General features: G+C 44.7%; 1 protein-coding gene across 1 annotated transcript; it reads left to right on the forward strand.

Annotated features, from left to right (window-relative positions):
- The first annotated feature begins 2,737 nt into the window (after positions 1-2,737).
- TAPT1 (transmembrane anterior posterior transformation 1) lies at positions 2,738-59,410 on the forward strand. Its single transcript, XM_084872103.1, has 14 exons — positions 2,738-2,971; positions 14,364-14,494; positions 28,294-28,412; positions 38,377-38,539; positions 41,340-41,475; positions 43,159-43,256; positions 43,437-43,506; positions 45,268-45,348; positions 46,962-47,071; positions 48,307-48,366; positions 48,737-48,805; positions 52,428-52,504; positions 55,715-55,875; positions 56,847-59,410. Exons 1-14 carry the CDS (start codon positions 2,779-2,781, stop codon positions 57,062-57,064), a joined length of 1,686 nt encoding a protein of 561 aa, XP_084728229.1. The 5' UTR covers positions 2,738-2,778; the 3' UTR covers positions 57,065-59,410.
- The last annotated feature ends 8,223 nt before the right edge of the window (positions 59,411-67,633 follow it).

A 67,633-nucleotide genomic window follows, 5' to 3' on the forward strand; every position in this document is an offset into this window, starting at 1 on the left:
AAATAGTTGTTCTACTAAGGCATTTAGGGATTAACTTTCTTTTTCAAATATTTTGCAGTCCAGCATTGGTTGAATCCCAGAATTCAGAATTCCTTATAGCCAACTATATTAGAAAATACCTTATTTAGATTATTAATAACTTGCAATAGGTTGAATTAACTCAAAGAAAACAACTTTTCAGATCCAATAAGCTGAATAATAGTGTTATCTGGGAAAACTGTTCACATTAATGCTTGTTTTTAAAATGCCTTTCAGCACGGTGGCTTCTTTGAGGGTGTCACTGTGCAGTGTCACCAACTGTCCCATAAAATAGTGCAGCTGAAAAGATCCGGTTGATGAGAAACTACAAACACCTCAGCTTTCCCATTTCCACTTTGCTCCTTTTGCTCCGTGACACTTTCAGTACCTGCACAGAGCTCCTTCCTGTCTCTGCTACTTTAAAAAGGACAGGAGCAGTCCAAGTTGATTTGGCTCAGTGGATAGAGCAACAGCCTGCAGACTAAAAGGGTTCCTGGTCATTCTGGCCAAGGGCACAAGGGCACATGCCTTCTCTCATCATTGATGCTTCTTCCTCCCTCTGAAATCAATACAGATACATTAAAAAAAAAAAAAAAAAAAAGGCTAGACACAGCCTTTGGTACACAATGTCTTTCCTCAGGCCTGACATACATAGCAAATGAGAGAAAATCATTCCTACAACCAGATGCCTAAAAAAAATAAAAAATCAGATTCCCCCTTCCCCTGCCCACTTTTCTGGCTCCTTTTGAGTTAAAGGCAGAGGCAAAAAGCCAATAAGCATGGTGAAACAGTAAATGGGAACTGACATACACAAGCGATAAACCCCGACTTTCTTCCTGACAATCAATACCTAGGGATGGGCTAGGTTTTACACAAAAGCAGATCAGAGAATAGAATTGGAGCTGTAAGCAACCTTAGGGGCCATCCAATCTTCAGAACCTTTTGATTTTCAAAGTAACTGAGGACTTGCCCAAAACGTTTGTTTTTGATGGATTAAAGTTCAGCTTTGACCAAGTATAAGGCAGAGAATTTAATGGAGGACGGTCACAGGAGGGTTTGAAAATGCAATCCTGTGAACCGGTCCTCCCTCACTTGGGAGGACTGAGGGTCAGTTCCCAGCTGCAGGGCTCAGTCCATCTTGGTCCCTCAGTGCTTCCGTCAGCAGTCAGGACACTGCCCCCATTGTGCTGCCCAGAAAGCAGCACTCTGTTCCCCGCTTGCCATGAGGTCCTCACTCCTGTCAAAACCCTCAGGGTGTTTGGTCAACAGGAACTCGGGTTTTGCTCTATGGCGGGGCCCTTGACGTGTGGTTCTCCAGTGTGGGCCTCGGGGAGTTCTGACAGCTTAATGTACGGGCAGGAATTCGGTGTCCTTTTCCTAATCAAAAGGGTAACAGAGGAGGGGAGCTATGGGGGGGAAGGGGGGGAGAGGAACACCTGTAATAATCTGGACAATAAAGATTTTTTTTTTTAAGGGGGGCGGGGGGTGGGTAACAGAGCTGAAACCAGTTTGGCTCAGTGGATAGAGCGTGGACCTGCGTACTGAGAGGTCCCAGGTTCGATTCTGGTCAAGGGCATGTATGTTGGTTGCGGGCACATCCCCAGTAGGAGGTGTGCAGGAGGCAGCTGACCAGTGTTTCTAACTCTATCCCTCTCCTTTCCCCTCTGTAAAAAAAACAATAGAATTTATATTGTTTTTTAAAGTTTTTTTTTTAAAGGGTAACAGGGACACAGGTGAGTTCTGGAGTTGGCATGCGGGAAATTGACCCACCAAGGCCCCCTCCTTGGAGGGCGCAGCAACCAACCACGCGGGAAGCAGGTGGCCAAGGTCCCGGCCCCTCTCCCACCACCTTCACTGGGAGGCACCTGCGGCAGGTGGCCTGCCCCGCGCTGGGTGCCACAGCACATGGCACAGCTGCAAAGGACGGTGACCCCCCCTTCCCCGCCTCCTCTCCAAAGCGGGTGACGGAGCGGGGACACGGCCGCGGCCAAGTGCCCCGTCCGAGCCCGGAGGACAGCCTTTGCAGCCGGGAGCCGCATCCCAACCCGGGCGCGTGAAAGCACACAGCACCCCGCTCCCCCGCCCCCGCCCCCCCGCACCTGTTGGACGGCCTCCCCGCGAGCATCTGGCCCCAGTGCCCAGTGCTTTGGCGCCGGGCATGGGGCCGTGAGGATGCAGCCCAGAGGGAGCCCGAACAGCGGGCACCCGGGGCCCGGCCCGGCGGCGGCGGGGGCCGGGGAGGCCGAGCCCGGCCCCCGCCACCACGGCCGCGCGGCCGCTGCCAAGCCGGGGCGGGCGGCGCCGTCGCACCCCGGGCACCGCGCCTGCAAAAGGGCGTCGGGGCGGCCGGACGGGCCGCTCGCCGACGGCGGGCAGCGCGCGCAGCGGCCGCCCCCGCGGGGCTGCCCCGCCGACCCCGCCGCCGCCGCCGCCGCCGCCCCCGGGCCGCCCCCGCCGGGCCCCGGCCCCGAGCCCCGCAGGCGCCCGCCGTCCCCGGCCGCCCCGGAGCCCGCGCGCCACGCCGACGTCCGGAAGAAGATGGCGGCCGCCCTGGCGGCGGCGGCGGCGGCGGCGGCCTCGGCAGCGCCGCTGACGCCACAGGAGCGCGCCGGCCGGCGGGCGGAGGGCGGCGGCGGCGGCGGCGGCGGCCCGGGCTCCGGCGAGGGGCGGGGCGAGGCGGCGCGGGGGCCGGCGGGGGGCGGGGGCGCGGGCCGGGCGGGCTCCTGGCGGGAGGCGGCGGGGCGGGTGTGCGCGCGGAACATGGCGGGCGTCGGCGGCGACGCGGGGCCGGCGGCGGGCGGCCGTGGGGGCGCGGACGGCCCCGAGCGGGACGGCGGGGCGGCGGCGGAGCAGCCGGGCGGCGGGCACGGGCCCCCGCCGGCGCCGCAGCGCACCGAGACGCTGGGCTTCTACGAGAGCGACCGGCGGCGGGAGCGGCGGCGCGGCCGCGCAGGTGAGCGGGCGGCGGGCGGGCGGCGCTAGGCCGCGGCGGGGGCGCCCCCGGGGCGGGGGCGCGGGGCCGGGGCTCCCGGGGCTCCCGGGCGGCTGACTGACAGCTCCCGGGCGGGGCCGCACCGAGCCCGGCAGGTGTGTCGGAGCGGGAGCCGCGGCCCGGCCGGCGGGTCAGGGCCACCTCCCCGACTTCCTCCAATCGGACCCGGGTCCGAGCCCGGGGGTCGGGGAGCATCTCCCGGCCGGTCCCCGGGCTGCGGCGGCGGCTGCCGGGACCCGCCCGCCAAGGTGACTCCGGGGTGCGCGTCGGCGAAGTGGGGCCGCGGAGACCTGTTCGCGCGCCCCGCGCCGCCCGGTCCTCCGCAGCCGCCCCCGGCCCGCGGCCGCGGCCGTGAAGTTCGGCACTTTCGCCCAGAACAGAGTTGGCGCTCTTCGAAATGTAACCTGTGAACTTCTCCCAAACTGAAACTTATGCCGCTTAAAAAAAAAAAAAAAAAAAAAAAAAAAAAAAAAATGGCTGCAGAAGCAAAGGTGCACTTGCGGATCCTACTGTCAGTGACGGCTTTTAAGCATATTGTTGTTATTTCTAATTTCGGCTGTCCGGTTTTATTTTGGTTTGCAAAGCGTGTTTTTTAAAAAAAATTGCCTTTGCATGGATGTTGCTGTTGCAGAGTAGGCTTAAAAAAAGAAAAAAATACAAGTTTTTGAGATGTATGTTTCATCCCACAACCCAGTAATTCTTACATAAGTCTGAATTTGGAATAGCAACCAAACCAGAACTCCGTTAAATTTCTTCCCTTATCTCCCCCTCCACTCCCCAGTAGCTTCAGGTGCACAATTAGGGCTTTATTAGCCGTTATTTTCTGCACTTCATACAAATAAATGTTGGAGTCATAAGGCTTATGCATTGATTGTAGGGGGGAGAATTGAAAATGCAGGCTGATCAGGCGAGATCCTGATTGACTTGCTAAGTTACAGGAGACATAGGTTAGATTTTGAAAGAGGTCCATATCGTTGAAAAATTAAGTACAGACTGCACCCTGTTCAGTCTTTTTCAGTTAACCACTTAAAAGTTCTCAACTCTGTTTGGTTTAGTCATCAGACATTTGCCTGCAATACTGCTTTCTGAATTGGCAGGGTCTGAGGAAGACAAAGTATTACATCTCTCAGCTGTCTGTTTACTTAGACTTGACTGTTAAAAAGTAGTCTGGGGCCTGGGTTCTCAGTTGGTTAGAGCCTCACCCCTATATGCCAAGGATGCAGGTTCGATCCTGGGTCAGGGCACGTAGAAGAATCAACCAGTGAAGCATAAAATAAGTGAAACAACAAGAAAGCACTCTGATGCAAATAGAAATAAATTAGCCAGGTGTCACTCTAATTTCTTTAGAATATATCTAAGTTTCAGGAAAGCCAATATTATGACATCCTTTTTTTATTGTTTATTTGTATGCACAGAAAATGAAGTTGTCAGGAACCTTATGTTGATGAGCCAGATGTTAGGCTAGGGGTGTCGAACTCAATCAGAGAAGGGGCCAAAATCTAAAATCCAGCCTAAATCGCGGGCCGAATGGTTTACTGAACAGTCATAAACTGACAATGTCATAAACTGACAGCGGAGTGCAGTGATGACAGTGCGGTGCGGGCCACATTGCAAGGCCTGGCGGGCTGGATTTGGCCCGCGGGCCTTGTGTTTGACACATGTGTGTTAGGCCCTTGTGGGAACCCTAACACCTCCTTCCTGGCGCTTCCTGGATGGGTCTGGATGCCCATGGACTTGCATAGACTTCTTCCCACCGCACACCCATTCTTCATTAACACGGGTTACTGAGCAGGGTGTCCGTAACATGTTCGAAGCTGGGCTTTTAACTCACAGTTGCAAAAAGTCAGAGAACTGGCCCAGCTTCGTGAGCAGGGAGGTCTTCCTTGTTTCCCCAATTCCCTGACGTACGTGTGGGAGAGATGACAGTGCCAGCACTTGGGGATCGGGACTTGGGTGAGAACCCCGGGAATTTTTCAGGTGGAGTCACCAGCCAGTGCTGGTCCGCCTGGGCCTCCACGTGGGCCCCCTATTCTTCCTCCCCTGTTTCTGCTTGGCTCGTCACACAGCTCTTGCCACTGCAGGTGCCCACCTTCTGACTCTGGTGCCACATTGGTCGGAGACATCCCCCCTGGAGATCACAGTTCTTCCAGCATCCTCAAACGCCCAGGCTGCTAGTGGCCTCTGCCTTCCCCCTGGCCCTCCAGCATTGCTCCCTTCCGCTGCTGCTGCTGCTGCTGCTGCTGGTAATCTTTCCTTGTCTGCTGGCCAGAATTAGAAAACTGCCCCAGGGGCTGGCCTGGGCCACTCACAGCCTTTGAGTGAGAAGCATTTCTCCCAGAATCAGCAGTCTTCCCTGCCGAGGGGCTTGCACCGAAGGTGTTTCTTATTTATTTATTAAAAAAAAAAAAAAAAAAAAAAAATATATATATATATATATATATATATATATATATATATATATTATTGATTTTTTACAGAGAGGAAGGGAGAGAGAGAGAGAGAGAGAGAGAGAGAGAGAGACATTGATGAGAGAGAAACATCAATCAGCTGCCTCCTGCACACCCCCTACTGGGGATGTGCCCACCACTAAGTTACATGCCTTTAATCGGACTCGAACCCAGAATCTATCCACTGAGCCAAACTGCTTATTTATTTTCAGCTGCTTATTTATTTATGTTCGGTGCTGTCTCTGATTCCCTAGCGCCCTCTCCCCAAATTAGAGCAGCTTTTGTCTTTCCTTTGGTGTCTTGGGGACCTGACCATCAGTGAGTTGCAAAGTCCCCTTTAGCCTTTCTCCCAAGGAATGAGGGCTCTTCGAAATGAAGATGTTTGCTGGCCTGTGCTAAGAGCCTAGGATTCCATAAATGACTATACAGATTAGGAGGGAAATAATGCAAAACATGGTGTTTGATACTCATTTTTTAAAATACCTGTCCTTATTAGTGTATATGTATAGAAGATAAATATGAATATTAGTGCCTATACACGGCTGTATATACCTACACATATATCTACATTAAGCCTATGCTTTGTTTTTGTTTGTCTTTTCAAGCTCTCTTAATCACGTGGTTCTCTGAACTTCCTTTTCAGCTTATGTGTTGCCTAGCATTGGACTGACACTTATACCTAACACACTTAGACGTTGATATCCCACTCCTCATTCCTGTTTCCACGCTCTCAGAATGACCATTGGGTATCGCACGTGGCCTTATGTGGTCACCGGTCTTGGACTCCGGGTAGAGTGGTCATCAGGAACTGCAGATTCATCTCATCTGCCTTCTTTTTTTCCTCTCTTAAAAAGAATGCCAACTGCAATTGTCCTTCGTTGAAAAACATTTACTTAACTGCCTAATTGAATGACAAAAAGAGGAAGTAATATACAAGTGAAAATATGACTAATAATCCTTTTCCTACTTGAGAGGGACAAGACCTCCTTAGCACGAATGTTAAAACAAGAGGGCAGGCTCTCTCACCAGCGTAGTTGTAACAAGTAGGCTGTTAAGGTAGTTGTACAGAAAACTGTTAGGAATAGAGTGTGAGATTGTCCAGAACTTGACTGTTGTCCTTGTTGACATAAGACCAGACAGTAAGTACATCTTACCACGTTTTTGTGCTTGTTCCCCACTTGACTCATCTGTAAAAGTTCTAAATGGGAGAGTTTTGCATAGCCATATTTGCACTTAGGAATCTAGGTCTAGCAAGTCAACCTTGGACTCGGAATTAGGCAATCTGTTCTTGGCTCAGCTCTGTTGTTGAATTGCCTTGTAGGCTCTAGGCTTGCCTAATGCATTTGGCCGTGTTTCCTAACTCCACGGCTAAACAGTATCTGAAGTGTCTCAGTTGGCGGCAGTGACCATGGAGACTTAACAGTAGATGTGGTGTGAAATAAGTGTAACACCTGCTGGTGAGGACGGAGCAATACCTGTGTGAGGCAGGTGCTGGCGTTTGTGTAGGGATGGGGATTGCTTATAAAACAAGAGCCCCAGGCAGGGTGTAGGCAGTCTTGTTTCTGACTGTAACAGTGCTGTGGGCCATTCTTTCCCTTCTTTTTAGATGGCGACTCCACTTCTGCGTAAACTGGCTACCATCTGTTTTGCTTCTCTTCTCTGCCTTTACTCAATATAGATCTCTAGGCAGGAAAAAAGACTAAAACCCAGAAAACTAATTGATCTTTTTTAGCAACTCCCATAAAAGATTTCCAGTGGGACAGAGATTTTTACAGTTCATCTTTCCTATGTCTTATATTGTGTGTAATTAAAAACTCAAGTTCTTCTTATAAATAACATTTTTATTAAAATATAACTTCATTTAACCAGTCCTCATCCTCCATAAAATATCTTCCATAGTATACCCTAATGGATGATTAAAAGCTATGATTCTGAAATGATGCTCTAGAATCAATGCTTGGTTTCTCATTTACAAAGGAAAATGAGTCACTGTAAAACTGGCTGGGAAGTTACTTGGAGTAACCACAACCCTGATACAGGGAAGGTAAAATTAACTTCTCTTCTCACAAACTATGGCTCTGCTTTAAAACTCTCTCTTGCTTTCCCTAACTGGTACATGTAAACTAAACAAGCAGTGAGAAGTTTCTCATTTTGGTCTTTGACCAGGTCAATATCTTGGCTTTTTTAAATGTTTAACTGAGGCCTCGCAGCTCATTTGTGGCCCAGTTTGGGGAGTGCTTGCATAAAAGAGGTCTTCGGAAAGACTACATAGCATTGAATGTCAGAATAATGATATTACAAACTTAGGAATATTCTCCCTCTTTCTCCCCTCAATATAAACAGTTAGAGGGTCTTAAAACTCAAATGGTATCTTTACAGCATTTGACTTCTGAAGGCAGAATTCCTGTTGTGTTGATTCCTGGTTGGTTTGCCTTATACAGGAGTGTGCCTCTATATTGTGTAATAAACTTACACTTAATATTTTAGTGTAATCTTAGTAAAGTTTATTTAAGTTTTACACTATTTAATTCTATGGAAAGTTGTATGTTTCATAATATTTTCCTAATAGTTAACCAGTATTACTTTACAAATTTTTAATGGTCAGTGCTATTTTAAGAAAGATATATTTAGACATACTACTGAACATATAAATACATTTGTGATTACTCATTACTTTTAATTAATACTTTTCTATCCTGGCTTATTTCTAAAACAGCTATCTCAGTAGATAATTAAAAATAATACTTCTTTTAGAGAGGAGGAAGAAGCAATTTTTTCTATACTTTTTCTCAAGTTAAGATACGGGATCATAGAGCATTTCTGTGGTAGGAGAGGAATATTGATTAAGAACACTCTGGACAAATTGAAGTGGATTTATGATTGGTATTACCTTCCTTACATTAAATATTCATAATTGACAGAACTTATTTCTTCTAACATAGAAGCACTTATTTATATTCTACAATTAAATAGTAAAATACTTCTATTTGGAAGAGACTTACTGAATGGTATTTCTTCATGGTGAGAATTAGATAAATAAACAAAAGTTGGTTGACATCTAAAAAGTCCCGTTAGTGTTCAGAATAGAAACATTTATTATTTTACTTTGGAAAAGACTTTGCTCTTAAAGGTAGATGTTGAGTACAACAGATGAGAGTGACCCTTTTGCTCAGAAGAGGTGAAATGCCGTCACAGCATGGACAAAGGTACACCAGCTAGGAGGATTCTCGAAGAGCAGTACCCATAGGTAGAAGAACTATAGCCTTCCTACGTAACTAGTCAGGCAGCACAGGGCAAGTGAGTCCTGGCATCTGTAGAATGCTAACAGACAATGTTTAAAAATGAAACACAAAAATAAACAGAAATTCTGTGACAGCTACGCTTTAAACGGAAGAGTAAGTCGCATCCTGTACCATAGGGCCAGGGCCAGGGCTGGGTGGGGTGGACCCGAGAAAGGCAGGCGGGGCTCACACTCCCTTCCTCCGCGTGAGACACGGGCTCCTTCCAATGGTGGTGGAGCCTGAGCAGTACCAGGTCGGCTTCTCTCCTAAGATTGTCAGATGACGGATGATTATTACGCACTGAGGAGAGAGCGCGCGGGGCTTGCAACTCAGAGACCTACGATCTGTCCCCAGCTTGTCCCTTAACTTTTCAGTGACTTTGGACCAGTTTCTGTGAGCCTCAGTTTCTTGGTTTACAAAATGTGAGACCATTATCTGCCTCTTCAGCTCTCAGCGCTGTGAGGATTTTATGAAGTAGTATGTGCACGATCTTCACAAACTGTCTCTTGCCATAGAGGGAGGATCCTAATCCTTCAACAGGCCCAGTGCTCCAGGAGGGTGGGAAAAGGAAGCAAGATAAAGCTTTTGGAATAATTTGCCCTGTGAAACGTGGTTCTATTGCTTTAAATGTATTTTGTAAAACAATTCCCAGCCCATTAGTATGGTGTGAATTGGACACAAACGCTACCCTTGGATTCAGAACCGCCTGGGTTCTGGACATTGGGAAGATTCAGACACGTGCTCCCTGCTTTCAGAAAGCTCTGGGCTGCAAAGGAGCCAGCAAAGTGTGACTTAGAAGCAAACCCACGCACGGATACAGGAGCACAGAACAGGGAGGACATCCCAGTTCTCCAGAAAGCACTAAGTCAATGATAGTCAAAATACCGCTTTAAGGATGGACTGGTATTGAACTCTGGCTCCACCACTTACTCCTGTGTGGTGCTGGAGGCTTCCTTAACCCGTCTGTGCCTTGGTTTCTGCATCTACAACATGGACATCACAATAAAGCCTGTCTCATAATTGTAAGAGCTATGCACTCAAAACATATTTTTATCATTTGATTTTTAAGGGCTTACTTTAAAATTTTCCCATTGTGAACTGTAAATTGGTGTTTATAACTAAAATTCTTGCATTTCTAAAGGTGGAATCCCGACACAACAGTTTTCTTATTCATTTATAATATAGTTAAAACACTTTCATAGGTTTATATTGTAAAACTGCTGTACAGAAAAGTAGTTACGTAGGCCATACAGTTGTGAAATATGCTTATTTGTCAGATTACCTTTTATTCATGGAAACAGGATTGCACAAGTAGCATCGGTAAACATTAGGTAACCACCAGCTAGAATTGGTTAATGTACAGATCTTGTGATATTAATAGTAAAGTCGTTCAAGACGTTGTGTCATGCTCTGTGATTCTCACATGCTTTCAAGTAAACCCCCTCTCGGCCCGTCAGCCCCTGTGCGGAGGCAGGAGGCGCAGGTGTACCGGCTCTCAGCCTCGGGTCCGCTCTGTGAGTGGAGCTCCGAGGCTTGGGGAGGGTCCCAGAAGAGTGTGCACCAGAGCTGGTGCCGGGACCCTTCCTGTGGCTTTGGCCGTGGTTTTTCTTGTGAATCATAACAACACGCTTATGTACAGGCTCAGGCAGCTGCCATTATCAGGGAAATGTCACGTGGAGGAGAATTTCTGAGTAAACAAGGGTATAGTTATCTCCGTCTTTGAATGCAGTTTGCTTTTTTAGACTGAATATTGTGTGATAACCCGTTTCTATATCTCCTTAATGTGGCTGACGTCCAGGGACTTCCCAGTGTCCCTCCCTACACCTACCGTGGATAATGCAGTCTGGTCTCCGCACCCCAGGGCACTCACATGGCCTCTGCCCTTTAGGGATGGGGGTTCAGGTCACCTTGACAGTCACTTGGTCACAGAGGAGAAGCTCCTCACCTTCAATGGCTGCTGTGTCCAGAGAGGCGCCAGGAGCTTTCCACGCTTTCCCTGCCCCCCACCCCCTACCCTCCACCTCACCCTCCACCCCTTCTCAGAACACCTGTCTTGGTTATGGTCACTAGCTCTCTTCTTGAGGATCTGGTGTCTCTGCTTTTGCCATTTCTGATTTCCAATTTTGTTTCTGTTCTCTGCCACACCTCTCTGTGGTTTGCCTTCCTCTTCTCTGATCTGTGTTATTTTAGCAGAGCCTTTGTTGGGCACCTATTGTGTGCTCTGCCCCGAGGATGCAGAAGTGGGGAGAAAACCAGACAGGAAATGAGTGTAATCGGGCGCCGGAAGCACAGGCACGGGTGATGCAGGGGGCACCGAGCGGGGGAGGGTGGTTCTCCTGGCGACTCGGGAGTGTCCTCACAGAGCAGGTGAGGCTGTGCCTGATCACCTGTAGAAAGTTGGGAGGGAATCTCAGGCCAACAAACTGGGAGCCAACGGACATGTTTTCAAGAACTGAAAAGTAGTGTAACTGGAGATTTGTGACCCAGAGACTCAGGGCACAGGTGCAGGGCCCGGCTGAGACAGAGCCAGGGGCCACATCGTAAGGGATCTGGTGTCCTCGTTGAGGTGGGACCTTACCTAGAGTAATGAGGAGCCAGAGAGCCAGCCGCCCAAGGCTGTCCCTGTGTGTGAGCCCGCTGACGCGCTGCCAGGCCACGCCAGGGCTGAAGGGGGAAGATGGGAGATGGACACGTGTTAAGAAGGTCTGGTGGTAACCCGGAGAGAGAGAGGAGGGGGACCAGCGGAGCTGGAGTGTGGAAAGGAGGAAAAGTTCAGTGTTTCAGAGCAAGATCAGCAGGCGTTGGTGAGAGGAGAGAGCTGAGGCACCATCAGCTTCTAGCGTAGAGCCCGCTGGTGCCATCAGCTAAGGGCGGGCTGCAGGCGGGAGCAGTGGGAAGGTCCTGGGCTCCGTTTCGCAGGGTGAAGGGCTCTGTGGGACTTCCAGGGGGAGGTGCCCAGGACCGATTGGAAACGTGGGTCCAGGCTCAGGAGTCAGAGCTAAAGAACTGGCGACTTTAGGATTTAACCTCAGACTGCCCCAGGAGAGTAGGGAAAAGAAAAGGAAAAGAGAAGGTAACTGAGGACGCATCAGAGAAAACCAGCCTTACAGATGGCCAGAGTGTCACTGGGTCTCCTGCTGGGTGTAGTGAATGGAGCACCAACCAGCAAACTCTTAAGGGTGATGATGGGGAGGAGGAACCTCCAGAGAGCTCAGGACAGAAAAGTCTGCCACAGGGAGGAGTGGGAACCCAGGGCAGGGGCTGCGTGGGTTCCCGTGCTGGGACTCAGCTCACTGGCACCCAGGAGAGCATGTGCAGGTGCCATCTCTTCTCTTCTCTGTGTCCCGTTGCTTCTCGGTTTTTACATGAAACACCCAGTACTTATCGATACAAACCGATCAGAACAGTCTTTCTTTCTCATGGAAATCTGACTGAATGGAGTGTGGGTGTAATTTTTGCTCTCTCACCAGTTCGGGCTATTCTTGTTCATAGCTCAGAAGCCTTTCTTATTCACCCCTTCAGGCAGCAGTTCTTGTTCTGGTTTTAGCCAGCCTACAACAGATTAGAAAGTTCCTTACCAAAAGTAACTTTACTCCACATGGACCTGGCCAACAAGGCCTTTTAAAGGGCCATCTGGTTGTGCATGGCTTCCACTGTGTGCATTCTGAGATCCTGATGCTCGGGGCCTCTGCGGATCCGCGCTGGGCTGGAGCCACCTTTCATGGTCTCACCAGCTCTTCAGACAGATTATGAACCCAGTATTTAAAGGAAGTGTGTGTATAATACTTGGGGGGGGGGGGGAATAATAACATCTAAGCATGCAAGCCACCTGACTTGATGCCTAAAGAACTAGCGATCAGTTCCTGTGCTGGCGGAAGTAAGCCGTCTTAGGCCCGTTGACATAGTAGGTCTGCCACTGAGTCTTCCTAGGGGCTTTGTGACTATACATGCATGCAGACCTCAGCACTCACATAGGTGCAACTCCCTAAGGAGAAAAGCAGACAGGAATCACCTTCTCTAGTTGTAATTTTCGGGAGGGGACACCACTCCTGCATTTGGTGAGAGGACCAGAAGGCCAGCTCAGAGCAGAGAGGGCAGTTTGAAACCTTGGTATCCTGAGATCCGGCAGAGAGTTGGGCCTCCCCAGGAGTAGGCGTGGGCAAGTGCCCATGGAGTTGGGCGCTGAGAGGTCCTGGAGGCAACGGGCCGGGAGGAGTGTGATGGCATGGAAATAGCTGAGCTCAGGCGTTACCAGGTTGGCTTCTTGTCTCTAGTCGGTCAGTTGTAGCCAAGGGGAAAATCCCAGCCTCGCCTGGCCTGACTCTCCCCATCGGAGGCGAGAAGACTCGGGCAGCGTTAACTGTGGAGGGACGGAGGAAACAGGTGGCAAACTAAAGAGCCAAGGAAAGGGAGGTCTTTCAGATCTGGTTGAAGTTCTGCTTGGTGTGACTTACTGTTGTAGGGCTTCGGAACAAGCCAGCCCAAGATGTGCCTCAGTGGATTATTCTGAGCTAAAGGCAACCAAGATCCTGTGGGCTCCATAGAAACTTCTGCTTCCCACAACCCCACCCCAACCCCCACCCCCACCCCCACTCAACTATCTAGAAGAATTTAAGTGAGGGGCCTGACCCAGGCTAAGAGTTACCACCAGAAGTAACTCTACCTATCTACATGGCAGGGCAAACACATAATTACTGAACTCGGGCAGCTACCTTCTGAAGCCCCAAGGTGCCTAACCTGAACCCTAGCTCAGAATGTCGTGTATACTTATTTTCCCTTTCCGTCTCTGAACTTCTCATGTATACGGGGTTCCCATACTTGCGTATGTACTTGAATTTGGTCACTTTTTCTTACTAATCTGCCTCCTGTTTATTAGATCATTAGAGCAGCGGATAGAACCTGGGGCTAGGGGAAGCTTCCTCCTCCCCTGCACCACGGAGAGCATCCTGTGTAAGCCTTCACCTAGCCATTGATGGGCAGGATCTCTGAAGCTGAAGTTACACCAGTGCCCATATAGTTCACCCAGGGTAGTTCTTGGACTGAAGCAGTGCCTGTTCGATGACTTGACTCCCTTTAAAAACACAAACATATATACCCATCCATATATGTGTGTGTGTGTGTGTGTGTGTGTGTGTATACACATATGTCCATATATGTATATCTCCATGTGATATTTACTCTGTGTGTGTGTGTATATACACACACGTATGTCCATATATGTATATCTCCATGTCATATTTACTGTGTGTGTGTGTGTGTGTGTGTGTATATATATATACACAGACACACACTGACTCTGTACTCTTACCTGCCTTCATAGTTCTATGTAACCTATAAAACACAAGACTGGGCTCTTACAAAACACTGTTCAGACTATTCTAGCTCATAGTAATTGTCTCTTCTCTATTTCTGTGGGATTTTCAGTTTATACCACACAGCAGCAATCTTCTGAATAGTCTTTGCTAATGATTTATATATAGTTTAGTTTTGGGCACAGAATTATAGATGACTTTGTTTTATTCTCTCATCATTGTTTTATATATGTATTAGCTATGGCCCCAGCTAGCATGTAAGTTCCTTGATAAATACTGTTCTTTTGTTTTGTGTCATTTTCTTTTCCTATAGAGCTTTCATTGTTGAGGTTCCTCAGTGCTGAACTAACAAGAGGGTACTTCCTTGAACATAATGAGGCCAAGTACACAGAAAGAAGAGAAAGAGTGTACACTTGTATGCGAATACCAAGAGAATTGGAAAAGGTACCTTTTTTTTTTTCTATTACTAGACATCATTTTGCAAGTTATGTCAATGTGCTAATCATATAAAAGAAAAGAAAGAAAAAAGAAAAGGAAAAGAAATAGTGAACAGTTTGAGTTGAGTTTTTAAATATTTGGAAATAATTAAATGTATTGGGGGAGTAAGATAAAGAAAGAGGCTTTAAAGCGTGTATTTTTAGAGTGAGATAAATGATTTTTAACTTCGTTTCTTAGTAAACTTATCCTATTTCCATGTGTCCCATCCAAATAACCTTTTCCAAGGAATTAATCTCCACTTATTCCTTTAGTTCTCTTCAGTTTTATTTTATTAGAAGCAGTTCTTTATTCCATTCAGCATAATAAATTAATGTCAACCTTTTTTAAGGTTTTAGTTACCCAAACAGCCTTCATATTTAAAAACATAAATTATAGTCTCTTCAAAAAAAAAGATGATTCACTTTGCCTTCATCACAGAGAATATCACATCATAGGTTGACGTAGTTATGACAGCTTTGCGTCTACACACACCATGTATCCTCGATTGTGTCTCAGTCTGTCTAGACCAGTCAGATGTGGCAGGAAGCCACTCTCCTCTGCATTGTTAAGAGTTGGTGACTCTGAGCACTTCCATATTTCTTGCTAGAAAGAAAGAAGAAATAATTCCGCTTTAGCTATATTTTCATAGTTTCATAGTAACTCTAGAGGCCAAGTGCACGAAATTCGTGCACAGGTAGGGTCCCTAGTGGCTGCCAGCTATTGGCCAAGGCCTCCCTTTCCCAGCTGCAGACCAGGGACTTTCTTTATTCCGCACTGCCCCCTGGTGGTCAGCATACACCATGGCGCGTGATTAAACTCGAGGTTGGTCAAACTCTGGAGGGGACACTGCATATTAGGCATAACTTAGAATATTTCAGTCACTTCCTTAGAACCATATTTTCTGTTTTCCAGTGGCTGTCAGAAAAGTGTTGTTGGTTTGCTTTATCACATATTATAATGGCAAGAGGTGTGGTAGATAGTGGGAAACGAGGATCAGCTGGTTTGGCTGATGTTCCTTTATTTTATTTTATTTTATTTTATTTTATTTTATTTTATTTTATTTTATTTTTTATGATCATCAGTTGGGTAGAATGATGAATCAGGCGTAGAGTGACAACTTGAGAAATGTTGCTTCACATAGGTTCTTGGTGGCATGTCACATGCTGAAGTTTTAGGAAGTTCCCTGATGGGGGAGATTGGAGAGCTGGGGAGCCAGCAAAGATTCTGGGAGAGAGGACACGTGGCAGTGCGTCTCTGAGTAGCCCTACGTCAGGATCAGTGGATGTGCTTGGTTTATTTGTTCTAGGGAGTTCTAGGGTCCCCAGGGGAGCCGAGGGCCTGGAGCAGTGGTTGGCAAACCGCGGCTCACAAGCCACATGCGGCTCTTAGCCCCTAGAGTGTTCTAACGCCACTTCATCAAAATAGACTCTCCCAGGCCGAAAACTGACTTCTGCGCATGAGCCACGAAGTTTCAGTCGCACTGTACATGTGCGCCCGCATGTGGTATTTTGTGGAAGAGCCACACTCACGGAGCCAAAGAGCCACATGTGGCTCAAGGGCCCCTTTTGCCGACCACTGGCCTGGAGGATGAAAAGGGAGGTGGATGGGTTGCGGGCGCTCTTTGCAGCAGCCTCCTCTTGCAGCTTCGCCTTTGTTCTGAATATTGGAGTTTATGTAAGATTTTCTTAGTGGTGGAGGGTAATGTTTCTTCTGCTTGCAGAAAAAAAAGGATTAATTCTTGTATCTTTCTTAGAACACTTTAAAAAACTTGTTTTTTAAAGCTCACTGTTTTCCTCTAGTATTAAGCCGTGAGGTGGAAATGTGAGGACATACTGCAGAGGCCACTGGCGGGAAGGTTTGGTGGGGCCATGTTCTTGTCAGGACAACGCTGACCCACCTGCTTTCCGCAGGGAAGTGCTCTCTTCCACCTGGTGGAGCAGGTTTGGACTCCGTGCTTCTCTGGGGAGAACACAGGGGTTTGCCTGCAGCCACTGGCAGGCCAGGGACGCACCAAGGAACTGCTTCAAAGCGGGGAGGTGTCTGTCTGTCTGACCCTGACTTACCCCTCTGGTGACACAAATAATGAGCAGTGACAGCATCCCTTTATAATTCTATCATCAGAGGCAGTTCAGTACACATCATTCTCTCTTCTTTATTGGTAACATTGAAATAAGCAGTTTTTGAGTCGATTTCTCGTAGAAACTTAGAAGCATTTCATGTTTGTTATTGTGAGTCTTAAGTTATCTTCTGGGGGAAATGCCTAAAGGTCTTGATAAGACTAAAGTATAGCTGGGACCGGTTTGGCTCAGTGGATAGAGCGTCGGCCTGCGGACTGAAAGGTCCCGGGTTCGATTCCGGGCAAGGGCATGTACCTTGGTTGCGGGCACATCCCCGATGGGGGGGCGTGCAAGAGGCAGCTGATCGATGATTCTCTCATTGATGTTTCTAACTCTCTATCCCTCTCTCTTCTCTGTGAAAAATCAATAAAATATATTAAAAAAAAAAAAAAAAGAAAGACTAAAGTATAAATCGGAGTTTTTCAAGCTGTAATCCGTGACAGGACCACTAATGGGTAACCCATATGTATGGTAAATTGCAACCAATTAGGATTTTTTTTTTTTTTTAAGAATAGAATAGCAGTATTAGAGCACCTATGCTAAGGGTGTTTTATTGTTTCGTTGGTATGTATGTAAAATGTATAATGTCGGGAAAGTTGAATTAACACTGTTCATGCACAGGTGTCATAATTTTCTAACCCTGCTTCCCATGCAGGAGGGTGTTAGTGTTAGGCCTATTTGGACAATTTGATTTAGTCTCTTAGAACAATACTATTGATAGAAGCTTTATTGCTTAAAATGCTTCAAAGGAAGTCATACATTTCAGTGAAGGGCATTCTCCTTCATGTCCAAGACTAAGAGAAACCTAGAGGGAAGGTAGATTTCAGTTTGATTCCAGGCTTTAATATCTTCCTAACAGCATAAAATGATAGCCCTGTGGCCCTTATTTCCTAGGAGTAGTGTTTTACCTCGGGCTTTCTTTATGAGAGTTGGGAGAATATCTAGGCATTCGTGTTAATCTAAATTATGTTTATTGGTTTCCTTTGTGGTGGCATGGTCTCTTCTAATATATAACACCTTACTCATTTTTGTTCTTGTTTTCAGTAAATGTTATGACATTTTTACTAGCCTTTGGGAGAGAGACACTTGATTACAGAGCGCTTTGCTCCCACAAGAGTTGCATGCATTGTACTATAAAACACGTAACTAACGTTTGTACTTTCAAGAGAAGAGAAAGATCAATTCAGTATCTCTTACTGAACCTGTTTACTAATGTAAAAAAGTACCAGATTTTTGTCCAGGGGCTAGTTTTGTCATCTGTGTGAATCTGAAATTGCACAAATGGTAAAAAAAAATAATAATAATAAAAAAATAAATCACAGTATTTTCTAAATTGCCTCATATATATAAATGCTAATGTAGAGAAACAATAGATCACTTATTCGTTTATTTGTTTATTTTCCCTTTGTTTTGAATATATTATATTTACTATGTCCCAGGTACTTTCACAGTGAGGAAGGACTTGTGAAGGTAATGGCAAGGGGATAAAAAAAAAAAAAAAAAAAAGAGGTAGATTTTGTTCATGCATTGTAGGGCCTATGAGTGTGTGTGGGGAGTAAAAGGGGTGGGGGTGGGGGGGGCACTGGGATGGGTATGCTAGGAAGTCCCAGATGTGGGAAGCTGTGAGGTACACACAGGAAAGGACAGGCACACTGGAGGGACAGGCTGGTTAAGCTAGAGTTTAGTCTGGCTTTGAGAGGATGGTTAGAATAGATTCCTTAGGCTTACTTTGAGCTGTGACTATAACAGAACACTAACAGTTAGCTGTGTATGTAACAGGATGCCAACAGTGGCTTAAACCAATAAGATTCTTTTTAGCAAGTCTCAAGGAAGGAGGTCTCAGTTGCTCCAGTAGATGAATGAAGCCAGCATGGACCACATCTTTTTGGTCCCTCTATTTTACCATTGGTGGCAAATTGGCTTTTGGTCCTCTTGCTCCTTGCAGCTGCAGGCATTACATTTGCCTCATAATCAGAAAGAAGAGATGGACTGTTCCTTTTAGAAAGAATTAAAAGTGTTCCCAGAAGTGCTCGGCATACTTCCTTCTGCTTGTACCTTACTGGCCAAGCTGAGTTCTACACTCGTCCCCAGCTGCATGGGAGCCAAGGACAGTAAGAGCTGGGCTTTGCCAACAAAAGGAGAACAGATTGAGGGTGGTAATCAGATTAGCCGCCCCTCAGAGCTATGCTTCTGAAAATTTGTGTTCCAGTGTTCAACATGAATTAGAAGTAAAAGAAGATCTCAAAATCTCACCATGTGCATATCCTTCTTCAAATGAAAATCCATCAATTGATTTACCTTTAAGAAATTTATTCCTCATGTTAATTATATGTCAGGTGTAGGTTGTGATTAGTACGAAGCCTTTTCTCAAAATTATTTATTTTCTGTGGTTACATGTGTTTATGTAACCTTTCCTATCATGAAAGTTAAAACTAAAATGAAAATATATTTTTGAATTTTTTTTACATTGTAACCCTGTGCTCTTTGGCAATCCCTTATTGCTACTATGCTTTGTATATTATAGTTATTTAATACATTTTTAAAAATTGAATTCAGCTCATTAGTCTTAGCTGTCTTAAGAATCTAGTGAATTTTTATTATTAACTTTAAGTTTGTCATGTTGAAGATACAGATATTGCTGTAGGTATAGAATATTGTTGTGCTTAGGCATAGGCTAATATTATTATTGAAAGAGAGAAAGGTTACTGTCACACAGGAGAGTATTTGCGGTCAAGATTCAATACCCTTAGCTTCTCATCTCAGGTCTGCAGGGCAGAGCCAAGAGATCCAGTGGAGCCTGGAACCGCCTTTGGCTTTGACTTGATCTAAAATTAGAAGGTTGGACTAAACCGTCTCAGAAGGGCCGATGATTGCATATGAGAAACGGGGAAAATGGGGTGTTACATAAGAGTGGAGGAACTTCATTCTGCTTGTTTGAGGGTCAGAGAAGATACCATTTAGGAAAGATAATTTTAAAGGTTCCTTTCAAAGTGATGAATTTAAGGACAATGCCATATGAAGCCTTTTTGTTTCTCACTGTGAGGTGTGTGTAAGAAAGCGCAGTCACAGCCAGTCTCACCCGGTTCAGTGAGCAGCCCTTGGATTTCATTGTGAAACTAATAAAGGGCTTACTCAGACCCCAGTGGTGGCAGAGGCCCCTGGCATCCTGCTCGGTTTCTAATTTCATGAAAACACGTTTGGGGGCTCCTCCCTCTAAGTTCTTCTCACGGTGCGCCGGCCCTCTTTTGTTACACACCCTGACTTGGATGTCCTGCCGCCCAGCTGCCAAGAAGCAGGAAAGGGTGGGGACCCGCACCACTCACCCTCTTAACCGCCTGGTCTGGTAGCCCTCCCTTTCCCTCGGAGGCTTGGCGCCTCCTGCTGGTAGAGGTGGTGACAGCCGCTCCATATTCCTTCTGCGGCCCTCCTACCTTTCTCAACCATAGGGCTCTGGGCCAGTGGCCTCAGCACAGAAGCCCCCTCCAAAGGCGGGCAGAGAGGTAATGGGGGAGTGGCTCGACCTGGTGTAAGCCCTGCTATCTCCGGGGCACATAGGACTCATCAGTTCTAGGGCAAGTCAGCCGTGACTTCTACCCCATTCACTGATGTTTAAAGGACAGTGTGTGAACTTGGCGCTGTGGTGCTGTTTCTATTTTTGAATCAGTAACTTACTTCTGCCAGTTCAGCTTTGAAAACAGTATTCGATCTCTTTTCCTCTCTCTCCCTTTGCTGTATTGGGCCATTGTGAGCTGTCCCTCAGACTGTTTTATTGTCCTTAATTGTTGTCCCTGCTCACACTCAGTCTGCCGTCATGCCCCTTGCTGACTGTTCCCTGAAGAGGAGACTGGTGCCTGTGATGGCGGCTACAGTGAAGACCTCTCATCCTTAGTGAAACTCACATGGGCCATGGGGTCCCGAGAGCACAGCCAGCCTCCTGCCCCTCCAGCCCCTCAGCAGAGCTCACTGCCTTGCCTGTCCCAGCCACATACCAAGTAACCGTCCTGGCCTCCAGGGTTGTTGGGGGGATTAAATAAATTAATGTGGGTCAAGTGCTTACCAAATAACCGTATCAAACACGGATTGGAATTAAGAGAAGCAAGAAAATCTCAGGACCTCTCCGTGTGCATAGTGAAGGGGACCAGAATTTTACCACCCCAAAGCTGTCCCTTTTGGGATATTAGTTTTAAGCTGGTTATTCAGAAACAGGAGACTCAGAAAGGACCTGTGGCCTTGCCCCTTTCCTGCCTAAGAGAGTCAGATGAAAGGGGCTGGTCCAGGAAGGAAATCTTAACACCTTCACCTTAGCAGCTGGTAGGAAGGCTCCAGGCACATCCCCCCACCCCATTGTTTCTGCCTTACTTAGCAGGAATTTGCCTGGCACATGTGTTCTGCTCTTCCTCTGCTACCTATAAAATGCCTGTTTCCTTTGAAACCTCAGGCTCCGGCCTCCCTTTCTCCTTTGTCCATAGTGGCCTCTAAACCTGAACTGCCCAGTCCGTTTCAGATCTCATATCCTGCGAACTACCCCCCCTCCCCCACTCCAGAGAGTGCATTCGTGATAAACGTACATTTTTCTCCTGTTAATCTGCCTCTGCCAATTTGAATCAGCCAGAAGAACTTAGAAGGTGGGAGGGAAAGAATGTTTTGGTCCCATAATAGTCTTTCCACATATTAACATCTTAAATTGATTCTTGTGTTAAATATGTCAGATATAAGTTGTAATTATTGTCAAGCCTTTTACCAACATTACTTTGTTTTCCATGGTTACGTATGTTTATGTGACCTTGCCTATCATAAAGTACCTGGCTTGAGATAATCCCTTTGTTCATCATCGCCTACAGTATAAACTTCCTGGGGACATGGATTTTTTAAATCCGGTGAATAAAACTGTTTTATTATAGGGACAGCCTTGAATCTGCCATCATTGCTTTCAAAGTCAGTCACTTGTAAACTTTCTTATTGATAACTCATTCTCCTTCACATTCTTCTCATTGTGGATCCCCGCCTGGGGGCTTGTTGAGAACTTCCGGAACATATAATAGAACCAAGAGCTGCTCCTTAGTAATTAACTGAAGGCGATCTCTGTCCGTCTTGTATAATGATCGCCTTCTGGCCACACAGCCACCCACTCACATCGCACCTGTGCACACGCTTCCCTTTGCTGGGAATTCTGTTCCTCCTGACTGACCTGGCAAAACCCAGTGCCCATCTTTTCTCCTCTGTGGGAGATCTTTGCTGACTCCATTCCCCCTTCCCTGTGTGCACAATGCCCGTGCCACCCTCCACTCACCCCGCACCCCGCACAGACCTCCTGTCTTGGCCAGTGCTGCTAGGGCACATCATTCATCAGGCACCACCCACTGGTCTGTGTCCAGCTCCCTAGCTTTGCATTCCCTGGGGAAGGTGTCGGTCCTCACGGCCTTTCATCCTCCCAACGTAAAACTGAGCGAGACACAGCTCTGCTCTCACGGAGCTTTACCGAAAGGGAGGCAGGGGGAGGCTGGGAAATGTCCCTTCCGCTTCACTCCTTCTTACCACCGTGTCCTCCACTAGCCGGTGGCAGTTGGGGTCATAGTGGCAAGATGGTATTCAGAATTGCCAGGAGGTGGTTTGTCAGATTCCAAGAGGCCCATTTCAGAATCGTTGTGCCATCTTAATTTTAGATATAACACTTTATTTATTTTGAAACTTCGAAGGACATGGAAGGCATTTTTGTCCAAAAGGTAAGCATAGATGTTGTGAAAGGTAAGCCTTGCTCCATTCCCCACAGAGAGAGGCTAGCCCTTTCACTTATTTCTTTGGAGGTTAGTCCTGTTCAAATGATGAAAAGCACGAGTAGGACGTTCAAAGTGAGTGTGGTAAGAGCTGGTTATGGAAATTTTCACTAGAACTGGGCTTTCTGTTGACTTCCAGGGTTATGGAATTATTGGCATTTTGTGCTTTTCTTAACATTGATTTTTTTAAAAAATATATATATAAGGTGTCAAATCCAGTGGCAAGGTTCAGGCTGGAGGAGTGACAGGTGTCATTACTAGGAAAGTGCTTCAGTTTTCAAAGCCAAGCCTTCCGCAGACCCACTGAAGTCGGGCCCTGCCTCTTCTGTTCATGAACTTGGGGAGGCTCTAGAGTCTGAGAGTGGAGGTGAGGCCATGCACACAGCCCACACACAGTGCCTTGTACTATGTTGCCCATACCTGCAGAGACGTCTGAGGTCCTTCCAGACAATGTGTCCTGGGGCACAGAAAGGCCAGTGAACATTTCTGCCCTTCATTTCACTATTTTTATTCCAAAAAAGACTCTCAAGAACTGCCTTATTGCTCTAGCCTAGGGGTGTCAAACTCAATCAGAGAAGGGGCCAAAATCTAAAATCCAGCCTAAATCGCGGGCCGAATGGTTTACTGAACAGTCATAAACTGACAATGTCATAAACTGACAGCAGAGTGCAGTGATGACAGCGCGGTGCGGGCCACATTGCAAGGCCTGGCGGGCTGGATTTGGCCCGCGGGCCTTGTGTTTGACACATGTGCAGCCGGTTTGGCTCAGTTAATAGAGCATCAGCCTGCAGACCAAAGGGTCTCAGGTTTGATTCTGGTCAAAGGCACGTACCTTGTTTGCAGGCTCCTCCCTGGCCTGGGCCTTGGTTGGGCTCATGCAGGCTTAGACAAGCAATGTGTTTCTCTCAGATCAATGTTTCTCTCTGTCTTCCCCTCTCTCAAAAAAAACAATGGAAAAGTATACTCAGGTGAGGATTGACCAAAAAAAAAAAAAAAAAGCAAACAAAAAAGAAAGTGCCTTATTAATTAAGCAGACGGTTATTTTGAAATAATTATTTTTTTCATGTAAATTCTTATAAAACTTTACTCTGAGAACGAATTTTAAATTGAATGGCTGCAATGTGTAAATCCCTGTTTTTCATGCATTTTTGTACAAAGATCTTTGCAGTGTTGCCAGTGCAGGTGCTTCTGCAAAGCTCCTCCCTTAGGTGGGCCATGAGTTTAATGAGACCCTTGTTTTTTAAAAAGGAAGTAGAAAATACTCATCTGTATTTCATGGAGTGAAAGTATTATTTCAGCGAAAGTTTTCTTTTGGGTGTTGGAGTGTGTGTATAGGGGTGTGTGTGTAGTGACTTGTAGTGTAAAGTGTATTAATTAATGACTGAGTTGTGGTCAGTAATTAAGTCCTCTTTGGGTGTTGAGCTGCTTAGTAAGACTGTTTGCTCTTCTTAAAACAGTGAACATATGTCGGTCTCTGCCACATCAGAGCTGCACTCTGTTTGCTACAGAGAAAACAGGAGGAACAAACCAAAGAATGAGTCTTCCGTCCCCAGGAAAGTGGAAAAAGCCCAAAACCCCAGCGTGGGATTTCTTGTTGAGGCATTTTCCGTATGCTTTAGTTCCTTGCCATATTGTCGTTTTCTGCCGTCTGTTATTTATATAATGGTCAGTCTAAACAGAGGACATATTCATTTTATGGCCTCCCCATAAAAGTGAGATAACTGTCAAGTGAGAGATCACGTTTACTGGGTGAGGTGGGGGTGGTGGCAGCGCCAGAGGAGGAGGAAGTGGGGAGGCGGGACCAGAGAGGGACAAGGCCTGGCTGTCAGTCAATAGAACAGGTTTTCCTTATGATATAGAAAACATATTCCACAAGCATTGTGCTGCTTTGAGTTTGGCCACAGCTTGCATTTATTTTGAAACTTCAAGTGGCACTTAAAGGAGAACAAGAGATTTTTGTGTTTTCAAAAGGGAAACAGAGTGGCATATGACACTGTTTTATTACTTTCTTGTCACACTTCGTATATTTCAGGGAAATTTTCCGTAGATATTACTTAACACTGCTTGAGTACTTTACGGTTGTTTGAAATAAAATTGAATAGTGATTGCCTATTTTATCAAGATGCCACACAATTGAACCAAAGATATGAAAGTACAGTACTGTTCCCAATGGTAATATATACTCAGAGCTTTTAATTCTTAACACCTTTTCAAAGCTAGCAGTGAGTAGACATGTGTGGCAATGTCATGCCTTTTTGTAAGTTTGATTCATTAAATGCCTATTTTGATGACGGCAGGCAAACTGGAAAGGATGAGTTAGCACACAGACAATGACAGCAAGGCCTGTGCCCGGTAAAACAGTGGATGCGAGCGAGCTTGGGAGGCGTTTTGCCTCCAGAGCTGTGGCTTCCTCGTGTTAGGTAGGGGCGACAATAACCACCCAGAGCGTTGGGAGGAGTGAGGAGAGAACACTCATGCCTTGCCCGGAGGGCCATAAGCACAGGAGACATCCTTTGCACAGCCCCTTCCAAGCCCTGGGCCCATGTCATTCAGAGATGCTGGTTCAGCACCTCGCTGGGTGCCAGGCTCGGGCCACACCAGCACAGGCTTTCTGACCTTCAAGGAAGGATGAATGCTTTCAGGGTTGCGCCTTGCTTACTTTTTTAGGAAATGATCGTATTTTCATTTGTAAAGAATTTGCCGAGACCGGTTTGGCTCAATGGATAGAGCGTCGGCTTGGGGACTGAAGGGTCCCGGGTTCGATTCCGGTCAAGGGCATGTACCTTGGTTGCGGGCATATCCCCAGTAGGGGGTGTGCAAGAGGCAGCTGATCGATGACTCTCTCTCATCGATGTTTCTAACTCTCTATCTCTCTCCCTTCCTCTCTGTACAAAATCAATAAAATATATTTTTTAAAAAAAAGAAAAAAAGAAAAAAAAAGAATTAAGAAGATGCTGTACCTATGAGAAAGGGTAACATTCGAACAACAAGCACAGTACTTGGGTCACTTTTCCGCTTTTCTAAACCGGGAAAGGAGTTTCTGTTGGTTGTATACAGTGCATCCCAACATCCAAGGATGGGTTCTTTCCACCCAGCTGCTGTTTTTCAGGTCTCAGCCACTGTTTCACTCCCACTTTAATGTGGGATCTATGGTATTGACAGCTCCCCGTTATGAGGTCAGCACGCAGTGTGAGAAGATGATTGCTGGCCCACGGAGTTTATTGGCTGGTTTAATATGTGAAGGGAAGGCCCCTTAGATTTTAGATCCTGTTGTTTACCATAAACAATACTATTGCAAATTCCTCTAAGCCAAAGAAAGGTGATTATACTTTTACTAGAGACCCAGGGTAAGGAATTCGTGCATGGGGGGTTGGGGAAAGGGAGGGTCCCCTCAGCCCAGCCTGCACCCTCTCCAATCCGGGACCCCTCGGGGAATATCCCTCTCACTAACCTCCCTGCTGGCCTTGTCACTCCCCACAGCCTGCTGTTCAGTCATTTGGTCACCCCTCTCAAACCCCCCTGTTGGCCTTGTCACCCCCCACAGCCTGCTCAAATGTTCAGTCATTTGATCACCCCTCACTAACCCCCTTGTTGGGCTTGTCACCCCACTTAGCCTGCTGTTCCGTCATCCATCGGTTGTTTTTGGTCTTGATGGCCCCTAGCTTTTTATATATTAGGATTCTGCAAGAAAAGGTTGTCTTCATCATCACTTTCTCTGTGCTTTTGCTCATGTTTCCTCCCGAGCCTGGCGAGTTCCTTTCCCATCTCCCTATCCGCCCACCTCCCACACCTCCTCTCCATGTGGCAGTAGTTCCTCATCTTCTCAGATGTTAAAAGGGTCTTCTCTCCTATGGGGCTTTTTCTGAGACTCCCCAAGTTGGTCTGGCTGTCTTCTCTCCAGGGCTCCGCTGTCCCCTGCATCCATAGTTCTGCCACGGCGCTATTATCAGGTCCCTGTCCGTTACCCACATGCTGGCGTCTCTGCTGAAACTTGAGTAAGCTTACTGAGGACAGGAGCCCCCTCCACACACACATATATGTATGTATATGTACATATACCATATACACACAAGAATGTGTATATATGTATATAGATGGGGAATATATTTTTGAGACATCTTGCAAAATACTGATAAAATTGTCCTGTTCAACAGAGTGATATAGTTTGCAAGGGCTACTGTACCAAAGTACCACCAACTGGCTGGCTCCGGAGTGCAGTCCTGGAGGTCAAGGCGTCACAGGTTCATTTCTTCTGAAGCTTCTCTCCTTGGCCTGTGACAGCCGTCTTCTCCCTGTGTCTTTGTGTCACCCACCCTGTGTTGGTCTCTGTGTCCACGTTTCCTTTCTAATAAGGGCGCCTGTCATACTGGGTTAGGGTCTATTTATGAACTCATTTAACTTAACTACCTCTTTAAAGACCCCCAACTTTAAATGCAGTCATTGTGAGGTACTGGGGGCAAAACTTCGACATATGAATTTGCAGAGAGGGGATGCAGTTCTACTGGTAACAGTTGTGTAGGCAGTTCATTGACTTAAGGATACACGGAACATCATGTGTGAAGGCATGTATAGCATATCATGCTTGTGTGTCAGACATGCGGAAGTCCCTGCGGAAGTCCCTGCTCTTAAGTAACAGAGTTTGAGAACCTGGGTGTGACAACTTCTCCACACCATCAAAAGACTACACCCACCTTCTATGAAATATACCATAGTCCTACATTTAATGGGTGAAAGGGTATAATGTTACAAAAAATAGGAAAGATTGAAGTATGAAAGAAAGGGGGAGATATACAAACATTAGCAGTTCCTCCTCCAATCCTATCTAATAAAGAGGGAATATGCTAATTGATCCTTATGCCGTTGCAAAGATGGTGGCGCCCATAGCAAATAAGGAGAGAATATGCTAATTGACTGCCATGCCTTCAAAGATAGCAGCACCCACAGCCAATAAGGAGGTAATATGCTAATTGACTGTCACACCCTCAAAGATGGCAGTGCCCAGTCTCCTCAGCCCCACTGGGTTGGCAGGTGCACGGCCACTCCGCGCACCTGCCTCTGGAGTCCCCCAGATCCCTCAGTCCCCCAGCCGCCCAGGGCTGCCTGAGGCTCAGGTAACAGGGCTGGCGAGGCTTGTGTTGCTGGCAGTGGCAATAGCAGAGGTGTGATGGGGGGCGTCGCCTTCCCCTGATCGCCGGGTCACCTCTTGCCCCTGAGGACTCCTGGACTGTGAGAGGGGGCAGGCCGGGCTGAGGGACCCCCCCCCCCCCCCCCCCTCCAGTGCATGAAGTTTTATGCACCAGGCCTCTAGTAAAGAATAATGCCTTCTGAATATAGCAAGTTCAGATATACTCAAAATTGTGTTAAAGTTAGTAACAATTTACATATTTTAGCTCAATGGATATTCCAATCCTTCCCATCCATGAAGCACTCTGATAAACAGGAAATAGCAAATTTATAAAGAGTAAAGGTACAGTTTTAAAAAGTTTTATCTAAAAGATATCTGCAATATCTTTAAAGTTTGAGGAAGTACTCAGAAAGCTGAATCAGATCTTTCATAGCCACAGTCAAGAGCAACTTGCCTTTTGAGTAATTGACTTCTGTGGGTGGTAAACCAAAGGCTCTCAAAGAAGAAGTACAAATTTACACTTTGAGAAATGTTTTTCATTAAAATATGGCTCATATACACAAGTAGGACTATCAATTTGTTATTCTCATAGTCAAGTTATGAGAAATGAACTTCCTTCAAAGTTCTGAAGTTCCTTGTTTACATTTTGATCTACAATTACAATATTTAAAGCATGTTACAATATTTAAATTACAATATTTAAAGCATGTTTATTTATGTTCTGTTTCCTTCTCTCCTTTTAAAATCCAGCTCATGTTTTTTGGGATCTTCCTGTGCCTGGATGCGTTTCTGTACGTGTTCACCCTGCTCCCGTTGAGAGTGTTCCTGGCACTGTTCAGGCTCTTCACTCTGCCATGCTATGGCTTACGGTAAGTGGAACACCACTATTTCCAGTGTTAAATTGTTTTTACTATTTATAGTTGTTAAACTAAATAATCACATGGGTAAGTTTTGCAGAATAGGGATAATTCATATGCTTTCATTCACACTTTGGTCTTTAATGCATAAAGTAATGCTTTTTATCTTTTTAATGAATGTTAGATAATAGGTTGGTGTAATATTTGTACTTTGTATACACACATTTGTTTTCTGAATGATTCTGAACCTGACCTTGCTTTGGCAGTAAATGAATGTTAAGAATGTGGGTGGGAAGAATAGGAAGGGCCTTGGACCTGAGAGTCAGTGACCTCACTGCCACTGTGCACCTTTACCCTGTACCTCAGTTTTCCCGAAGTCCCTTGGCTGTCTGGGCAAGATCTATAAAGTGAGAGCTGGATTCTAGGTGGGGAGCTGGGGGCCAGGTGCTATCAGAATCTCCTGAGCTGTTACTGTAGGGGTCCCTCCTCCATCCCTTTTGAGAGTAACTGTCTTGTGGCTTAGGGACCCTTAGCGACCGGTTACAGGTGAGACTCCCTCTGATTTGTGAGAGGGGATAGCTCTGGAAGACCACTGTCAGAGTGGGAAGCATCAGGCGGCCCTCCGGCATTGATGAGCTGCTGAGTTGTGGGCAACTCTTGGCTTCTCTAAGCCCGTTTCCCCATCAGTAAAAAGGGGACATCGAGAGCCCAGCATCTTTCACCACAGAGACTGGGAGGCACACAGAGAGTCCCCAGAACGGTGCTGGTTCACAGCAGACTGGAACAGATAGCAGTTTCCTTCCCTTTCTTCTCTATCAAAACTGGGAACAGTAAGATGAAGTGTGAAGCTTACATGAATCCTGATGCTTTACTGGGCCTGAGGTTAGAAGATGCCTGGGTTTCACAGTTCTCTTTCTTTGTATAGTTATGGCAACATATGTCTGCTCTGTGTATTCACTCTCTGTAACAGTATGATCTAGTTCTCAGCATAGCTGTCCATGGTAATTTCTCACAAGCATCTCTTTCCTAACTACATCTCATTCTGAGAAAGTTTTAAAATGCTGTGATTGACAGTAATATGTAAAGTTTAATATAACTGTAAAGTAGGTGTCTATTCCATGATATATAAAATACACAATTAATAAAGTTATTATTAATAACTTAACCATATAAACAGTTACAAATATTGGTCAACATACAGAATTACATGTTGATACTTTGGAAGACTAAAGTCACGGAAGACAGTCTTTTAAAGTAGCAAAGAACATATACTTAATATTTAGTAAGTACTAAATAACACATATAAGAAACCCTTCCAGTATATGTGGAAAAATTTATTGGTTATGATGATCATATTGTGAAAAGTATACAATTTTTTTGAAAAATTGCACAGAATAAAACAGTTCTAAGAATTAAGATCACATCATTGTTATATGTGATATTTCCATTCTGTAATCTTATCCCCTCCCCCCCTTTGGAATGAGATAATTGTTCCATATTTTGTTAATTACAAGTTAATCAGCTGGGAGAATCTTTTTAGGAATTGACCATCAACTTTAAGGCATTCAAGTACATCCTTTATACGTTTGGAAGAATTTTTAAGAGGCCCTATTGGCAAACCTCTTATAAGACATTTGTAGCATGGTACTTTAATATTAACAAAGCCTAACTGCCTGTACCATTTTCTTTTATCACTGTTGGGAGCTCAGTAAATCACGATTATTTCAGTTACCTTTTCAGAAGTCCACAAAAAAATCTAATAAGACATTACTAAATCTGAATCTTCACTTGTGATGACATAAAAGGATGGGCCCATGGACATGCAGATAAAGCCTGGGGAAGCTACCTGACATAAAACAGCTAATGCCATGGAGGGATTTTCACGTCTACATGTTGAGCTAGATTACTTTTTGGTTATTCTTTGATCAACCATGTGAGTCAAATTTGTGTTCTAGCCATTTTTAAGTGACTGGCTTTTCAAGACATACGTTGCATGTGGCGCTGACATGATGAGGTAAAACACTGAAAAGACCTGTCACCTAAAAACTCTCTTCTTCTTTGGGTCTGTTAGCACACAGTGGAGTTCACTCAGTGGGGTTTTCCTGAGGATTTCCTTTTTAGGGCTCTTATTTGAAGACACATTTTGTGGTACTGGCATCTACACTGTGTCATTGCTGTGTGTCCCTGTCACTTGGGGAAATAGGATACCAAGGTTGCTTGTGAGAAGTCTTTCATTGTTTGTCCTGAAAACTAAAAGAGGTTTAGGAGGGAGCTGGGAAATCTCCAGTCCTCTACTTCCGTTTGCTTTGTTGTGAGTGGCCAATAGTCCTTGGAGCCAACCTTTTCTATATATTTTAAGATAGTTTTTAAAATAAAGATGATTGGCTTGTATATTACTTTATACTTCTCAACCTAAATGAGTTTCAATAACATTTAAAAATAAAATTCAAGTGTTCTAATGTCAAGGTTTTATAGCTAAAATGACACCAGAGGGCGAACTATAACGTCCTACATTTAAGACTCCAATAAGTTTCCCTGTGCCAAATAGTTCTTGCTATTTCAAGAACCATTTGGATCAACTGAAAAATTACATTTTATGCCGTCACTGATAAATATATGCTATCTGTGAAATGAAGTTAAAATTACACATCAGAACTTCAGCTATGTTAAAATAATCTGTGCTATTATTAATGTTAAGTTTAATAAATTTCAAATATTTTAGGAATATAAGAATACATTTTACTTATTAAGAAATAGCCAAATTCTGCATTCTTACAGCTTTTCTTCTAACATTCTCTATTCTCATTACAGCTTATTTCATTTGCCTATAGCTGACTCAGGTTCCCCTTTTCAGCCAGCAAAACATGCTCTTTCCCTCAATCTGACTGTTTGTTCAAAGGGATAAGAAGAAATTAAAGAGATCAGCAAATAAGTAGACTATATTATTTGTTTTCTTTTTCTGTCTCTTCTATTTCAGTCTTCTTTCTGTAAAAAAAAAAAAAAAAGGGAAATAAAAAATTACTCTCTTCCTAGTCTCTTAGTTCTTTGAAATTATTCCCCCAAAGGGGGAAAGGCGGATATTTGTCCAAGGAATCCACATGCTAACATGGAAACAGTAACTCTTTGTAGTCTAGTACTGTTCGCTTCCATCTCACACGTGTAGTCGGATAAACGTTATTGCCGCCTTTTCGCATCTAAGATTAGCGTCCTCACCTCCTGCCCTTGCCGAGTTCTATGTGAGACAGTATTTATGAGAGGCTTTTGAAAGCTGGCAGCCTCCAGATTTCCTGCTGTAGAATTCATTCTTTGAACTTATTTCTAAGTCTTCTGCTACCTTGCTGTGGTTTGGGGGTTGGGGTTGGGGTTTTTGCTCCTGTGTCAGCTAAGTGAGTAGACAAGGACTCTGCCTTTCTCTGTGACCAAGGGCCAGGGTCTCTGCAGGTGAGGGCCCTCATGGAAACCCGGCCTTCATCACGGTGCTCCATTGTGGGCACTTGGCCAGCTTCTGCCTGTTCAGATACTGCTCACTTTATGACTTTGGCAGGTGATTAGCTTGGCTTGGTAATGGTGTGTGTTGTCTGCAAAGGATGCACTGCTTTCATAAAAGTTGTGTCTCTCCTTAGTAATCTCAAGAATACTCCTTTGAAAACTGATCCTAATGAATGAACAGTCTCGCAAAATCTTTGGCCCCTCCCCCCCCATATTTTATTATTGTAGACTAAAATAAATGAACACTCATATTCTCTCAGAGCAGATTCAATTATGTATTTCTTCCCTCTCTCCCAGGTAAGGTAGTGTCATTTTAGAAAAGCATTCCAGATACTGCTTGAATTAGGATAATTTGTTAAATAATGAGGACATGGAAAACAGAATTAAGTTTTGATTCATTATATTGTATAAGGAATCCGTGTTTCTTGGATAGAGTATTAAAATATTTGTGTTAAAGTATTCTGTGATGCTAAGACAGGTATCAAACCTAATTTTTACTAATTTACTTACAAGATCTAGAATAACCGGTTGTATCAGTGTTTTAAATTTGCCTGGCATTTTTGGGACCCCTCTTTCCTCCTAAATCTTGTGACTTCATAACTGTAGAGTAGTTTTAAGTAATAAATGCTAGACTATTTAGCAAGTGAAATATGTAAGCACATTTTCTGGTTGTTTCCACCCTGGTTTTTAGGCATAACTCTCATTTGAGGCTTCTGTTTTAAGAGGCTATAGTCTTTTTTTTTTTTTTTTTTTTTTTTTTTTTTTTTTAGCTTTTGCAACTCTTAGAAAAGCTCTTATCTCCCAGAAGAAGTATGAATTTAAAATGCTTGAGGATTTCTCTATATGCCTACTTCCTTCAAGACAGTTCTCCCTGAAATTGATTTCATACACACACACACACACACACACACACACACACACACACAATTTTTCTCTATATACACATATGCCTTAATTTTGCCCCGGGCTTCATATCCCCCAGGAGCACGTGTAGGGAAACAAGTTTGTGGTCAGCTGCCAGGGCTGAGCGGCACGGCTGACTCAGAGAGCAGTGTGTTTGTGTATTAGAGTCTCCGCAGTGCCAGTGTTGTTGTCCCCGTTCCCTCACATGGCGCTCTCAGTAGCGCAGCAACATTACAACCTTCTCTCTCTCTTTCTCTCTCGCGAATCAGACCCAAGGGAGGAGCACTTTCACTTCCTTTATAGAGTGGAATGTGGTGTCACAGGGACTCCTTGTGGTGAGTAAACCCTGATTTTTCCTTCTATTCTCTTGGCCAAATTGACCTCAGTGCAAACAAATATTAATTATAATGAAAAAAACAAACCCAGCATAGGCAGACATACCCGTTTGGGAATGGACATACACTGAAGAAAATGTGGTTCCCCGGCCGTACTTTCTGGTAAAGCTTTGTCCCCATTTACACAGGATTTCACCATGATCTCACCTAACACAGGCAAGTCACCCGGTAAAATGGTCTTTGGTGACACATTCCGGCCAGACTTCATAGCAGCCTGCACAGCAGTCAGCTGAGCCTGCTTCCTGCCATATAAGCGGCTCCTTTTGTCTCTCCAGACGGCCAGCATGGCTTTGTAAGGCCAAGAGCTTTTTTCAATTTTATTTGAAATTATTTTAAAGCCCAAGGGGAACTTGAATCAGTGTAAACATTTAGTAGTTATTCTGTCATGTGTCATGAAAACTTAAGATTTAAAATTTTTTATTTTTCTAATCAAGAAAATATCCTAATTTCAGTGCTCTATTCCAATTTAACTTTAAAATTATAGAGAGACTTTTCTTCCATAAATGAGAACTATATTTAATATTTTGCATTTCAATAGGCCTTATAGTTTTTTCTTTCTGTTATACCACATGTAGCTTAAAATGTTTAAACAGAGAAAGAGAGAAAGAAACACCCAGCCTACGTATTGTGTAATGCAATGTCCCATGGTGATACCTCGGCATGTTTCAACAGCCATTTCTCTTGCTCATTTGTGTTGCCTCCTGTCCTGCTCTTTCTGCCTGAGACCAGTTTTTCCTTGGGAGCAGACTGTCCTCTGCTAAGCAGGGGCGAAAGCCTGCCCGTGGCCATCCTGTGTGCGATGTCACTGTCACTGTGCTCCTGTTACCCGTGAGCCCGGGGAGGCAGCAGGAGCCTCCGTTGGCGCTGCTGCCAGTCTAATGGAAGTATTTGAATGAGTAAAAGATAGCATGTAGACATGGAGGAAATTTGGTTTCTGGAAGAGCGGTTTAACTTGAAAATTTAAGTTCTGTTGAATGTCTTGTTGAATATTCCCAGTGCTCACAGCCGGCGTGTAAATTAGATCAGTGGGTTTTTCACTCTGCTCAACAGCTTACTCACTTGTTTCTGCGTTCCTGTGGGATTGTCAGCATTTGCCAGTGACTACAGTTTAACAGGCGTTACAAGGAAGAACTTTGCCCTGAAACTTGTTTAAAGCCAGTTTAGAGTTGATTGCAGGGCTGTTGATAAGCTTCTTTCCGAGTTGGAAATGCTTATCAGAGTGTTATCTAAAAATATCCTGGCAGAGAAGAAAACAAACACCAGCCATTATGAGCCAGGTGAACTGCCTAGGACGTCTTTTATTTAAGATGTCACCATGCAAACAGGTTTTTTTAATGCAGCTTTTCTTTTTCATTTACAGATACATTTATATGAAAACGAGACTTTTTTTTTTAAGTGTCATGTGAGTTTATTTAGATTTGTTTATTTTATTTTATTGATTTTTTACAGAGAGGAAGGGAGAGAGATAGAGAGCTAGAAACATCGATGAGAAAGAAACATTGACCAGCTGCCTCTTGCACACCCCCTACCGGGGATGTGCCCGTAACCAATGTACATGTCCTTGGCTGGAATTGAACCCGGGACCTTTCAGTCTGCAGACTGACGCTCTACCACTGAGTCAAACTGGCTTCGGCACAAGACCCTTTTTCTTAAGAGTTCTGCTTTTACTTTTTATTTGAATAATACTCCCTTCTTTTGAAAATCCGATTCATCTCTGTAGCAACCAGTTATGATAGAAGACTTCCACCAGAGCAGCGGGAACTCAGAAAAGCATGGGTCCAGTTGTCTGTATCCTGTTTGTTCTCTTCTTGGAAGTGAAGAGCAAAAATAGATGTATTTGCTTTTTAGTACAATAGTTTTTCTAAATGTGATGACAGCACAGTGATAGATTACACAGCATTAAATTATGCCTTAAGATAAAGCTACTGAGTTGTTGGTTCCTGTAAGTTTAAATTTTCTTTTAAAGAAAACTCTTAAAAAGGTAGGTGGTGGTGTGGAGCATGCCTCTGGAGATGGCTGCTTAGGTTCAGATCACACTCCTCCCCTCCCCCTCCAGCCTTCCCGCGGCAGGCACACCTGCCTACTCTGCCTCGGCTTCAAGTCTTAAAACCAGGTGATGGTGTGCCCTCTTCGTAGAGTCACTGTGAAAATAGTGCAGAGCCTGGCATGGTGCCTGCCATAGAGTGACTGGATTGCAGCCTGGGCGTTTCCACAATTCTTCTGTTGCTTTAACAACCAGGTTTGCTCATAGGTAAGGTAAAGCTCCTTAAAACTGTTTATGCTACTTTTTTAAGTTTCAACTTATTATCATCTTTATTTGGTCACACTAATTTCTAACAATGACTTGTGTTAAATATAATAGTTCTTCATAGAGCCGAAACCGGTTTGGCTCAGTGGTAGAGCCTAGGTCTGCGCACTGAAAGGTCTCAGGTTCCATTCCGGTCAAGGGCATGTACGTTGGTTGCGGGCACATCCCCGGTAAGGGGTGTGCAAGAGGCAGCTGGTTGATGTTTCTCTCTCATGGACATTTCTGGCTCTCTATCCCTCTTTCCTCCTCTCTGTAAAAAATCAATAAAATATATGTTTTAAAAAAAATAGTTCTTCATAGATACACTAACGCATCAGTCTTGGCTGCAAATGTTGATAAAGAAATACAATTAGGTATATACAGGAAATAGCCCTTTATCTCTTAAATAAAATCGCTTTGACTACGATTACTTAACTTAGTAGTTGCCAATCTAGTGCCAAAAGCTCTCAGTATACTTTTAGTTATTAGAATCATTTTCGTAATTAATCCAGATTCATTAATACCGCCCTACTGTTTGTTTCTATCATTTTCTTTAATTCATAAAACATCAATACAAAGGCCCATGACTATGAGGGATTTGTGATTGTCCCCGTATGCCCAGCTGTGCCACACTCTGAGGAGGAGCTGGGTGGTGAGGCCTCATTTGTCCCCTGGTCGGACCCAAGGAGACCCTCACACAGGCCAGGAGCCAAGAGTGTTCTGTGTCTCCTCTCATTGTTTGAATTAAAAGTATGTTAGTGCCTGGCTGGTATGGCTCAGTGGTTGAGCATGCACCCATGCACCAAGAGGTCAGCAGTTCAATCCCCAGTTATGCCCAGGTTGTGGGCTTAACCCCCAGTAGGAAGCAGCTGCTCCATGTTGATTCTCTCCCATTAATATTTCTATCTCTCTTGCTCTCTCTTCCTCTCTCTCTCTAAAAAAAAAAAAAAAAAAAAAAAAAAAAAAAATCAAAAAAACATTAAAAAAGAAAAGAGGATGTAACCCCTCTTCCATTTTCAATCTTGGTGAGGTGAAGGCAAAGAACTGATTAGCTCTGTAGCCGAATAGCCCAGGCGGAGGTCTGTGTTCTGGGCTAGATGTTGCCGTAGGAGAGGTAGCTCAGCCTGGGTCCGTGGGGAGGAAAGGCCAGAGCCTGCCTAGAAGAGGGGAGCAGCGCAGAGGAAAGGGACCGGGAAAGACGACAGATGGCTCACCTTCATCCTGAAGCAGTTTTACCCACACCTCAGCTGCTAGGAATCATTTCCCTCTGGCCTGCTCTGCCTTAGACCAATTCTGACCGTGTCCCGTTAGGCCCGTGGGTGCAGCCCAGTGTTCCCACCGCCCTTCAGCCCTTCCTGGCCATCGTCTTCACAGAACTCGCCTCTTTTCAGGATGTTTGCAGTGTCCAGATTCTCTCTCTGAACTGGAAACAACTTGCCAGGAAAGGCTCTCCTGAGCTGGTGTGGCCTGCGCCCTCGTTACCTCTATAGCAGAGTCCCAGTACCCCAGGAAGACTCGCAGATCCCTCATTCAACTCTGCAAGGGTCTTTGGAGGGAGACCCTTGAATGCGGAGAGGGTTAGAAAAGCGCTGCAGAGAATATGCCGAGTATTGTCAGAGCACGGAGGGCCAGGCTGGGGGTCAGTGTCCTCACCTCGGGCGGAATGAGGCAGTGCTGCGGCTCTAAGAAGCTATCGGGGCTTTACAGCGATGGCCTGGACAGAAAGCTGCCCTCAGGAGACCGAGCCTGCCTGTCTGAGCAATGAGCCTGCAGGGGCCGTGGAGGAAGCTGCTGATCCAGGAGCTCAAACTCAATGAAAGACATTTTAAACCTTTGTCCTAGCATTTTTTTAAATTTTTTTTTTCTGTGTGGAAGTAAGATGTTTCCATGCACAATTTAGGTTTAGCCCTTCATCCTCTGACTTCAGAGGTGAGAATGATTTCTCTTCATAGTCATTAGGGAAAAACTGTTTTCAACTCATGTCACAGAGGGCTAACTTCTGTAATATAAGAGCTGTTCTGCAAACCAGCAAGAGAAAGGTATGAGGAAAGAATTCACCGGAAATACAAGTAGCTTCAATACAGTAAGAGTGTCCCAGCGAGAGAGATTAGCATTGACACTGCACTGTGCCGGTTTTCCCCAGTAGGAATGCAGAGAGAGACCCAGCAGCTGAGGAGACACCGAGCTAGTGCATGTGGGCCACTGGCTTCTTGTCTGCTTCTAGTGGAGGTTGAACTGGTGCAGCCCCTGCACAGGCAGTCTGTCAGACTGTCACGTGAACATAACCTCGAAATTCCAATGTTAGGAATTTAACCTAGAGATAACTGCTTCATCTATGAAGCATGACATGTGCATTCTGTCACGGTTTGCAGTTGCTAAAGACTAGAAAGCCATCAGTGATTTACTAAACAATGTATGGTCATCCACACAGCGGAACATTACCCTGTTGTAGAAACAGGAGTTCCTTATGAACCGAAAGGGAACATCTGTTAGGCTGTGACATGAAAAGTGCCAGGTACCCGTGTGCATGGAATGCGGGCGTGTGTGAAAGGGGCTGGTCAGCAGGGACAGGGCTTCCTCGTGTGGTGAAGGCTTGTGTCATAATCTTGGAAGTCCATCACTAAAGCAGTCTATCCACAGACGCCTGCCCACTGTGCTCGCCTGTGGAGGTTGCCCACTTCTCTGAGTACTTCTGGCTGGATATCTTTGTGTTCTGTACTTGGCAATACTTTCTATTCTGACTGCATTCTCGGGTAGTCAGTTATCTGCATAGCACTCCTGGGTAGTTGGAGGTATGTAGGAGATGAACCTAATTCTCATTACCAGTGTCTGTCCAGTGAGGATGCTGCGTTTTGAGACCCTGGAAGTAAAACTCGGGCTTGTATCGCTTCTTCTGTTGCAGGGACAGGCGTTTGCTGCAGCCCGCCCAGGTGTGTGACATTCTGAAGGGTGTCATTCTGGTCATCTGCTTCTTCATGATGCACTATGTGGACTACTCCATGATGTACCACCTGATCAGGGGGCAGTCGGTCATCAAGCTCTACATCATCTACAACATGCTCGAGGTGAGGAGGGGCCTCGTTTTCCCCGGCCAGCCAGCCCCTCTGCCCAGCCCCCCTGCCCAGGTGTCCCGGACAGACCGCTTTCCTGCGGGCTCCAGGGAGGGTGCTTCTGGCCCTCAGGGCTTGGCCCGTCACCTGGGGCCTGTTAAAACACAGAGTCTGACTTGGAGATCGGGGTTGAGGCCAGGGAGTCTGTCTGTCTGTCTGTCTGTCTAGATCACATGTGTCAAACACAAGGCCCGTGGGCCAAATCCGGCCGGCCAGGCCTTGCAATGTGGCCCGCACCGCGCTTGTCATCACTGCACTCCGCTGTCAGTTTATGACATTGTCAGTTTATGACTGTTCAGTAAATCATTCGGCCCGCGATTTAGGCTGGATTTTAGATTTTGGCCCCTTCTCTGATTGAGTTCGACACCCCTAGTCTAGATGGTACTGTGCTGCTGGTCCTGGGACTCGTGGCAGGTTAAGCACGACCTGTGTGCAGGAAGGAAGAGCTACCTGCTGCCTGGGCAGGTTTGGGTCAGTGCCCCTTGAGAAGGTGAATTGTCATACCGCAGGGAAATTGGTTTTGCAAATTCATTGGAAACCCATGTCGTCTTTATGCTAGAACTTTAAAAATTAAGAAGAAAATGTCATATATATATGCGTGCTATAATAGATTTACATGTGTGATTGCTTTGAATTTTTCACATCAAGCAAGTAAACATATGTTTCCAAAATCTCTTAAGTACTTAACATTTTTATACAATCTTACCTCATGTTAAACTTAGAGCAGTCAGCATGTGAAAATCTTCATTTATAAAAAAAAATAATAAAGTTATAAAAAATGCTTTATTTATAGGCAGAATCTTAATAATTTTTTTAAATAGAAGCTACCCTATGTTATATAATACATTTTGAGATTCAGATTGCATATTTCTGTGGTGTTTTTTAGGAACATAGTGAGGTCTGCTATCTTAAACGAGGCAGGAAAGGGTTTTTCCTAACGGGCTGGCAGATGGGGATGTGGGCTGCTGGTCTTGCTCTCTCAGGCTGCACTGCCATGGTGCCTGAGAGCTTCCCAATTTGTCACAGACGCTGTGGCACTCGGGCCATCCTGGCTAAATAAACTCATTGACTGAGATGGTTTCCAGCCACCCCCAACTTCCTGACTCCTTGCTTCCACTTGCTTTGCCTGGTGGATAGGATGCAGTTGGTGGGTGTGGGACAAGTTTGTCAGCAGAGCACCATCCTGCTCCCCCTCCTCCTCCTCCTCTCAGAAAGAAACCCTCTTGGAGTGGCTCCTCATGCCGTAGCCCCACTGGTCTCCGTTCCTGCCTTCCTCCAGGGACTGCAGGGGACCAGGCTTCTACCTACCCCAACTTGATGTGTGCCTCCTGAGTCACAAAGCCCTCTGCAAGGTGGTATTGCTGTCACTATAAAATGGGTCAAGAAAAAGGACCCATGAATTGCTGATCAGAATGGTCCTACTACTGTTCACTCCGTGGACTGCAGTCGGCGTGGTTTACCCCTAGCGGATAAGAAGGGTCAGGCTCCCGTGCAGAGAGAAACTGCCGCACTCCCGCTTACCCTGCCCACGCTGCTGGTGGCTGAATGTCTCCAGTCCTCAGTTTCTCGTCTGAATTGGAGATACCAGGGGAATTGTGAGGGCTAAGGCAGTACATGGAAGGGCTTAGCAACAGTGCTGTCGTGTGGTGAGAGCTCCCTAAATGGTAGCTATCATTCCTTCACTTGGCAGATATTTAATTGACATTTCCTGATGCCAAGCACTACCTTAGACCCAGAAGATCCAAAGCCCAGTCTTACGGAGCTTATATTCTACAGGTGGGAGATAGACAGTAAACCAGGAGGTATTAGGAAATGCTGCATGCCGCAATGAACAAGACCAGGGCGATGCGTTACCACCTGTGGGAGCCACAGGAGACAGATGTCTGGGAAAGGCCTCTCTCAGGATGTGACATTTCATGATAGATCATCTTTTTTTTATGTATTTCATTTTATTTATCATACTATATTTATGGAGACTAGTACCTGAAAATGTCTTTTAGAAGTAAATCTGCAAATTATTCTATATAATAAAAGCCCAGCACCCATAACAGCATAATGACCAGAACGACCGCTCGACCAGTCACTATGAGGTGCATTGACCACTTCTAGGTCCCTCCCCTCTGGGGCTCGCAGGCTCCTATTGCAGGATCGTGAACAGGGAACCATGGGAAACCGAGGTGGGAGGCGGTGGCGGGGTGGGACTGAGGACTGGTGAGCAGGCAGAAGATGGCCATGATCACAGGCTAGGCCTAGGGATCCTACCCACACACAATTTCATGTGCTGGGCCTCTAGTATCCAATATAATAAATCTCAAACATTATAGCTCCTGTCGTTGGCAAATGTTAGGTATGAATAGAATGGATCAAATGATATGTTTGTCCTAAAGGATTTAAGTTTGAATCCTGAATTTGAATTTAGAGAGTTAAAGTCAGGGGAACTATGGTTTTGCTGTGTCCTCTCCCTTTGATTTCTGCCAGTATGTAGTAAGACTTTGTTCTGTTACAAACATAGCTTATTAGACAGAATCTCATTCATATAACACGAGGTTCGGAGCACTGCTGTGCCAGGGAATAAAGATGTGGCCGTGGATACTAAGTGCACAGGTTCTGCTCTTCTAGAGCTGGCCTCCCAGTGGGGCTTTAAGTGTTTATTTTGTATAAACGCAGAGCTCTCGTATTTGAGTTGCTTCTGAATTTTAGTAACATGTTTGAATGGAATAACAAGAAACATCTTTCAATCATTTTTTCTCTTTAGGTAGCAGATCGTCTGTTTTCATCGTTTGGTCAAGATATATTAGATGCTCTCTATTGGACAGCAACAGAGCCCAAAGAAAGAAAAAGAGCTCACATTGGGGTGATTCCTCACTTTTTCATGGCTGTTCTCTACGTCTGTATCCTTTTGATGTATCAGACATTCCAGCAGTCGATGAGTATTCTGCATTTTATTTGGTTAGCTGTTTCTCTGATTTAAAAGTGTGTGTGTGTGTGTGTGTATGTCCTGAGCATTGTGTGAAATACCTGCTTTTTTTGGAGAAATTAGTTATGAGTCATTGTATGTTAGCTTAAAGAGCCTCAGGTGTGCACGCTGCTGTGCGCTGCTAACAGTTCTGTTCTCCATGCAACAGGTTCTATGGAAGGCTTTTTGACTAAAAAGTATTATACATATTTTACATTTATATATATATATCTGTGTAGCTTTCTATACTTACATGGAGTTTTTTTAGTTATCTTTCTTTAAGCCTGTGGATTCTTTGTTATAACCTGGGCTTAAAATGTATATTTATCTAGGTATAAAATTTGAAATTTGTTGGGAGGAATTTTGGAGGTTTTATTCTCCCCTCTCACCCCCCTTTTAAAGCATTTTTTTTTTTGAGTTAAGGCTTCATTGCATATAAATAGTGTGTGTGTGCCCGTTCATATATATTTACACACATGTGAATGCCTGCACGTTCCGTGTGGAGTCAGATTCAATCACAGGAATGTGCCACATGGTTTTTCCATACTCTCTGAAATTGATACTTGAAAAAATCGGATTAATACTTGGAAAGTTAAGGGACTTAAATGTGAAGATTTCTATAGAGTAAAAACTTGTTCCAAGTATAATAGAATAAAAGTTACTGTTCTAATTTAAAGAAACCATTCCACGTGTAATATGAATATAATGCTGCAACTTGTGATGTCTTCAAAAAAAGACAGTGAAGAAAAATCTTAATTATCAGACATTTCTTATTGTCTTACTTGAGGCCCATTGCAGGAAGAGATTCGTGCAATAGGCCTTCCTTCCCTTGGCTTCCAGCACCGGTTTTCCTCCAGCATCCGGGACCCAGGCCTTCTCTCCGGCCAGAGTCTGCCATCTTCATCTTTGCTGCAGACTCTGGCTTGAGTCTGCCATCTTTGTCCTCGCTGCAGCACTCCACTCCTGTAGATCCCCCCCCCCACCCTCCCTCTCAAAGCAGGTATCCTGCCTTGCCTGGTCACTCTGTACCTGGAGCAGCTGGGGAGCCACCATGTTTGGCCTTCTAATTTGCATACTGACTCTGATTGGCTGTGGGCATAGAGATGGTACAGTCAATTTACATGTTTGTCTATTATTAGGTAAGATGTTCCTCATCCCCAGAAGAGCCAGAGAGAAAGATCGTGTCTAGATATTTGCTTTGTGTTTTTTCTGTTTTAGAATATAAATTATCTTAATTCAGAATGTATATTGCTAATTGTCTTCTTTCAGTATTTACCATAATTTCTATTTATCTAAGAAACTTTTTAAAGGGCCTATTTCCCAAGCATTGAGCCAAATGCCAGAGAACCAGAAAGAACAGGACTCACAGTCCACTTGAATGGTGCACCATGGTTCATTTCTGCTTTTGCTTGTTTCGTATGGTGGCGTACATTGTAATCCAGTCAAATTTGGATCACCTAATAAAAAATTACAAAGAATAAAAGACTTATGTAATACTTGACGTGAAAACATAATCACCTTTTCCCACATTATTCACTTTGAAAATTGTATAGTATTATCTGTTACTATAATATGAAAACAGACGTAAGATTTTTTCCTTGACATCACTTATTGCTAGTTTTGCATGCAATTCTTATAATGGTTCAAGCAACGACTCTCAACGTAGCATTTAACTCACACAACAAGTCCTTGCTCACTATCATGATGTCTAATAATGTGAGTATGAGGTTTTATTTTACATCTCTGAAGTTAAAGGGGTAATTTAATAGCAGTTTCTAGATCGGATAAATTATTTTTTCTAAACATTATTCTTCAGGAAGTTTATATATACTATGTCCATTTTTAAAACAGTTATAATGATAAAGATAATATTTTCTTTTACTTTTACTATTTCAGTTTGTTGAAATTAAAGGAAGTGTTTTCAAGAAGTTTGAGAAGAACAATCTTTTTCAAATGTCAAATAGTGGTATGTACAGTTAGATTCTAATTGCAGATTATGCATATTATTTTGTAGTTTATTCTAAAACTCTGTGTCACATTTCCTGTGTGTTATTGTTTTTTTTACTTAAGCTGTACTTTCTCTTACTCTCTCAACATCTTTACCAAGTTTGCTTATTATTTTGCTTATTGCAATCTCAGGATCTTTACAGTAATAAGAAATTACAAACATTTATATAGCTCCTTATCAATACTTTCAAAAACTTCTCATGAATCCAGAAATTTTTTTGCAGCAGATGATATTAATCCATGTTACACACGTGAAAACTGGAAACAGGGAAAGCAATTTGACTTGGCGAAGGCCACTAAGCTACCAAGAGCAGAATTATGACAGCCCAGGCCCCTCACAAATAAGGGCTAAAAGCTATGCTATCCTGGAGAAGGTATTGTCCCTGACTGAACAGAGTTTAGGCATTTAGGGAATACACATCTGGGAAATGCCAGCTCACTTAGAGACCGAGGTTTAGTTGTAGAATGAAAGTCTAGATCACTTGCTTAGAGTAACAGGGAAGGGTGGAAATAAGAAAAGAGAAGCCAAGACAATTGACTTGGAAGGATACCAAGGTGAAATTAAAATTATAGGGGGTCCTACATTTGAGTGGCAAGGTGAGGCCCAGAATTACTAAGATACTAGAATATTAGGGAAACGACAGTTGGATACATACAGGCCTTAAGTAAGTGATTGCACTGGCCACCCACACCCACATGGGTGTGCCAACTCATGGCAGTCATGGATTTCTTTCATTTCTTGATTACATAGTATCTTAGCCTGTAATAAGAAAATAGCTTACAAAGTGAAATGTGTAAACTAGCTCTTAGCAAGAATTTAATTATTTGCTTTTATTAAATTCATTCAGACCAAGATGAGAGAGCTTAGTAACATGATAAATATGAAGCCTTGTTGTTCCCCCTCCTCCATAAGTTCTACGTATATCTTCAGAAATGCTTTCATAATACTAACACTCTATTAGCTAAAGGATTTGTCAGGTCAGCACTTGTATACACACTATTTACAAATTGGAAGTATTCTGCTATACAAGGATTTCACATTTACCCAGCCCTGTACTTCACTCTCTGCTTCTATTTTTTAATTCTCTTCTATAAAATGAAAACAGTTGTAAGTCCCTATAATCATTGGGGGAATCTGAATCAGTCTGAGCAGACTGATGATTTGAATATTTTTTGAAGTTTGTAGAAAACTGGAATTTGCTTGCTAGAATTGTGTTGGTGAAAGAAGTAAATGGCTTACCAATGTAGCAACATCTACACTAATAGAAGAGAAATATGCAAATTGTCCGTACTCTCATGGCATCCACCATCCAATCATTAGTGAGTATGCAAATTAACCCAACAAAGATGGTGGGTTAATTTGCGTACACAGGCACCAAGCAGCTGGGGGTGGGACAGGACATAGGCGTTTCGCACTGCCCCAGCCGCTGTGGGCCTCTGGACAGGGTGGGAAGGTGGAAAAGTGGCTCCACACTAGAGAAAAGGCAGAAAGATGGCTCTGGACTGGAGCAAACACGGTGCTGGCAGCCAGGGGATTCTTACACGAATCTTCATGCATCGGGCCTCTAGTTCTGTATATAAAATAATATGTTTATTGTACAGGCACCTACATATAACATAGTTTCATGTTCTCACTAAAAGAAATAATTTTATACATACACTTATTATTATATGATTTATATGCAATATAGCTGTATTTATATGTGAAAATTTTTTTCAGATATTAAAGAGCGATTCACAAATTATGTGCTCTTGCTAATAGTGTGTCTAAGGAACATGGAACAGTTTTCTTGGAATCCAGGTAAGTAACTTTTCACAAATATAATACATGGCTTCTGATATTACTCTTTTACATGGAATAACATGTGTACGCAGAAAACTTTGCAGCATTTTAGCTGATCACTCTGGGTCTGAGCAGTCCCTGTCTCAGTAGAGGATTGGTGGGTGGGAGACGTAGCCTGTACAGTAGTCCTTGCCCCTAAAGGCACAGTGTCTCCAGGGCTGTGTTCTCCGTGGGTGGTAGGCCCTGCAGCTTCCAGGTGAGCCGTGGTTATCCAAATGCAGTCAGATTTTTACATTTTAAGGCTTCACCAGAAGAGCTGCTGCTCTTTCCTAACTTTTGTCTTTGGTTTACTGCCTATTAGCATCTTGAATAATGATAAATTAAAGAAATACAGTGTAAAGCAATAAAGTGTTACGTTTATACAGCTCTAACTGAGGCTGACAAGTTATCAGGATTCCATGAATTTTCACCATCCGTGCAGTTGGCAGACGCTCACTGCCTGTCTGCTGCGTGGCACATGTGAAAAGTGGTAGCACAGGTTAGGACTCACAGGCTTACAGAAGCAGTAGACAGGCAGTTACAGCACCGTCTGGCAATGCTGCAGTGAGCTTGGTGGGCAGTGATCCACATTTTTAGGTTTCTCAAGTAACTTAGTGCTTTCTTATGTCAGACATTTTTGTGCAACTTTGTTCTGAAGAAGTGAGATCATGCTTTACATTTTATTTATTACCTGAGTGCCATGCATGTTATAGGCATTTAATAACTTCTTGTTAATTTATTTTGATTCATTGCTAGTTTTCAGGTACCTGTGAAAAATCAGAAACAGATATAAAATGAGATCTATGTCCAGAAGTTATTTTCTTGTTGAAATCATAAAATCAGGTCCCCGATTCCCCCAACCTTAGCCTGATGTCAGACTCACTAAGACTGCTCTGCACTGCCCGTCAGCAAGGGGAGCCCCAGCGCCAGTGTCTCGGCCCCTCACTGCAGCTGCCTGGGTCCGCAGTTGCTTGTCAGTGTCTCTAACTTTCTTCTTGCCCAGTCCCATTCTTATACCCTTCTTCGAGGTCTTAGGGGTTTATCTGTTTGCAGTTTTGTTTTGCTTTTATCAAGTACTTGGTACTAAATTGACATTTTTATACATGTGAAAGTGAGCAAATTGGACAAATTACATCTGCATGACAGTTAAATAGATGATTGAGCAGTATCTTTAATCACAATGATCGGAGAGAGGAAATTGTTCAGTTGACTTCAGCACATGTCCCTACTAGCTGTTTACTGTCCCCCGAGGCAGCTCTGGAATCAGGGCTTTGTAATGAGCCTGCTTACTGAGCCACCCACCCGTGGTCCTGCTGGCTCCAGGCAGGGAGGTCGAGGCTCTGTCACACCGGATCCTCCCAGAAGTGCTTGATACAGGGAAAGTGCAGAATAAACATCTGTAAATGAGTTAGCCCTTCACTTGGTAAAATATGGCTCCTTTGATAATTTATTGAATGCTAGTTCTGTCTCTTACTATCATTTATTGAAAACATTGCAGTTTTGCACAGTGAATTTTGGATTTCTGTGATAGCCTGTGATATTGGATTCTATTTGTATTAAGTAGTTTGTCTTTTTTTCCCTGTACTTTATAGATCATCTCTGGGTGTTATTTCCAGATGTCTGTATGGTGATTGCATCAGAAATTGCTGTGGATATTGTAAAACATGCCTTTATCACTAAGTTCAACGACATTACTGCAGATGTATGTATTTTCCTAAGCAATTTAGTGTTTGATGTTCACTTCTACTTAATATTATACAGTTGTAAAAGAACAAGTTTAGATTTATTGCATTTATGAAGATAATAGAAGAGTACTGCTACTGCAAAGTTAGAATTATATTTTAAGTTTTTAAAGATTATTACACAACTGAAACTAAAACATAATTCTGGTTCCACACTTTTGGGTGGAGGTGTGAATTGACTAGTAGTTGAGATCAAAATCATCATAAACTGTTAATCTGTCATCACCTGTTTACTTAAACTTTTAAAAATCACATTGTTTTTATTAAAACATTAGGCTTTCAAAACTCAATTTTATATCTTACTCAGCATCTATTTTCTAAGAAGTCAGCATCATTATTATTAGGTAAATAGTAATATTAATTTTTAAACTGTTTATTTAAAATTTCCAAATTATTATATATGTTACACTATTTAAAATAGCCACTATTTGCCGAAACCAGTTTGGCTCAGTGGTAGAGCGTCGGTCTGCGGACTGAAAGATTCCAGGTTCGATTCCAGTCAGGGGCATGTACATTGGTTGCGGACACATCCCTGGTAGAGGGTGTGCAAGAGGCAGCTGGTTGATGTTTCTCTCTCATCGACGTTTCTAGCTCTCTATCTCTCTCCCTTCCCCCTCTCTGTAAAATATCAATAAAATATATTAATAAATAAATAAATAAATAAATAAATAAATAAAATAGCCACTATTCCCAAAACTCTAAACTCTCAGGACTATAATCATTGAGTATTTACCTCTCCTTTTTTTTTTTTTTAAATTTAATTCTCACCCAAGGATATTCTTTCTTCATTGATTTTAGAGAGAGGGGAAGGGACTGAGAGAGAAAGAGACAAATATCAATATGAGAGAGAAACATTGATCAGTTGCCTTCTGAATATGCCCCGACCGGGCAGTGAGCCTGCAGCCTTTTGTTGTATAGGATGACACTCCAACCAACTGAGCCACCCAGCCCAGGGTTAGTGTTTATCTCTCTCAAGAGAAGCCTTTAAAAGGTTTGTGAGCATAACAGTTGGGGGACGTGAAGCTGTTTACTCTTGTTGTAGGAAAACATAGAGAAACACTACCCAGATGTCTGCTTGGCTACTAAGACCTTTTTACTGGTTAATTATTAAACATATTAATCTGCAAAGTATAAGTCTTCCCACTTTAGATATTTACACTATATTACTTAATATTGTAATCTTATTTGTTTTTAGGTCTACAGTGAATATAGAGCCAGCCTTGCCTTTGACCTTGTTAGTAGTCGACAGAAAAATGTGAGTATTGTATCAAAGACAGAATCTGAAATTAACTGACAGTGGTTTAATTTAGCTCGAAATACTGGTAAAGAGAATGCTACATCAACTTAAACTTATTTCTGTTCTTGACAGTAAATTTTTACAAATTAATAAAAATAATACTAATACTTAACATAAACATAGTATGATTTTTGCAGCTTTATAACAGTAATACAACTTTGTATTTAAAACTTCTTATGAACGTTTAAATTTCCATTTCATTTTGCTAACTTACATAATAGGTGCCAGGTGCCTCGTAACCTCACCTGTTTAGAGAATGTGCTGGTGATGTGTGAATAGTGCTTTATACACATGCTTTAAGTCCCATGAACCCTTCTTCTCTGTCTAGGCATACACTGACTACAGCGACTCTGTGGCACGGAGGATGGGGTTCATTCCTCTCCCACTAGCTGTTTTAGTAAGTCTGTATTTTTTTTAAATGATTCAATGACTATCATTATAGAATATTAATCAGATTTTCAATAACTTTGTTTCAAAAGGATGATATAAAAATGAAAGGTAAATTGACTTGGAGGAAATTTGTTATCCTTTTGGCATCTGAGTCATCCAATAGATAGTGATATCAGGAACTGTTTTTACAAAATGGCTTTTCTAACAATGAGGATACTCTTGCTATTCATTTGGCAAAGTTTTTTTATGAAAATACTTGGTGGAAGGGGTGGGTGTGGCAAGTGTAACATATGTTGGATGAAGTGTAAGTTGGTCTAGCATCTCGAAAGGGGCAATTTGACAATTTAATGGAGTAATTCCAGTTCTAGGAATTTATTCTAAGGAAATAGCTGTAAAAGGCACATAATGATTTATAGGCAAAGTTACACATTATAGTGGCATTTATAGCAAAAACCTGGAAACAAATGAAGTAGATTAAATTATAAAATGTTCAAATGGAGCATATTCTGTATTCATTTTCTGAAGTTTTAACAATGAAATTTTCTAGTCTTATCTTCGGGAATTATAAGTATTTTAAATAATAGCACTGAAATTTACTGAACCCATTAAAAATGTCATCAAGTTTATATCTGAATGAATTGCTCAGGACAGCCTTGTAAACAGTTACTGGCCATGTCAGGCTCCATAATGTTCATTAAGAAGGCTGACTGGCTGCACTCGTACTTCATTATATTCCTTATTGGCTACCTGTTCTCACATCTAAACAAAGGCAGCCAACTTTTTGCTAGAGGTCACCTGGAGTTCTTGCTTAATGCAGAGTCACGGAGTCACCTAACAGGTGGAGAGAGAAGCTGTAGGTCTTACCAGCTGTATGTTACACAAGCTTGTCTGGTTGATGATCAATAGAGTTCATGTTATTTAAATTTCAGTACAACTCTCCAGATAACCACATCCTAAATGTTTTCAATTATCTAGGTAGTTTATTGTATAGTAATATAGTGGGTTTTTTTTGCTTGGGAAATGAACTCCTAGAATTTTAGAAAATGGAGGATTCTAAAGAGTAAAATAATTATTTGTTAAACATTTAAGAGGTTGATAAAATAGAATATTGAATTTCTCTACACTAGTCTTCTACAATTAGAAACATGATATACAGTGTGAGGATAAACCTAGTTAGCCAAACTAATTATTACCTGACTGATTATTATTTTTATTAAAGATTGGTTAGATGATTATATTTGAATATGGCTCTGCTTTGCTAAATAATAACTATCAAGTAACTTATTACCAAAAAACTCTATTCATGATTAGTATGGGTTTTTTAATTTGGTATTTAAAGGTTTGTTTTTGTTTTTCTTTAAATGAGTTTTTATGACTGTTATACCAAAAGATTTAAGCTTACTGAATAGTTAACAAACGCTACTGGAAAGCCTGCATTTTTGCAGCAGGTTATGCAGTGATCCAGTGGGCAGGGTTTGCAGGCTTCTCTCACAGACCTCCAGTTTCAGAGCTCTGAGGAACCTACCGAGGCCTTAGGAATCAGTTCTTTAAGGCCTAAGAGAGGCAGTGCTTACTTACAAACTTATTAACATAGGTTCTCAAGTGAATTCATACCCCAAAAAAGTAAATCATGTATGAAAGTCTCATGGAAATGAAGCTTTGAATGAATGTATCTTAAAGTTGCCTGCTATTCTACACTAATAAAAGAGAAAGATGCAAATTGACCATACCTTTGCAACACCCACCAGCCAATCAGAAGTGAGTATGCAAATTAACCCAAGAAAGATGGCAGATTAATTTGCATACACAGGAGCTGAGAGGCCAGACGCAGAACAGAGTGCCTGTGTTGTTGCCATGACGATGATACAGGCATTCCTCACTGCCCCAGCTGCTCTGGGCCTCTGGGCAGCATGGGAAGGTGGAAAGGTGACTCTGGGCTGGAGCAAAGGCAGAAAGGCGGCTCCAGTCCAAGTGAAGGTGGTGCCAGCAGCCAGGGGAAGGAAGGCCCATTCTTGCATGAATCTTTGTGCATCGGGCCTCTATTATACTAAATAAAAATGAAGTCCTTTAAACCTTGAATGTGATCATTGGCAAAACTTTCTTATAAAATAATAAAATCCTAGAGCCAAATTAGCTTCCATCACAGCTGTTTGAACAGCAGGTTGTTCCTCATTAGAGGAAGTGATGAGGATTTCTTTGTCACTTTCTCATAACGAAACTTTATAGAACATGTGACAGTCCATCCCTCTGTGTCCTCCCAATTGTTCTTTTATTGGCGGAATTTTAAAGATACATTTAAATGTATTTTATGATGTTTATTTTAAGGCACCCTAATAAACTCTTTTAGATGGTAATAACTTAACATTATTAGATAAGGTCTGTTGTTCTCCCTAACTTCCCATTTCCATGAAGCAGTCCCCCCAGGCCCTAGTACAGTCTCCTTGCTATCTGAACATAGAGTGTTTCTATGAAACCTCTCAGGCCTAAATAGCGTAACCAAAGAAGCAGCTGACATTAATTTATGTGTTTATTTTGTTCACCATGATGATCAAAATGCTTAATTATGTCCACTTCTACACTTAATGTAAACTCCCTTCTGAGCTCCTCTGCCTCTAAGGACACAGGATACACAAAGTGAAGATAGAGCCCAGATGCTCCCAGACACAGGGCTCCGCTGTGGTGGCCCAATGCTTAGATGCTGATGTGGTTCCCTGGGAGCTTGGTGGCCACTCTTGTTGCTCAGGGTGTGAGCTGTGCCTGTGTCAGCTCCCTGCACATCAAATGCTTTTTATAGTAAAAGCAAAAATTACCTTTGGATTTCTTCCGGTTAGTGAAAACAAGTACCAACGTGGTCCTTTTGAAAAGCGGAGAATGCCTGTATACAGGCACATTTTCTGCCAAAGCTATAGTAGCTGAGTGTTTTGCAGGATGGACCCCACCACATTTGCTCAGCAGGCTTCCCAGGACCAAGATTTACTGCTTTATCTCTGTGAGATAAAAAAGAAAATGGTTGTTTAACCACAGCTATCCAAAAATATAATTTTGAATAGCTTAAAGAAAATTTTCAGACAAATTTTTCAAACTTTACATAACTGATTTCACAGTAGTATTTAGTTCTTTTAAAAAAAAGTTCCTTTTTTCTCTCACTGATCCCTCAGAGTCATTGAGGATTCTTAAAAAGAGTCAGAGGACAAAACACAAAAAAAGCAAGAAAAATGGAAATGCCCTCGCAATGGATCTAGCTAGCTGTAGCAGGGACACATACAGCATGATGAATCTATTTGTATTTTCCAGAATAATTTTTCATAATAAAAATCACCCGATTTGCTTCTCTATTAGGGCCAGGCAAACGTGTCATTTAAGAATTAGGTGCAGTGTCAACAATTGGCATTAGTTACAGCATTCTAGATTTGCCTGAACCACCCAGATCTACCACAAAAGGTTTCACAAGCTGCCAGTTTGTTAGAAATCGACAGATTTAGAACGCCTGTTTGGATTTAGACAGGCCACAGGTGTGTGCCTCAAGTGTTAAAATCAGTATAGATGACTTTATTTAAATATGAACTAATAACTCTATGGTTGTGTGTTTTGTTTGTGTGTTTTTGTTGTTTTGGTCTGTTTCTGGCTAGCTCATCAGAGTTGTAACAAGCTCAATTAAAGTTCAAGGAATCCTGTCTTATGCCTGTGTCATACTCTTCTATTTTGGGTAAGATAAACTATTCTTGAATATGTTTTTGGTTACACAGTAAAGCATAAATGCAAGATATAATCAAGTCATACTACACCCATTCTAACTGTCCTGGGCCCCATAACAGCTTGTACTCCAATATGTTTGTGACTCAGTTAAGCTCTGGTTCAATTAAATTGCTGTTTGCTAGTAGTATTAATTGCACTTTAGATTTTATTTTAATCATTTACTTAAAGCTCTTTTTACTTACAAGTGAAGTTTTACCTGTATTTTATAAAATGAAATCTGCCATTGCATTCAGACATTTCTCTATGCACAAAAACCTTTTTGAATTTCTATTGTATTTGCCACTTGAATGGTTTAGCACAGTGGTCGGCAAACTGCGGCTCACGAACCACATGTGGCTCTTTGGCCCCTTGAGTGTGGCTCTTCCACAAAATACCACATGCAGACGCACATGTACAGTGCGATTGAATCTTCGTGGCCCATACACAAAAGTCAGTTTTCGGCTCTCAAAAGAAATTTCTATCGTACTGTTGATATTTGACTCTATAAACTAATGAGTTTGCCAACCACTGGTTTAGCATACTCGAGGCCTATGTCATAGAAACCTACAGAAGATGCAGAAATGTAGTTTTCTGCCTGTGACTGGCTGAATTTTTATTTGCAAATTTGTTGGTCTTGCATGGCTTACACTCTGGTTGGGGAAGAGAAATGGTAAGAAAATAACAATATGAACAGACGTTTTTGTCTCTGTTAGTTTTCTCAAGAAGTGAATTTATGATAGCAGCCCAGCCCAGCTTTAGGTTTACTTATCCAGAAAGAGAAAGGGACCCTGCACTGGCTTCAGTGGAGCACGAGGAGTTATGCTGCGGGTGTCCGTCTGGGAGACAGTCAGAACTGAGTATCTCCAGGAGGAAAGGGAGAGACCACACAGGACAGTAGTAACCTCAGCCCTAGATTTGCTCAGAAGCATCCCCTGGGCTGAGGTCTGCTTCCCAACCGGAACTGTTTTGTTTCCCACTTGTGTCTCCTACCTTGTCCCTGCCCGGTGCCTGGCACGTGGCAGGTGCCCGGAAGCTCCTGCTGCTGGAGCATAGCATCTGTCACTTGTCATCGTCTCAGGAGCATCATGAGTCAGGAACATGCTTCCAGACTCATGCTTTGGGCAGCTCGTGGCCCTGCCTTCATGGGTCCTCTGCTCAGCGCTCCCCAATGAGCAGCGCTCGGGCTGCTCCCAGTGCTGGTCTAGGGACCAACCGAAAAGAACACAAGGACCTGCCTTTGTGTCCTAAGCTCCAGAGGGAAAGTAGGCAACTATCAGAAAGACAGTTTGCTGTGAAGTGACCGTTGGTGGCAAGCGTCAGGAAGAAAAGCATGGCAGTGTGTGGACGGAGAGCCACAGAGGAGGCTGCCCTGGAGAGAGAGCCGGGCCTCTCTGTCAGGCGGATGGAGTAAGGGGAAGGCCAGGCAGGCTCAGACAGGGCACACAGTGCAGGCCTGATGCCAGGAGCACACAGGAGAGGACGCGGCAGCCCTGGCATCAGGCACCTGGGAGGTCCTGTGCAGAAGAAAGCGCCACTTCCCTTGGCTTCTTGCCAGGACCACCCGGCTGCTGGGCAGGGAGGGGATGGAAGGGGAGAGAGGAGAAGCAAAAGCCGGCTGGGTCAGGAGGTACTGTTACTGTCCTTTCTGGCCCGTGGCTGTAGCTGGAATTGAGGGGGATTTGTCAGCTAGGGGCATATTTTGCAAGTGGAGCTGGACAGGACTGGTGGAGGGATTGATGGGAGGGGGATGAAAAGAATCAAATGTGAGTACAGAGTTTAGAGCCAAGCAGTTAGGGCTATGGAATTGCCACCTACTGTGACGGGGAAGCCTGTGACATAAATATATGTGGGTTAGAGCTGGAATCGAGAGTTCTGGGTTCGGATCTCATAAGTTAGACATCCCCAGGCAGCTGGCCAAGGAGCTCTGAGGCGCGAGGTGGGAGCATTCTCTCCTGGTGTAGAGTCCACAGGGGATGCCAGGCCCCACCACACACACACACACACACACACACACACCCACCTGAGACCTCCTATCATTGCCAGGTTTCATCTCAGACGTCAGAAACAGCGGCCACTTCCTCACCCCCTTCACAGGGCAGTGAGGTCCTGGGTGCTCACTGGGCCATGTAAGGCCCCGTACATGAGGAGATTCCAATAGGAAGAGGGGGTTTTTTTGTGTATGTTTTTTTTTCTCTCCAGATTTTTTTTTTTTGGTGCCAGATTTGTATCAAGTACCTGAAAATGTTACATACCTTTGATATAGAAATCTGACTTCTGTAGTTATAGCTGTCTAGGAATTTATTTTGAGGAAATACAGATTTAATGTAAGTTTCTTAATCGGGAACTTTTTAATAGAAGAAAAATACTTAATCTAAATATCCAGAAACTAGGGGCTATGAGGGGGCTTTGTTCTATGATAACCCACACAGCACAATAACCAGGCCCGTTAAAATAGTGTCCCTGGGGAACGTTAACTGATAGGGGGAAATAGTCATCATATGCTGTTTATGTAAAACAGCAATGATGATAATGAAATAACAGGATCGTTGACGTTTCTGCGTGCCTGGCGCCGCTCTGAGCACCTCATCTAAGGCAGCTCCTCTGGAGACAGGTTGAGAGACTCAGGGTTCACGCAGCTTCTAGGCAGTGGAGTCAGGTGTGAACTCAAACTCTTGGACCCCAGGTCTGTGCTCTGACTCCACACTCCAGCCCCTCCTGCTTCATAGCCCCATTTCAAACAGCGAAAAAGTACAAACCGATGTGTATGCACAGCAGCATGGGGAAAGGGATGCGGCAGGTGTCCCAGGGGTCAATGCTAGAGCGTGGAGCTATGTTAATTTATATATATATATATATATATTTGTTCATCTGTAGCTACTAAATGCATTTGTTTTGTAGTAAGAGAAAAAAATTAAATCATTTGGAAGGTGAATATAGGAAGAAAATAAGTGTTAGTCAGAAGGTATAACTTTTAAGTGTTATGACTTCTTACATGAGAAGTAGGCATTTACCCTAGGTTCCCCCGTGACGGGGAAACCTGGGCGTGGCACTAGGCCCTCGTTGTGGGATGTCTCAGACTCGGGCCTCGACTCCCAGATCCTCTATTCACCTGGTGGTGGGTGGCATGCCTCATGATTGAGATGAGTTCCAACAGTGGTCGTTTGTCTTTCTCTGCGTTTAGGTTGATATCCCTGAAAGTACTGAATAGCATTGTGCTGCTGGGGAAGTCATGCCAATACGTGAAGGAGGCCAAAATGGAAGAGAAGCTCTTTGACCCTCCCCCTGCCAGCACTCCCGGCAAACCGTCCAGCAAACCACAGAGCAAGTGCAAACCCTCCCAAGGTAGGCGGGGCCTTCCCATCGCTTCTCTGCGTCGTCTTCAGGAGAGTTACTGTCTTCTCTCTCCCTGTAGCAAATCACTGCCCTGCACGTGCAGCAGTGCTTTCAGGGTCTGACTTCATTTTATTAGTTGTTATTGCTAACGTTTCTCTTTAGATCTCATCACAGATGCACCCCATGCAGTGCTCTGAGTTTTTACATTCAGTAGATCATCAGTGAGCACCTGCTACTCAGGTTAGCAAACAGAAATGGTGTGGCCTCTGTGTTCTGTTATACATCACTAGTGACTCGGTGCATGGATTCGTACACATTGGAAGGAAATTAATTAGAAGGTGGCCAGTTGGGCAGGGCTGTGCGAGATGGGCCAGACACACCCTGTGGCCAACCTCCCATGGTCCTTTCCCGGTGTCTGCAGAGTGAGTGGGATCACTCGGGCAGGTGGGGTCCCTCAGCCTGGCCTGCAGGGTCCCTTAGCCTGGCCTGCAAGTTTGGGCCAAAACCAACTCTCTGACATCCCCTGAGGGGTCCCAGAGTGTGAGAGGGCACTCTGCAAAGTTGCTGTCCTACACGTTGTGGAACGCAAATGCAAGTGTGCAGTAAACCGGATTCGGGCCGACAGTGCCCCAGCAACAACATAACCCACGGCCAAAGGTAGAATCGCTTGGCTCCATGAGGAATCGGGCTCCCTCCTCTCTGGTTTTGGGGTGTGTCACCTGAGAACTGCTGCTGCCAAGTCACTGCAGCTTGGCAGCTCCTGCGTTGAACATCTGCCCTTTGGTGGTCAGTGCATATCGTAGTGACTGGTCGGAGAGACACTTAGCATATTAGCCTTTTATATATATAGATGGCTGCTTCTGCAATGTGCTGTTTGGTTATCATTGCACTTTTGTACAGTACTGCGATATTGGTAAGCTCATCTGTAGTAAACATTTGGAGGAAATCCTCTTCTAACTAAAGGCCCTGTTTTTCCACAGAAGAAACCCTATCCGCCTCAGTCACCAGCCAGCCTAGCCATCAGAAGGAAAATGTCATACCGTTACTCGTGACAAGCAATTCCGACCAGTTCCTAACAACCCCAGACGGTGAAGAGAAGGACATAACGCAGGAAAACTCTGAACTGAAGCACAGGTCCGCAAAGAAAGATCTGTTGGACATAGACAGGTTCACAATTTGCGGAAACCGAATTGACTGAACTCTGCGGCTCCCTGTGCCCAGCGCCGAGGCCTGAGGCAGCCACGGTGCCGCCGGGGCGGACAGGTGCAAAACGTGGCACTTAATATATTTATTTAAAACTTAAATTATTAACAGAAAGCAAATCTGAGCAGCTTTCTTCCAGTCATGTGGCCTGGTTGAAGGTCAGGTCACAGAACAGCAGTGACCTCCAGCCTGGATAGCGGTGGGAACCCCTCTTCCCTCGAGAAGCAGCCGTCCCTCCGGCCTGATGGGGACAGCCTCGGATCACTTCAGCTCGGCCCGTCTGTGCTTCCAGAACATCGGCTCTGACCTCCGGCCTCTGCAATGGAAGGGATCTACCTGGGAAACGGAAGCTTTCCCCGAGATGTGACCTGCCCTGCCCCACACTAGTTCCACAGACAATTTCAAACTGCTTCATCTGCCAAAGCATTTAGAAAAGTAATTACACTTAAGTCGAGACGAATATTCTCACCACAGAATAATCCTGGAAGATGTATCTGAATTAATCAGAATAAAAGGCTACCTTAAATAAGACATGATGAAGGGTAGTCAGTTTGCCTATTTAAAAAATGTTAACTAATGAAGGTTATGCATCACTGAGACTATGTTTTATAATTTTTTCAGTTTACTCTTCAAAGCGAAATGTGAGCCGTGTATTGTTTAATTGCAGTGGGTGAAATAGAAATTATCTTACAAAGACGTACTTTTTATACTGAAAAAGGCAGAGCAGGGGTAACTTTACTGTACAGATAACTGGTTTCACTTTAAAACTAATTGCTTCATCAATTGTTACAGATAAATGGATTTGGTGTTGAATCGGCTAAAGAACTGTACAAAATTCAAAGGTGTCAACCCGTAACTGAGATCTTTAAGTAACAGTTTTAAAGGAAATAAGTGGATTGACAGCTGTCCTGCTCCGGCTTATCACGTGCTTTAGCCTTTCTGTCTGCAGTGCCTGCGCCTGGGGCTGGGGCTGGTCTGTGTCCCGTGGGAGCACCCGTGGGGGAGGAAGCCAGTGGGGTGTGGTGGTTGACTTGGTGTGGGGACGAGTCTGTGTGTAGATGTTAGGAACAGCAACCAAGAGGTGCTTTTTGGTTGTTTGAGGTAAAGAGTCCATTTCTGCTTACCTATCAGTTTGTGGCCGGCCTCATAGGACAAGCTGTTTCCCACCACGTTTTAGTTTGAGAAACCTTCCTGCGTCTTTATAAGAATTCTGCAACCTCTAATTTCAGCATCCAAATGTCACTGTTCCTCTGACCTTTTCATTCTGAAGTTCTGCTCCTGTGCTGCTATTTCAGGCACACGATGTGCGGAGATAAATTTGAGGGGGTTTGTCTGGTTCCTGGGTGAGACGTAAAGCTAGCTTGAATACTTTGGCTTTTCATTTGACATACAAGTGAATTTTAACGTTTTGCATTAAGTGAAGAAATCTGAAGGTTAATGTTCACGTGGGATAAAGGGAAACTGTACAGAAATGCTTTTGTGAGGCCTCAAAGTACTTCATGTTAAAAATGAAAAGACTTTTAAGTTGCTTTCTGTGTGTTTCAATGAAGCACCATTTTTAAATTACTTTTTATTCTCCACCAAAAAAAACACTGTCCACAATGAATAGGAATAGTTTGGGGGGAAACTTTGCCAAACAGAGCCCTAATCAGCGCAAGAATATGACAGAGGTGTATCTTTCACTTTAGCGCGAATTTTTCTGTTACTGTGCTGTCAATTCCGCCAGATTCTAATTTCCTCTGCAGGATATGTTGGGAGTTCGGAATGATGTTCATTTCTTCTTCAGTCAAAATGGCATTCGGTACTAATTTTATAAATGCATCTTGTGTGAAACTCAATAAATTCAATTTTGTAATCTTTTTTAAAAAGGTCACTGAATTTATTTTCATGATGTTTACTGTTATATTTGGTAGAGTGAATTTATTTCTAACTTACAAGTGGCAGGACTACCTAATTTGAATTATTCTTTTGGTCATAATGGTCGCAAAATGTTTGAATCTTGTCTTTAGGAAACAAAAGGCTGAGACTCGATTATAGACCATTTAATACCTGTCAATACATGAAGGGACCTGCATTTTACAAGTGTTTTGAATGTCACACAATATGCTTTTCACATCTGGGAGTTAAGTTCAAGACAGGACTTTGGGTCGGCTGACAACCTATGAACCAGGAGGTCATGGTTCGATTCCCAAGGCACATGCCCAGGTTACTGCCTCGATTCCTACCCAGTAGAGGGTGTACAGGAGGCAGCCAATCAATGATTATTTCTCATCATTGATGTTTCTATCTCTCCCTCACCCTTCCTCTCTGAAATCAATAAAAATATATTTTTTTAAAAAGACAGTATTTTGGTTTTTAAAATAATCTCAGCCACAACATAGGTCAGACTCTTACTAGCTTTCCTTTGGAGTTGAAATGTAACAGGGTCATTCAGGAGCTTGTCCAGATCTTCTTGGTACTTGGTACTTTGTATCTTGTCTAGCATGTGGATGTTGTACTCTTTACACATGGAAGAACCTTGTTATCATTAGATCCTCAAAAACGTCCCTTCTGCTCTCTTTCGGTGACTCAGCAGAAGCACACACTTCACAAAATAATCTAAAATCACTGCATTGTGAAATGTCTCAGCTTTATTTTTTCTTTCAGTGGAGATTTGTTAGTCGCCTGTGTGTCAGGACTATAGAATGCTGTGATCAGCAGTGGACAAAGCCCCTGCCCTCCTGGGGGAGGCCCGTAGCAAACGCGTCCGCGAACTAGTGTGCTGGAGACAGCTAAGCCCAGGTCATCTCCGAGCGACTTCATTCTGAAGTAAATCCAGCTGTCTAACATTTTCATGTAAGTTAAGTCTTATTTTTTTCCTATTGAATTTGCTTAAAATAAGATAGTTGAACAGCAGTTTCAAGTGCCTCTATAAAGTATACAGAGAAAGAAGAAAATGCTCCTTTACTGAAGACCCTTGTTATCCATACAGACAGAGTGCTAGCTGGGAACCGAACTGTCCAACTGGGAACTGCTTTCCCGAGCCCGTCCTGCTATTCCACGTGGCCAAGGGACTGATCCTCATGGAGGGGTGGACGTTGATGGGGTATATGCCATGCCATTTCAGGTGCCTTTCCCTTCTCTCCGCTTCCCACCAGCTGGAACCCAGAGGTGTGCCCTCGGCCAGCCATGCAGACAAATGTTTGGCGCTCTCAGCACCCACGGAAGGAGCCTGGGTCCAGGGAAGCCTCTGCCTGCAGCAAGAGAGCAGTTCACACCCTCGTTTCCAAGCCACGGAGTGTGGAGGGGACTATTACAGCCCACACCCCTTACGCCAGGGACTGAAAGAGGCCAGTGAAAGATCTTCACATAGAAGGAGGGAGGTTGAGACCCGACTCTCTGAAACATGTGCTTCTGAAATACTCTAGGATTCACGTTTACTATTGTTTTTAGGGGAAAAGATAAAGATGACTATGTGGTCAGCCTCCCGGCACCCTGGTTCGTCTTGAACAGTGAGCATGCTCATCAGTGGCACAGTCCTCTTTGATCGGATGCTCTGCCGAACAGCCATGCCTGCCCCTTCTTCCTCAGGAAAGTGGTGTGCATGTCACAGAGCGGATGAGTGTAGCCCACCAGCACAGAGACATGGAGGCTAACAGACTTCAGATGTCCAAAGGGTAGCAGGACTTCCTCCTCATAGGGTACGCGTCTGAGTGCCTGGCAAGTGCCAACCCTCGTGCTGAGAACACTTGATGGCATAGCTTTGTTCTGGGGAACTGGAGGAGGAGGCAGGGGCCAGACCTTGGAAAGCTTTTATTATTATTTTTTAATATATTGTATTGATTTTTTTTTTCTTTTTTACAGAGAGTAAGGGAGAGAAATAGAGAGTTAGAAACATCAATGAGAGAGAAACATCGATCAGCTGCTTCCTGCACACTCTCTACTGGGGATGTACCCGCAACCAAGGTACATGCCCTTGATCTGAATCGAACCTGGGACCTCTCAGTGCGCAGGCCGACGCTCTGTCTACTGAGCCAAACCAGTCAGGGCTTGGAGAGCTTTTAATGCCTTAGCAAGAATCCTGGGCTCGATCCCATAGGCAATGGGGGAGCGTAAGTGGAATCTAAAGTTGAATTGCAGTAGCTACCAAACGAGAGGATAAATGGGAAAAACGACTTTGTAAATTATAAAGTGTTTACACGCTTTATGCCTGAAGCCTCCGAGCCTAGTTCAGTGGTCCTCAGAGTGTGGTCCCTGAGCCAGCAGCAGCCCAACATCTGGAACACGTTACACATGCAGACCTGCTGAGTCAGAAACTGGGAGGAGGCCCGACCACCTGTGTTTGCGGTCCTCCAGGGGACTCGCATGCACGTTCCGGTGTGAGAACTGCTGGCCCCAATCTGGACCTGAGAATTTGGGGGACCAAAACAGCTCCATCTGCTCCTCCCAGGAAAGACTGGAGAGACGAAAATAGAATTTGGGGCCAAATTCTGCTTCTGACTGATGTCGTTTGCTCAAGGCCAGACAACTGGACAGAACCAGGGGCTTCCAGGTGTCCTCAAACCCCAGCGCTCCACCCACCGTACCCTCAAGGCTTCACCCCTCCCTCAGCTGTGGAACCTTCCAACCTAGCCATGCAGAGCCCAGGGAGCATTGGGTCCAGGTACCACATGATGCTCCAAAGCTCTGATCACCAAGCCAAGTTGAAGGCGTAGGAAAGGACACAGTCCACTAGGTGGCGCAGGTGGGCACCAGCACCCACTGTGGGAATTCCTGTGGCTCTCAGAGCCGGACCTCTGCTCTAGGATCCTGAGATGGAGCAGACAAGGCAGGCAGGGTTCTTCTCTTTAGGAACATGTTACAGTGGAGAAAGCAGAGAATACACATGGAAGCAGTAGTTGAGGTTTGAGTTGCTTGATGGATGCTGTGGAGAGAACAAGGTAATAGGATAAGAGGGACGTGGTGCTTTCCTGAAACTGGCTGGTCAGGGAGGCCTCTGAGAGGGGATACATTTCTGGCCGGTGTGGGTCAGTGGTTGAGTGTTGACCTATGAACCAGGAGGCCATGGTTCGATTCCCGGCCACGGCGCATGGCTGGGTTGCAGCCTCCATCCACAGTGTAGTACACGCAGGAGGCAGCTAGCTGATCAATGATTCTTTCTTATCATTGATGTTTCTGTCTCCCTCTCTGAAATCAATAAAAATATATTTTAAAAAGAAAGAAAAAGAAAAAAAAGAGGTGATAGATAACGTGAGCTGTGAAGGAGCCTCATTCAGGCAGAGACCAGCAGTTCAAGCTGCTGGCAGAGTGGGCAGGGCTTTTTCCAGCAGCTGCTGGGTGAGAATCTGATCGTAATCAATGCTCATCCTGACATAAACCTTCTCGGCCTCCCACTATGCTGAGTCCTGGAACAGGCCAGTGTCCTGACCTGGCCAAACAAGTCAAGTAATTTTGTACACCTGGTAGCATCCACATACTAGTACCCAGAACTGTCCCCGATCTGCCCCCGACCCTTTACCTTATTCCTTTGCTCTGGCCAAGAGGTGCAGAAGCCGTTTCTCACCTAGGTGGTCAATTCTGCAGTAATAAGAGTATTAACCATGTCTCTTATTTTCCTTTTTTTAAAAATATTTTTTTATTGATTTCAGAGAGAAAGGGAGAGGGAGTGAGAGATAGAAATATCAATAATAAGGTAGAATCATTGATTGGCTGCATCCTGCACACCCCCTACTGGGATGGAGCCTACAACCCGGGCATGTGCCTTGACCAGAATCAAATCCAGTACCCTTCAATCGCAGGCTGATGCTCTATTCACTGAACCATGTCAACTAGAGCTCTTATTTTGTTTTGTTTTGTTTTAAATATATTTTTATTGATTTCAGAGAGGAAGGAAGAGGAAGAGAGAGAGAGAGACATCAATGATGAGAGAGAATCATTGATCAGCTGCACACCCCACATTGGGGATTCAGCCTGCAACCCAGGCCTGTGCCCTAACTGGTAATCGAACCTTGATCTTCTGGTTCACAGATTGACGCTCAACCTTTGAGCCATGCAGGCCAGGCTTATTTTGTACTTAGGATGCTTTGACACCTTGGGCCGTGTTGACTCTGGAAGGATTGCCTTTCCCAGACATTGGCAAATTCTAGCAAATGTCTGACCTGCGAATCCAGAGCCTGTACCCCCAACCACTTCTCTAGGCTCTCATGTGCAAGGCCAGGCACCAGACAGCTGGGGTCAGCCCTGCAATTACTCTCACTTGCCACCTCCAGGCTTGTGAAAACCATGTATATTCTAATGGTTTCCCTTTGTCCACATTTCTGTCTTGTTCCCTCTGCCTCCTGATGACCTTGGCCCTGTGTGGACCTGCATAGTGTCCCGCACCTACTGTTTCCAGGGATCTGTGAAGATAATATACTTCTTCATGATGATCACTTCCATGATGGTGTGTCTTACATACCTGGTTAAACAAATCCAAGCTACTCTTCAAACACTTTTGGAAACTCAGTCTAGAGCCGCTATCCTACATCCTTCAGATAATTGGTTAAGCACCTAATTTCCTGCACTATCTTGCTTCTGCTCTAGAAACCAGTAGAGAGTGTTTGTTGCCTGCAGTTACCCTGGATGGCAAGCCACTTTCCCCATAACAGCCAGGACGAAGGCCCATGGCATCGGACTCAGGCACCCAAGCCCTGCACCAGGAAGCTGGCTCCACCGACACTGGCAGCTGGACCACAGCCCACAGGCCCAGAGTCTTCCTCTCTCTGAAAGCATGTCCCCAAACACAGAGCGTTGCCCTGGTCAGTGTGTGACCTATTTTGGCCAGCCTCCACGCGAAGCTGTTGCCTAAAAGAGTGCTTTGAAATTCCTTGAAGCCTGGATCGCTTCCCTGCAGTGATCTGGGGTCCAGGTTAGGTTTCAGTCTCTGGAGAAAAGGAATGCAAGACTTCCGAGAAGCTGAGCTGAGTGTTCTGGGAAAGCCCAAGTGGATGATGGGATCTTGTTCTGGTAATTTTCAGATTGCAAAAAACATCCCAGTTCAATCGCATCTCCAACTTTCTTTTGCCTTCCTTTTCATCTCATATCTCATTCAAAGCAATGGCCCTTCCCCCAGCTCACGGGGGACAGCATGGTGTGTCCTTAAGCTCATCTCTTTCCTCCCCTCTCTCCCATACGCCTTGCTGTGCCTGGCTCCTCCTGAGTCTAGGGAGAAGCATGGGCAGGGGAAGAGATGTAACAACTGGGAAGTCCAGTTGAGCTCCTATTGGAACGAGTACTGGCCCCTGAGACCTGCTATGTGGTGGATACCCAGACGTTGGCCCTTATGTTAACTTCCTAGGGTGGCCCTAGCGAAGTACCACAAGCTAGGTGACTTATGCCGACAGAAATTTGTCCTCTGACAGTTCTAGAAGCAAGAAGTCCAGAATCAAAGTTTTGGCGGAGCTGTGTTCCCTCTGAAGTCTCTAGGGGTGAATCCCTCCTTGTTTCTTCCAGCTTCTGTGGCTCCAAGCATTCCTTGGCTTGTGGCAGCAACCCTCCAGCCCCTGCATCTCTCTTCACATGACCTTTTCCTCTATTTCTGTCATGGGAGGGCACTCAGCAAACAGCCATACCAGCCAGGGCAAATTTCCCTATTCTTATAAGGACACCACTCATTGTACACGGGACTGCTGTATTACCTCAACTTAACTAATTTCATTAAGCAATTTCCTATTTCCAGATATGGCCACAGTTTTAGGGAATGGGGATTTAGAGGCACAATCCACCCATAAGAGTCCTCTTTCTCTTCTCCCTTTCATGGGGTGCTTTGATGATTCTTCAGAGATGTCCTCCACCCCCACCCCCACTGTTGCCATCCCCTGGGACACGCTAGTATGGGAGACACATGCTCTGTGTAACCTCTCACAGCTCCTTCCCATCTCTTCATCTCCTGCCCAAGAGTTGACCCTGGAGGTCCCTTGCCTAGCAAGCAGCCCTCTTGGGCAGGGGTTTTCCAGGATGACTCTAGTCTGGTTCCTTCCTTGGTTTTCCTTGGTGCACAAGAAAATTCACACACCCTTGGCCTAGGCAACCGCTGAGGATGCAAGCTGCTCCCCTTGAGGCCCTCTCTCCTCATTGTCACCCAGACAGCCCCAGGAAAGGGGTGCCACTGCCCTGTGGCCTCCATATTCAGGAGGGACCACAGTCCTGTCAACACCTTGGACTTTTTGCCTCCAGAAATGTACAAGAATAAATTCCTGTCATTTTAAGGCACCAAGTTTGTGGCAATTTGTTAGGTAGTCCTGGGAAACTCATACAGCAGACATTGAGTAAGCATTTGCCAAATGAATGAATGAATGAATGAATGAATGAATGCCTCATCCACTGCAGCAATATATGCTCCTTTCTGTGGGATCCTGGAGAGCCCATTGCATCTAGAGGTCACCCCCAATGGAGGCGGAGGTGTCAGGACCACTGAGCTTGGGTCCCAGCTTTGCTGCTATATGTCAGTTCCTGCTTCTGGCCTCAGTCTCCCCAGTTGGAAGAGAAGATCTCCAAGGTCCCTGGGGCCTCTGTGACCCAACAAGAGCACTGAAGTGACCAAGAAGATTCTCCCAGTAGCTCTCCAGGCAGCCCTGCACACCCACCCCCCGATCTGAGGCTCAGCTGGCAAAGGGCCCCAGGCGGAGGGCACAGGCTGTGTGCCCAGCAGTGGCAGCTGCTGTGTGTCTGCGTCTGCCCACCCTCAGGGCCTTGTGGTTACCTTAGCAATCCCCTCCCTCCCAGGGCTCTCTGCAGCAGATGGTACCAGCTGCCTCAGGGCTGGGTGAGTTGTCCCCTGCCTGGGAAACCAACCTTGTGTGTCTCCAAAGACATTATTTCTGGGTTAGGGTTGGGGACAAGTGGCTTAGGGAAATCACCTCCATGCCAAACGAAGGCTTGCTTCCATTGAGTGGATGCAGGGAAGACCCGAGGTGCTGCCACATCTCCTAGGAAGTTTGGCTATTTCCCAATCGCAGAGAGGGTAGGCTATTTTTGTAAACTTGTAAAGATCTACAGAAATTTATCCACAAACTTTATATTCCCCCTAGAATACAGTCGGATAGCCAAGTTTCAGCTAATTTCAGCAGGGGTGCATGTGTTTTAACAGAATTCCGAGCCACAGATATTTGAATTGTCATTCAGCTGACCTCAATCCTCTGGCCTTTCCAGTGACTAATTATTCTTGGCATGAGTATTGCCCTTGGCAGCTGGAGGGAAGCCAAGAGGTCAGTGGGGTAGGTCCTAGGACATGTGAGCACTGGGATGGCCTGGGTGAATCTGGGACATTCCTAGATCTCTGCCTCAGCTGAGTCACTTGGGGATCTGAGCTCACAGCATCCCCTGTGCCTGCCTCAGGAGGCATCTGGGCAGCAGGGCTTTTGGTAAAGACTTCCTAGGAAAGGGCCTGGGGCATCAGAGAAATGGATGGAAAAGCTGGAGGAGGGGGAGGCTTGGTGTGAGGTAAAAGATTAACCTTGCCCAAAGAAAGGGGTGGGCTTTGCCTCCAGTCCTAGGAGGTAACCTTAAGTCCTTGGAATGTTCTGCCTGATGAGGGGTATTTTCACCTGATTGGCTGAGTCTGGATCACATGCTTGCTCCCTGGTTTCCTAGGGACTGGAAGAGGGTTTTTGTGGTAGAGAGACAATGCCTCCCATTGGATCAGTACAATGGGACATCCCTCCATCCCCCAAATAGGAGGGGTGTTCTGTTGCTAAGCAGATACCCTCTCCAAATGAGTTAGATGTCAGACCATCTCAAACATTCCTCTCTGACATTGAAGAATAGAAGGAAACTGCTTAAAAGTAAGCTGGCTTCACGTATGTGCACTCGACCCCATACTTGTTTTCATGTCTGTCACCATCTTGAAATTCTTAATAATTTACACATATGAGCAAGGGACCCAGGTCTGTTTTTGTACCAGCCTTTGCAGGGAAGATAGCTTGTCCTGGGAGGCATCAAGCATCATGAAATGCAGGGGCTGCGCATAATCTTTACTTCACTAGCAATCCCTCCGATCCATCAGTTATTTTCACAGTAGCCTCGTTTTTTCAGTATTTATTTTGACTTAGACTAGCTGAAAGTACCACCTGCTTCACTTGTGAGATACCCCTGAGCAACACCCTCTGTGGGCACCAAAGGCTTTCTGAACGCAACATCCTCGTGCCTGCTCTGTGCTCCTCAGTCCCTTGACTTGGAGCTCTTGGTGCCTGCACTCCATTTGTCCTTCCCACCCCGAACCCCGCCATTCTGCATGGCCCTGGTTTGCCCCTTTCTCCAGCAGCTGCTTCTTTATCTCTTCCGTTGGCTCCATCTGCTTGACTTCCTCTCTGTTCTTCAACCCTGGGTGTACCCCCAGAGTGAGTTCCCTCTTGTGTCTCCTCTCCATCAGCTTTCAATTCAGACATCAAGCAGAACTTGTCTGCAGAGGCTTCCCAATGGTTGCTCTGACTGGCACCACCACATGACTGCCCCCGCAGGTCCAAGCCCAATGTCATCAGCTCAGGCCTCCTTCCCCTCTTGCCCTCCTGATTCTGCCCAGGTGACCATCAGCCTTCTAGCTTAACTG

The sequence above is a fragment of the Pipistrellus hanaki genome (genome assembly GCF_964339955.1).
Source record: "Pipistrellus hanaki genome assembly, chromosome: 1".
In the NCBI taxonomy this organism is placed as follows: Eukaryota; Metazoa; Chordata; class Mammalia; order Chiroptera; family Vespertilionidae; genus Pipistrellus; species Pipistrellus hanaki.

Excerpts from the sequence above, each read along its gene's own strand:
- TAPT1 (XM_084872103.1), top strand. The coding sequence starts at position 2,779 with ATGGCGGGCGTCGGCGGCGACGCGGGGCCGGCGGCGGGCGGCCGTGGG. Across the intron at positions 2,972-14,363 it reads GCGGCGGCGCGGCCGCGCAG|AGCTTTCATTGTTGAGGTTC; the intron begins GTGAGCGGGCGG and ends CTTTTCCTATAG. Across the intron at positions 38,540-41,339 it reads TCATCTACAACATGCTCGAG|GTAGCAGATCGTCTGTTTTC; the intron begins GTGAGGAGGGGC and ends TTTTCTCTTTAG.